We start from the raw sequence: 72,089 nt of genomic DNA, 5'->3' as shown, positions 1-72,089 counted from the left end.
AGTGAGTGCTGGTGCTGGTGATATGCTGGTGGTGTATGAGATCCTTGTGGACTCTCATCCTGCCAATATCTGAGGGGCTTGCAAGGTGTGAACTGAGAGGGATGAGAAAGTTGACTTACCCTGGCTGAGCGGATGAGATCATTCATCCACTTGCAGTACTGTATCACTGTTCTTCAGTGGGCTGAGTTGGTGCTCACCACCACAGATACTTCCTCCCAAGTTGGGTTGGTGCTATTCTTGGACGATTGCCTGTCATCCAGGGTAGAGAAGGTCATGACAGCAGACCTTGACAGCGAAGTCTCACTAAACCTGGGGAGATGCACTGTTCCTGCTTTTGGGAGCCATCTCTCACTTGAGGCAGATCTGGGTGCGGTTAAATATGGTGCCTAGAATGAGGATCCACTGAGGTCATGACGGGGCTGGCGAAGCACTGCCACAGAATGGTTTGTTTCCAGCTGATACATATTTAACAAAGCAAGAGGCAGGCAATTGGGCGTGAAAATGCAGTTGTGGGGAAAAAATTGCTTTTCTCACCCACCGCTGCACTTAGTCTGCAAAGAGAAAAATCCCAACCGTAGTGTGTTGGCAAACTGTTTTTCCTATGATCTCCTATGCTGGAATGGGTTAAGAACAATTTATGTTGAAATGCCATGCATATACGTACAAATACACAGAAAATTCACAAAGCTACTTATGGATAACATTGATTGCTGCACACATATTTTGATGGGTCTTGGTTCCAAGTACTATGGGGAATTCTCCTTTCAGGGCTGTGCTTGGATCTAAGTAGTGGGCAGTAATGAAAAACTGCTTTAATGCCTTGAATTAAATCACAATTACAGCCCACTAGCTTGTGTACAACTGACAGCAAATTTATTCATGACAGTTTTGCTTCTATTGACATTGGAACTATAGTTATGGTTTGCAATTCCTCTACTTGTTCTTAAAAAAATATTTCCATAAATCAATGTAATGTGCCAGGATCATGACATCCGTCCCTGGTTATGTCTTCTCCCCATGGTGTTAAATAATAGAATTATAGGACTTTCAAGCTCAGTGTCTAGGAACAACAAATGGAATGGATAGATGGATGGGCAGGAAGATGAATGGGAATTAACTTCCAAACAGACAGCTATTTACTAAGAAAAGGCCATGCATCATTCTTAATTGACTGAAATGGAATGTGGTGTGTGGCTGGTCACTGCTTAAAAAAAGTCCAGATAATGTATTTTCTTAAAAACATCACTTCTGACGCTAAGGCCAAAATATTGCAGAAAAATTCATTGTGTCACATTCTATTCAAAAATAGTGATACATAAAGTAACTTTTGCCCCAGTTCTCAGTCAAACTCAGTATTTTTGCAAGGACTGTGAATTCAGTCTCAGTTCCATAATATTTAGATTTACACCAGTAATATTTTTACTTCCCACCACAAATTAATCATTCAAGTATCTGTTGTCTACTCTCATATATTTTATGTTTTTTTTATTTTACATTCGATGACAGATGAAGAAGGAGCAAAGCCGTCATTTATTTAAGTGAGAGATTGGAGTGAATGGAAAACAAGCTAAAAAAGAGTGAAAGAGCTGTGCACACAGCCCTGAATGAAAGGACTGTACTATGCTGAGCCACAATATCTGAGCAAAAGCTCACGCACCTTAAGGCAACAATTCTAGTTCTTTAACATGATACCTATTGACGATAATATTAAATAGGCTCAGAAAATTTAGAGAAGGAAAGAAAGAATAAATGTAGACATGGATGTTGAGATGATGGAACAAAGAGATTGCTACTCTGTTATGCAATGCAGCAACCAAGTCATTTGGAAAACCAAAATGAAAGCTCCAAAAATTACCATTGGCGACATTTGCAAACATTTTATGCTGAGCCTCAATCTGATGCTTTCAGCGAGTACTAAGACTGCCAGGAAGTTCTCATGATGCTTGGCTTTCCCTTCATTCATAGAATTGAGGTCCATGTGCCTGTGAATTCCTTGGAATGCACCCTACGAGCAACACTCGTCTCTGCCACCACCTGCTCAGGAAATAAATGAATGCAAAAATATTGCCAATGGTAATTAAGCTTTCATCCAAGTGCTCCGGTTTCCTCCCACCGTCCAAAGATGTGCAGGTTAAGTGGATTGGCCATGCTGAATTGCCCCTTAGTGTCCCAAGATATGTAGGGGAGGGGGATTAGTGGGGTAAATACATGGGGTTATGGGAAAGGGCCTGGATGGGAGGCTCTGTTGGAGAGTCAGTGCAGACTCGATGGGCTGAATGGCCTCCTTCTGAACTGTAGGGATTCTATGATTCTATGAAGTGCATAAAACCTATAACGGTGCAGGTATACGGAACTTGGTCTCAGCATTGAATATTGAAATCTGTGAAAATTATTTTTTCCAGCATATGTACAAATGTATAAGATTGTTCATGGTCCTGAAAGAGGTTCTTCTTTGACTTCACAGTAGATAGAAGAGAACCCCAATCAGAAACTTAGGCATGCACTGCACCCAAGTGTTTGCATGGCCTTTGAATCTAAAATCTGTTAAGTTTTTTTGACAGGCCGAGATTGAGAAACCTTGGGGGCTATTCTCCCAGCTCACTGCACTGCTCGAATATCTTCAGTGGCTTCCTGCTGGGAGTCACAGCCTCTGCGAGTCTCCGAGCATAAGATTTCCAGCATAATCAGCTCCATACTGGAAATCGGTGTGGAGCTGATTTCAATATAGGAATCAGCATTTGTATCCAGTTAGGGACTGAATTCTCTGGCCCGCTAGTGTCTCCCCACCCCCACCCCACTGGGAGTGGTTCATTCCAGTGGGGTTTACTACTGCTCCCCACTAACGGGGAGCAGGCAGCCTTACCCTGCTGGAAGGAAGAGAGGCCCTTGAGCACCACCCCAAGGTGGTCAGGGGTATTGGGGGGTGCTCCCTGGGCAGTGCCAGTGTGGCAGTGGTGGGGGTCAGAAGGCCAGCGATGGGGACTGCAGGGCTGGCCAGCAATTGGGCTGCCCAGCGATCGGGAGGCTGGGGCCACTGTGCATGTGCTGACCTCTGCACTGACAAATCGGCGCAAGCGCCGTGGCCCGCTCAGCACTATGCTGCCAGCTTCTTGGGTGGGAATAGGCCCCGCCCACTGATTTTCAGAGGCAATCTTGCTAGGACACTCTGTGATGCACAGTGTCGGTGATTCATTCTGGAAGTCAGGCTAAAAACACCAATTGGATTTACTCCCATTTTTCCGCACATTGGGAACTTAGAATTTTTTGAGGAGAATCCCAGCCCTTGTGTGTATTGTTAAGAAACAGAACATGTGTAATTTTATAAGCTGTGCTAAAGTAACAGATAGTGAAAAATTCGGTTTAATGCTCTTGTTGGAACTATATTGAATTATTTGAAGGAATTCTCTGAAGCTCTATAGGAAGATGTAGACACATTCTAATAGCATTCTGATAAAAATTCTCTTTCTTTGTTAAGTAAAGATAGATGATCTAAAATGTTCTGTGGTTCAATATTTGATTTCCTGATGTCATCTTCTTTAGCTCACACCTAGATCTTCTTGACTCTTTAACCCTCCCTTACTTCCAGGCTAAGCAATGATATGTGGAAGTTTTGGTTTACTGCTTGGTTCGAAGTTGATTTTTCTTCCAGTCATTGATTTTGTCATCAAGACTATTTCCATTCCCTTCACAACATTGATCAATGTTGCACCTCTCATTTCCCTCCAGCTATGACTGAAACAAAAATTCAAACCTAGATTACCCCCATCCTCTCCTAATTTGTGCTGTTTCCACAAATGGCAACTGATTGAAATGTCGCAGTCTTCATCCATTCATGTCAGAACTCCTATTACCTCTTGCAATGCTCCAGCAAATTAATTTTCAGATTCTTGTTCTTGTTTTCAAATGACCTTAAGGCCTTCAGCCTTCCAACCTTAGTGGTGTCCCCTAGCCAGGCATCCTCATACACGCCCTCCACTCTAGCACTGGTAGCAAGGAGTAGCTTTCAACAGTTGTTTCTGGAGTTGCTTCTCCATCAAATCTCTCTAGTTTATTAATCCCCTTTTTAACAAATGCTTCCTCTAAACCTTTCATTTCATCATATCTTCTTGAACCTCTTGTTTTTTCCTTCCTTCCTCCTATAACTGCTTTGTAAAGAGTTTTGAGATATTTTTGTTATATGGCATTACTGAAATGTAACTTATAGTTAAGAGGTTGTGTGAAAGAAGTTCCAAATTATATGGAATCAATGATCTAGACATGAATGTCGGAGATATGATAAGTAAGTTCGCAGAATTAGTGGTGTGGTAAATAGGGAGGAGAAAAGCCTTAAATTACAGGGTGACATAGATGGGCTGGTCAGATTGGCAGAGCAGTGACAAACGGAATCTAACCCTGAAAAGTGTGAGGTGATGCATTTTGAGAGGACTAATAAGACAAGGGAATGCACAATGAATGTTAGGATGTTAGGAAGTACAGAGAACTCGAAGGACCTTGGAATGCATGTTCAAAGATCCGTGAAGGCAGCGGGACAGGTAAATAAGGTAGATAAGAAGGCATATGGGATACTTGTCTTTGTTAGCTGAGGCATAGAGTAGAAGAGCAGGGAGGTTATGATGGAGCTATATAAAACATTCATTCAACCACAGTTAGAGTACTGTGCAGTTCTGGTCACTACAGCATGGGGAGGATATGATCACACTAGAGAGGGTGCAGAGGAAATTTTCTCCAGGATGTTGCCTGGCCTGGAATATTTCAGCTATGAAGAGAGGCTTGTTAGCCTGGTGTTGTTTTCCTTCAAGCAGAGAATTTTGAGGGGGGACCTGATCGAGGGATATATATATAAGGAAGGAACCTTTCCCCTTAGTAGAGAGGTCAATAACCAGGGGCACAGATTTAAGGTAAAGGGCAAGAGAGTTAGAGGGGATTTGAGGAAAAACCTTTTCACCCAGAGGGTGGTGGGCATCTGGAACTTGCTGTGTGAAAGGGTGGTAGAGACGGGAACCTTCACATCTTTAAGAAGCATTTAGATGAGCACTTGAAATGCCATAGCATACAATGCTATGGACCAACTGCTGAAAATGGGATTAGAATAGATAGGTGCTTGATGGACAGCATAGACACGATGGGCCAAAGGGCCTCTTTTTTTCTGTAAAATCCTATGACTTGACATATACTATAAGAGATAGCTGATTAAAATACATTAACCTGGACAAGGTAATGTTATATTAACTTCAACATTGCAGCCTACCTCCTGATTACATGCTACAGCTAGAGCAATTGGATCTTTTAGGAGGCAACAATAACTTTCCAAAGCACTTCACAGGAGCATCATAAAGCAAAATTTGACACTGAGCCCCATAAGATGATACTAAAGAAAATGGCCAAAAGATTGGTCAGAGTACATAGGGAATAAGATATAGGAGTAGACAATTTGGCCTCTCAAGCCTGTTTCACCATTCAATATGATCATGGTTGAATCTTGTCCCAGATCCACTTTTCCTCTTGCTCACCAACCTTTGATTCCCTGAAAGATCAAAAATTTGTGTAGCTCAGACGTAAATGTATATAATGATGGAGCATGCACAACCGTCTGGGATAGAGAGTTCTGAAGATTCACATCCTGCTGAGTGAAGAAATTCATCTTCATCTCAGTCCTAAAGGATCAACCCGTATCCTGAGACTGTGCCCTCATGTTCCATATTCTCTGACCACTCCGAATCTCATACGTTTCTGTGAGATCACTTTTCATTCTTCTAAACTCAGGAGAATATAGACCCAATTACACAGCCTCAGAATAATCCTCTCACCCGAAGAGCCAATCTGGTAAACCTTCACTGCATCACCTCCGATGCCTTAATTCCTTAAACATGGAGTCCAAAACTGCTTGTAGTACTCTAGGTGTGGTCTGACCAAAGTCCTGTGCAATTGCTGTATGACTTCCTTATTCCTGTACTACAATTCCCTTGCAATAAATATGTATCTGCTATTTGCCTTCCTAATTGCTTGGCATACCTGCATGTTAATTTTCCATGTTCCTTGTAGGAGTACACCCATGTGTCTCTGGCTATAAACATTTCCCAGTTTTAAAACATATTTTGCTGTTCAATCCTTGCCCCTAAGTGAATAACCTCATACTTCTCCATATTACACTCCATCTGCCACCTTTTTACCCATTCACTTAACCTGTCTGTATCTCTGCAACCTCTTTGTGTTCAGTGTATGTTCCCATTTAGCTTTGCATCATCAGCAAACGTAGATACGATGCTTTTGGTCTCTTTATCTAAGTTATTAATCAGAATGTTACAGCACAGGAGGAAGCCATTCGGCCTGTCATATCTTTACTAGCTCTTGAGCAATTCACCGAAAGCCATTTCCCCACCTTCTGCAGATAACCCTGCACTTTCTTCCTTTGTGGATAACAATCCAATTCCCTTTTGAATGCCTCGATTGAACCATCCTCCACCACACTCAGTCATTCCAGGTCCTAACCACTCATTACATGAAGAAGTTTTTCCTCCTCATCATTGCTCTTGGTTCTCCATCCTTCCACCAACTGGGGCAATTTTTTCTTTATCTACTCTGCTTAGAACCTTCATGATTTTGAATACCTGCAATTAAATTTCATCTCAACCTTCTCTGCTCCAAGCAAAACAGTTTTACCTTCTCAAGCCTATTTATGTTACTGATGTTCCTCATCGCAGGAACCATTCTCATCAATCGTTTTCCTTATCAATTTTAAATCGTGGTGTTAATTACCACCTCTTTCACCATGATCCCCAGTTCAATGTCATGCATGAGAAGAGTGGGGAGTAAGAATGGAATGTAATTTAAACTTTTCAGCACTGTGGATTACCCGTCTGACAGAATACCTGGGCTGCAGTGAATCTATATCTGTACTGGTGCTATTTAAATATGGCGCCAGGACCTTCGAGCCCATGAGATACAGCAGAATGGACGAATCCCTTTCCACCCTGCCACAAGATTCACATAGCTCCTCACTGATGCATAATTAATGGACTGAAAAACAGCACATTGTGCAAGTTTAGCTGATGTGCTGCCCACGGGAAATCACACTGCCCACTACTGCACTTAGTTTCCAGAATGGAAAATTCTGCCCTTGGTTTCCAATAGCTTGCTGCTAAGGTTTCAAACAGCAGCCAAGTCGATTACTAGGACAGATTACCTGACAACAAGATTTCCAACTGCACAAGGTTATCTGGCTTTCATTGAGAGGATTATTGTGGATTTCTTCCTTTAGCTTCCAGCTAAACAAATCTTCCAAACATTTTTTCCCCTTACCAGCTTTGCCTTATGCTGAACACCAGCTTCCAATCGCAGATCTAGCATTTGCTCTACTTCAGGTGCAAGTCTGAGGAGCGACAAGCTACATAAGACCCAAAGCTGATACAATCTCTTAGCTGCTTTTCCAAACATCAACCAGTCTTGCCTGTGAGCTATGCCCAAAATGAATTCCCAGAGATAAAATCAAAACAAAGAATCTCACTAAGCTTGCCCCATCTCCATGGCAATGTGACACACATGGTCTGTTTCCAGGTAGAAATGCAAATTAACTACCTAATAATTCTAAAGCTTTCCTTAATTTTAGGAAAACCACATTAATAACTTTTATATTTTGCTGGATTAACTGTAGACATAATTTCTCCAGTTCTTTAGCTAAGTAAGATCACCTGCCATTCTTGATTCTCACCCTTTGACTATCCAGTAAACACAAATTACCTTTTGAATTGTAATATCAGAAGTCTGTGTGGTTTGCCAGTCTCTAAATGTTTTTTACGATTGAACTGACATTTAAAATTCAATTTCTAAAATTAAAAAAACTATACATCTAAAAAATATGAATTCTAAAATTAGGCATACTTAACACCAAGCAGAAAGGTCTCGGTCAATGATCACTCCTAAGCAACCTACAGGCATCTCAGATTAACCATCTGACAGATAACTGTATGATTTAATTGAAATTCTCAATAAAGGCGATGGATTTAGTGTGAGATTGTATCAATAATAATTATTGAACTCCAAACTTAAGAAAGGGGTAAAATCACTTTCATTATCTAATTACTGCTTGTGGCAGTTTGCTGAGTGGACCTTGGCTGCTGCATTTCCTACAATATTGACTACACTTCAAAAGTACTTAGCATGCTGTGGTTGTGAAAAATGCTATACAAATGCAAGTCTTTCCTTTGATGCTGGTTGAGGGATAAATATTGGACTCCTCGTCAGAGAGAGCTCCATTGCTCTTCTTTGAATGGTGCCATGGGATCTTATACACTCATCTAAGAAGGGTAACAGTTGAATATCTCATCCAACTGTGCAGCACTCCATCAATACTTGATGAATTGTCAGCTTATAAAGTTAACTGGCTATTCATTTCTGAGGGGGCATCACCACTCAGCCTAATCTGGCACTCACTACATGTGCACTTTTCAGTGAGTTACTGTATACTGATCAGCATCAGGAGCCACGGTTGAGTCTTCTAACTTGAAAGCACTGAGGCCAAATGAAACAATCTCTCTTGTGCCCCGGCTTACAACAGCTAAGTCAACATAGGCTGAAACTTAATTTTAATTTCCTCCAGCTTCTTGATACTATTTATTAATTATAAATAACTCTTCTATCTAGAGTGATTCCAATTTAAAGTCCTTGCACTCTGATCCATCTGGCTCCAGTAAGACAATGAACTGAATGACACTCTTGAAATCTTTCACCACTATAAACGAATCAATAGTTGGTAGGAAGCCTGCTCTCCACACAAACCTTACAATTCTATTCTGGAAAAAGAAGTGCTTTAATCTCTGAATGAAAGCAATTCCCAACTTGGCTTGGCTGAGAAATAATGAAGCTGTCACACCACAGCATGTAAGTCTGCTCTCCTGAAACTACATCCGCAAAAAAAAACTGACTTGAATAAGTTCCAATTTTTATCTTTTGGAATCCTAGGATTTATGTAACTTGCTGGCACAATGAGCTTGTAAAACATTCTGTAAGTGAGTTTTTAATAAAAGCCAGACTGAAAATATATTTGCCTCTGTTGCTTTGCTCGGCAACACAGGATGTAATTTGATTAGAAATGCAGTTCATCTTTCATTGTTTTCTGCTGGTGACCCATTTTGGTATCATTCTGTGAGCCTATGGGGGACTATTTATCATGGAAACGCAACATTATGATTCTTAGTAATCGATTAAAGATTATTTCCCGATGAATGCACATTAATGCCCTTATGACCATTCACTCCCTTGTGTGAAGAATGTGAAATGTCAGTGACACGGAATGAGCTGACAATTGGCATTCATACTCACAGTCATTTCCAGCACAGAAATGGACCCAAACTAAATAAAATCTCTCACAAAAAATGAAAACAGATGGGATTGTAAACAACAGATTTTAGGAAGCCATTTTGAAGCCACAATAATTGTTAGAAACTATTCAAGCTTCACACCAATGGGCTTTGGAATCCCAAATGCCTCAGTTATGCACCTTACTAGTTTACTAATGTATGTGATCCCATTTCATTTGTCCCAGCCTTAGCTCCCGATTAGGATCACAGGAACAAGAGTAAGCAAGTTAATTTGTCGAACATGATCATGGCTCATGAGTACCACAACTTTATATACCTTACCTTCTGTTTCAGCTTCCTTCTATTTATGAAAGATGATGAACAGGTCACAAACAAATCCATTTCAGATGGATATCTTATATGGCATACCTTTGTTAATGGCTAAAGAGACCAAACCTTGACAGGCAGGATCTGCCACAAGTGCTGCATCGTGTCACTGTGAGCTTTGGCATTGGCATTAGCATCTGTTGCCAAGCCACTGTAGCCATTGTTACTGTGGTGGTGCATGACAGCTCACAGGAGGTGCCAACATTTCTCTCTGTCATCAGCTAGTGACTCCCAGGTGCAATCATTGATGTTTAGGGCCTTCATGTCACATTTGCAAGCATCACAGAATTGGAGTTTTGGGTGCCCAGCTGGTTGTCTGGCTCTGGCTACCTCACCATATGGAAAATCTTTTGTATGCACATACAGCCGAGGTGTCCAAGTCAACAAAGCTGTCTCGGTTTGATGAGCGCTAACAAACCTGGGGGCTCTGCCTTTGAAAGGACTGCTGCATTTGTGATTTTGTGATTTTGCCCTGCAAAGATATACCAATAATGCATCACACATAGCAAAGATGCAAATTGTTGAGTTTATTTTCTTAATTGCTCTAAGTTCTCTTTGTTTCACAGTGATACAACAGGGTGCTGAGAACATGGTCTTATAAACCTTCAGCTTGGTCCTAAGGGCCAGCTTGATGTTATTCCAAGGGCGGGATTTTCTGGCCACGTTCGTCCCAAAACTGGAAAGTCCCGCTCGAGATCAAGGAACCTTTTCATGGTCCACCTCTCGCCGGCTACAATTCCTGTGGTGAGCGGGATGGTAAAATGGCCTGCTCTTTAGGAGGAGGAGTAGACCATTCAGCCCCTCAAGCCTCCTACACCATTCAATTAGATTATGGCTGATCTGATTGTAACCTCAACCCTCACAGTACTGTCTACCCCGTATAACCTTTCACCCACTTGTTAATCAAGAATGTATCTAGCTCCACTTAAAGATATTCAAAGACTAACTGCCTTTTGTGGAAGAGAGTTTCAAAGACTAACTGAGGGAGAAAACTTTCTCCTCATCCCTGTCTTAAATAAATGACTCCTTATTTTTAAATAGTGACCCTTAGTTCTGGATTCTCTGACAAGAGGAAACATCCTCTTCACATCCACCCTGTCCCTCAGGATCTTAATGGTTTTGATCAAATCACCTCTTACTCTTCCATACTCTAGAGGATACAAAGCTAATCTCTCTAACCTTTCTTGATAAGACAACCTGCCATTCCTGATATTAGTCTATTGAACCTACTCTGAATTGCCTCTAAAGTTTTTACATCTTTCCTTAAATAAGGAGACTAAGACTGTACACAATACTTCTGATATGGTCAATTCCCCTCACATTAAACATTCCATTAGTTTTCCTAATTACTTGCTATACCTGTATACTAACTTTTTGTGATTGATGCTTTAGGACACCCAGATCCCTCTGAATCTCAAACCTCTGCATTCTCTTACCAAATAATAAGCCTTTTAAAATTCTTCCTGTTTGATATGGAAGGGGTGGGGCATGATCAGCAAGCTGGGTATTTAATGAATATTCATGATATTCAAATACATGCAAATGACCTTCTCGACATTGCATGGCAAGCTACCTTACCCACCATGAAAGTAGGGAGCAGGAAATTTAAACCTAATTTCACACCAGTGAGAAACTAACTTTTGGCCGCACTCCAGATTTTTACATCCCACCCACCATGATGCCTGTCATGGGTGGAACTCGAAAATCCCACCCTTTGTTTTGTTTGTTGGAGTTTTTGCATGTAAATTGGATAATGCGTTTTCCACATCATAGCAATGGCTATACTTCAAAAGTAATTCATTGTCTATAAAGGTGTTTTGCGATGTCCTGAGGTCATGAAAAGGGGCTATTTAGATTCAAGTTCTTTATTTCACTGCTTTGGCCTACAGTTTTCGTAACAGAGAGTCTCTTGAACCAGTGGAGCTGTACTTCTGCATAAACAGTGTAAACTCCTCCGAGAGAGCAGGAAAGAAAACAACGTTCAACCATTAGCTGCAGGAATTTGTTTGATGAACAATTGGACGCAATTGAGGTCATCTGAAATGTTGGAATTGGATACTACTGGCATCTTAAAGATTACAGGCTTTCAGCACACTTCTCACAGGAGGATCATTTATATGATAAATTTGTGCCTGCATTATCATTTCCATCATAAAAAATATGCAGTCATTTATTTCAGAACCGCCTAAGGCATCAGCAGCAATTCATTAATCCGTTCTATTGCTCGATATCTAATCCTTCATCTAAACCTGTTAAAAATAAACCCAGCATACCTTCTCAAAATATTTGCAGTTTTATAATTTAAGAAAGCATGTTTCTCCCTCATTATTTGTTAATTGCTTCTCCATTTCTTTCCCACTCCTGCTCCCATCCCTGCATATCCACACCTCCTGCTTTTTTCCTTGAATCATGTAGCATTCCATGATTCAGGCTACTGTACTCCAGGACCCTGCTGACTTCAAAAACTAGTTTGGATAGTTTTAAATGTAACTAGATTAGGCTGGTATTTCCTCACTCCCACAAACTTTCCCCTGTCCCAAATCACTGACTGTATCTGGAGTCTGGGGTTCCATGGATACCACAGGATTCCAGTACCCAGCCAAGCCTAATTCTATCTTCACCCAGCATCCAATTGTGGACATTCTGTAACCAGGAGGTACAGAGAGCAGAAAGCACCTTAACGCTGCAGCGACCAAGAATTGGTTCACGTTGTTAACGTATGACAGGGACTAGGAGTAGGCTATTCAACTTCTCAAGCCTGTCCTATTTCCCGAGAGGCTATGGCTTAGTATTATATCCATCATTTTGTTAAAACAATATGATATGAACCCATGAGAAGAAATGAAAACGTGATAGAAATGTTTTTAAAATATTTTTATGTGCTGAATTTAATGTGTGTGATCTGGGTCTTGGCAGTGGCCCTATGGCCTGAGCTGTTGCCATGGAACCTGGCACACTGTGGTGAACCATCGTTGGTTCCCACCAGGTAGTACTGAGCCAGGGTCTGGCCAGTACTATGAGTCTATATATATGTTACTGTTGGGGTTAGGGTTGGGCTGTTCTACATGTTACTGTTGGGGTTAGGGTTGGGCTGTTCTACCTGTAATATAGTTATTATGGTACATCCCAGTCGGGCTCCGCCTCCTGGGAGAGGTATAAAGGTCACTGCTCTGTCTGGGACCCTTCAGTCTGGGATCGGGTATTATATATGGTAGCTTTATTGTAGTAGTCAATAAAAGCCTTTATTTCCTCGAGCATCTCTAGCCTCGTGAGTTATATCGCGCATCACACACACCACCAGGATCCAATTTTGGTGGTCACAAACCTGTTGGACATTTGTGAAATGGAAACCATTCCTGTTTATGGAGGCCACTGGCTGATTGCGGGAACCTTGATAGCCACATGTATGCAGTTGATGACACCTTGCGCCTGGGAGAATCCAGCAAAATCCCACATGTTTACCTTCCTAATCTCCCTGACACTATTGGACAATTTAGCATAACCAATCCACCTAGCCTGCACATCTTTGGAATGTGGGAGGAAACCGGAACATCTAGGGGAAACCCACACAGACACAGGGAGAATGCGAAAACTCCACACAGGCAGTGACCCAAGCCGGGAATTGAACCCGGGTCCCTGGTGCAGTGAGGCAGCGGTGCTAACCACTGTGCCACCATGCTGTCAGTAGTGCACATACTCGCCAGCATTCTTTAACAAGGCAGTGGTCACTTCCTTGACGCAGCCATGGGTTGCTGCCTGGGAATCCCCGACACATGTTCCCAATGGATCCCTGGAAAGAGCCGTGTATGTAAAAGTTGAGTGACACATTGATGTTCAAGGCCTTGGGGCATTCAGTGTTCACCAAAGCCCATGGGTTGCAAATCACCCTGCAGCATGGCACATCAGTTGGTAATGGTCTTTCTTGAGTACTGTAGTTTTCACTGACACTCACTAGGACATTTGAGTCATGTCTATTACCTTCTCAGTGCAAAAAGCTGCAGTCAATCCCCTTCATACACATTCACTGCACCTGTTCCTGATACTGCTACTATGGAGATGCTGCTGCTGCCTGCTTCCTCCGTGATGCTGTTTCTCTTCCCCACAGGGGTCCACTGGGTGTATGAGTCCCAGAACAATTGATTTGTGCTCTTCTTGTGCACTGTCCTTGGAGTTGACCTTCCAGGGGCCATCCCCTTGTTACTCACATCTCAACAGATGCCAGTGCCCGTCTGCATCCCTTGCTGAGAGCCCATCACCCCAATTAGATCCCAATGTAATTAAAATCCATCACCCTAATCAGCTCCCAATGTAGCTGCGAGCACACCACTTCAAGCAGCCTTTAGAGGTCTTCCGCCATAGACTGGCATGAGCCTCCACAAAACCCCTTCAAGGCAACCAAAAATCAATCAGTAAACTTAATATGGTTGACTTCCAGAGGCAGCAATGAGGCCTCATCAGCTTTAAGCAGTCAGGCATCTGAAGTCCTGTGACTCATCTGTGCCATTCTTAAATTGCCAGACCCTGCAACAAATCCCAGTCAGGTGAATGCACATTAATTTTAAATACTTTATCAATGAGCTTAAATGCAATCCTGCATGTCATCATGGGAATGCCACCATTCCTGGCAGTGGTAAAATGTGGAACCAATGTTGTGGCATCAGGGGTCCAGGTTTCTGCTCCCCAAAAATCAACCCAACTCAGCTGCTGGTTAATTATTCTATTCAATAGGAATCCTCTATCTACGACAACATACCAGACTAACATTTTCTGATTGTGAAACTAGTCTGTAAGAATCCTTCCTGCTTTAGGTTTGTTAAAAACAACTTTGAATGTTTTTCTAGTTAACTCCTCTCTCTCATCATTATTTAGGTGGAGGACCACAAGTGACATTGAAAATCATATTTAATTGGTGTGCCCCACACAGATTGGGAAAATTACCAAATGTTTATAACATAATCTTAAAAACCAAATAAAGAAGCAAAGGAGCCTTTTGAAATTAAATGAAGGGAAATTTGCCATAAAAACAGGGATATACAGAAACTCTCAGAATCAAAGAGAAAAGACAGGCTGCAAAATTTGGCTTCATAACGCTGCTGAAACTCGGTCTGTGGAAGCTTACAAGAGCCTACAATGTGAGCCAGGCTGCCACCAGGAATGCCATGGAGCAGACAATCAGTGTTCTACTGCAATGGTGCTGGTACCTGGAGCACTCTGGGAAGACCTCAACAATATCTGCTTGAGTGTTCCTCCAAAATTTTCAGTGGTCTGCTGCCTGCTCAGAATGTTGCTATTATGACGGTTCAGCCCTTGCTACAAGGCACACAGAGGCCACCTTGAGGGGCAAGAAGAGGAGGAGGAAATAGATGTAGGGAGGAGGAAGCTCTGGACAGACTGTCTGTGAACACTTACTGACATTCCAGTTCCTGTAAGATGTCATCCTATCACAGCACGATGGACACAGTGGTTAGCACTGCTGCCTCACAGCACCAGGGACCCGGGTTCAATTCACAGCTTGGGTCACTGTCTGTGTGGAGTTTGCATATTCTCCCATGTTTGTGTGGGTTTCCTCCGGGTGCTCTGGTTTCCTCCCACAGTCCAAAGATGTGCAGGTTTGGAGAATTGGCCATGCTAAATTTTCCCTCAGTGTACCGGAGTATATAGGTGCCGGAGTGTGGTGACTGGAGGATTTTCACAGTAACTTCATTTCAGTGTGAATGTAAGCCTACTTGTGACTAATAAATAAACTTTAAAATAACTATTGCTCCACAATTCCCCACTTTTCCATCCAAGTGAAACAATTCATTACAGTGTCCATTTGGCCAAAATTATGAAATAAAAAGCCACAAACTAAAATTCTTTCAAAAACAACTTCATCCAAGAGGCAAAAAAACGAATTCACCTTTGTGTAATTCACCTTAATGCTTGTTCCGTCAGTGACGTTTGTTATGTATTATAATTGGTGTATGTTATGTTGGTACAGTGTCCCTTTAAGAGATGAGTCATGTGAGCACTGGTGACATCATCAACCAGGTTTGAGGGCTTTAGGTTCATTGTTGTATTGAGCCTTGCATAGTGCACAGCTATTGAATAAACCTCCTTGCTGAGTTTCAGGGAACCACAAGTTGTATTGCTTCCGACTACAGCTTAATAAATTGCCCAATACAGAATAACTTTGTCCGTCCTAGTGCTCCTATGTCGTTTTCTTCTTCTTAGGCAGTTCCTCAGGATTGAGGATGATTTGCTTCCACTCTGGTTCTAAGCGTTCTTGGGATGGCTGAAAGTCCAATGTGCATTATGCTATCTCTGCCACATACAGGGCAAGTGGTGCCTGAAGGGTTGGGTCGATGAGTTGTTTGGACATTTGTGCACTTCCTCCAGTACCTTGACTTCACCTCTGCATGTTCTTGATGAAGTCTCTCCATTCGTTTTGTTCTTTCCCTGATGACCCATGGCCATTTTTGTCAGTCACAAGCCAAAGACTCAATTCAGTCAGCAAGGATGTTTGACCTTGTCAGGGATGGTTTGAGGACATCCATAAAGGGCTTCTTTGTGCTCTAGAGAGTCCAACAACTTAAACAACAAATCGTGGGTAGATAGAGTGCAGGAGATCTAACAGCTCATGGACACCAACAGCAGGTTTCTTCAGTGTCCCAGATGACCTATGGCCCGAGCACTCAAAGATCCACCCCGTTAAGAAATAAGCATGGAGAGGAACTTATCAATGACAGGAAGTGCTCGCTGGAGAAAACATTTTGAAGAACTTCTTAACTGAGACTGCGTTTGATTTGAATGACCTCAACTCCATTCCTAAATATTAAATCGGTCTTCATGCTACCCCGGTTCAGAGTGACATTGAAAAAGCAAATCAAAAATTGAAAAATAAGAAGTTCTCGGGAGCAGATGGAATCCACGATGAAATTCTGAAACATGGCAAAGGTATACTCCTGGCACAGCTGCACAATCTTATATCCCTGATCTGGGATAAGAGCATATGCCGGAGGATTCCAGTGATTGTGACTATATATTCAAGAAGCAAGAGAAGTCCAATTGAGCAAACTACAGAAGAGTCTCACTGCTGTCTGATACAGGGAAGATTAATGTAAGGATCTGTAATGTCCTAACTATGTTATGGGTTGTGGGTTTCACAAAGAAAAAAAAAGACATTGGCCCTGATTTTACCTGCACGCCCGCCCCGGAATCAAGGTGGGCGAGGTTCGCAAAACGGCATTCTCCATTGGCCTCAGGTGCGATCTTACGAGCCTCGGCTGGGCGTGCCGGTAAAATTCCGGCCATAGTTTGCACATGTAGATTCAAACTAACAACAACAGATTTATTCTAGGAGTTCTTGTCTGTACAACGAGAAACTCAAAATAAAACAGCAGTCTGTGCAACACCCTAATGACATCACCATTAAATCATGTGATCAGTTCTTAAAGCAATCATGCAACTACTTAAATATGTAACAGGATCCACTTCAACTGCCTCCTCCCAGTGGCTTAGGAACTCCTTCCAAAGACACAATGCAGTTTTTGCCCATTGAGAGGCACCACAGACACGATCTCTATACAGCAAATTCAATAAAATGCAAAGAATAGCACCAACTGCTGTATATGGCTTTTTTATCCTCACACAAACCTTTGGCTCACAAATGCCCATGGAATATCCTCCTCAAATTTGGCAACCTTTAGAAACCTTCCTCCACCTAGTAGACAATGACATGCAAGCTGTGAACCTCGCCAACAGAACCACCATAATCTCAGTGAAGACTGGGATCAAATAAGGTGGTTCCATTGCACTAACTCTTTTCCCTATTTGCCTTGCTGCAATATTGCACCTCACCTCTAGCTCCTATGCAGCGCCACCCCCACTGTGGCTGCCTTTGAGCAGTTCTGGGCCTTGAGGGCCCAGCTTAGGACTGCTCCATAGACATCAATCAGTTTCTAAGTAAATCAAATACTTTTTCATATTTAAAAGCTTTTAAAGGGTACTTATTATTGCCCCTCTGCCTATAAAAACAGTTTAATTTTAAGGGCCTTCTTGCAGGTCCACAAACCAGCAGAACTAGTGGACACACTGCATGGTGATTATTTCAATTTAGGGGCATTGCCGGTTTTGTGAGTGGGGCTGACTTCGAGAAAAGTGGTTTTTAAACTGATGTAAAAAACTCATGGAACCTTGATCTGCACTGGACATAATTTGCTCTTGAAAGTTCTCAATCTTTCATGCTGGTTTAGCTGGTTTGGGTGAACTGTGCTGCAATTCTATTGGAAGCTTCATCCCATAATATGGGCTGTCTGTTTATCTTATATCATTGTATTCTTCAAACAACTCAGTGCAAGTTACAATTTCTCCTAACAAATCCCTCCTGACATGCTTCAGTGTTTTGCTGAATGGCCATGAACTCTGGTTCAGATTAATATTTAGCACAGAATCATGAGATTTCAAGGAACATAAGGTTGAAGTGAATATTCCTTGGCTTCTGCTGTGCGTTGATTCCTGATTGCCTGATGATTCTTCCCCTTTCCAGAATTTAAGGGGAACACCTATGTCAGTCTATGATATTGCACCAACATTGCATGCAAGTAGAATAGGAACACAGAAGCATAAGTAGGCCATTCAGCCTCTCTAGCCTGCCGTACTATTCAATTAGATCATGGCTGATCTTGAACGTTAATGCAATTTTTTCACCCTTTCAATTCCAATAATCAGTGCAGAGTTGCTTTCGTTGATTTTTTAAATAAAAATGTTCCTTTTATGTAAATAGACTTAAAAAATCTTGCCCCTCAGGCATGGGTAATTCATTTAATTTTTGTGAAAAGTTGTATTGATGGGAAGTTTATAATGTTTTTTGTACGAAACATTAAAAATTATGAATCGAAATGTCAACTGCAGCAAGACTTTCTTACTGCTGTTTTCAAATCCCCTTCCAGTAAAGGCTAACCTGCCATTTGCCACCTGAATTGTTTGTTAAACCTGCATGTTCGCTTTCAGTGATTTATGAACAAGGACACCCAGGTCCATTTGGACAACAACACTTGCCAGTTTCTCACCATTTAAGGAATAGTCTGCATTTCTCTTTTTTCTACTAATGTTGATAACTTCACATTTTTCCACTTTATATTCCATCTGCCATGTTCTTGCCCACTCAATCAACCTGTCTAAACCTCCTTGAAGCGACTTTGCATTCTCCTCATCACTCACATTCTCACCAAGTATTGTGTCATCAGCAAACTTGGAAATATTACGTTCTGTCCCCACATCCAAATCATTGATACAGATTGTGAAAAGCTGTGACCTAAACACTGATCCTTGTGGTAGACATGGTCTACCATCCTGAACACGATCCATTTATTTCAACTTTATGTTTTCTGTCTGTTAGCCAATCCTCAGTTCATACCATATTAGCACTGCTGCCTCACAACACCAAAGACCTGGGTTCAATTCTGGCCTTCGGTGACTGTCTGTGTGGAGTCTGCATGTTCTCCCTGGGTCTGCGTGGGTTTCCTCTGGGCACTCCATTTTCCTTCCATATTCCAAAGAGGTGAGAATTAGGTTGACAAGCTGTGCTAAATTGTTCCTTAGTGTCAGGGGGATTGGCATGGTAAATACAAGGTGTTACGGGGATAAGGCCTGGGTGGGGATTGTTGTCGGTGCAGACTCGATGGGCCAAATAACCTACTTCTGCACTGTAGGAATTATATGAATACCCCCAATCCAATGCTCTCTAATTTTGCTTACTATCCCATGTGTGGGACCTTATCAAAAATCACCTGAAAATCCAAATACACTAGATCCTCCTTATGTATTCTGCTAGTTACATCTTAAAAAAAACTCCAAACAAATTTGTCAGATATGATTTTCTTTTCATAAATCCTTTTTTCAGTAATATTAAAAAATGCATAATTGATGTTGAAATTCACAGCTCCTGTTTTCCTAAAATAAGCAGATTTTAGGTGTTTAATATGTTTTTTTTAGGATCCATGAGATGGGGGTATCCATTACACGGCTGCTTTGTCTTGGACAGTGTCGGCTTCTTAATCGGTGTTGAAACTGCACTCATCCAGGCATTGCACTTCTGACTTGTGACTTGCAAATGATGGAAAGGTTTTGTGCAGTTACAAAGTGAGTTACTTGTAACAGAATACCTAGCCTCTGACCTGTTCTTGCAATCACCTCACTCTCAGCCTACCATAATATTTAAAGGTCTGTCCCCCTATTAAAACATTGCCTACTAATAAGAGTACTGCTTCCAGTTTTCTTGTTTGTAAAAAGCACATTGCTTTTCACCATTAATATAAAAATAGATTTTATCTATTAATTTAAATGACTGATATATTCTATTTATTCTTCTGCACTGATGATAAAGCAACAGGAATCCTGAGTTGCAAGGGCCGAGGATGTTAGGTTGGATGATTAGCCATGGTAAATGTACAGAAGTGCAGGGATAGTCTGGGGAAGAGAGTCTGGGTAAGATGCTCTGTCAGAGAGTTGGTGCAGACTCAAAAGCCTGAATGCCCTCTTCTGCACTGTAGAGATTCTATTCTATTATCAATGTTTTCAAATCCTCCCCTTAATTGACAACACCAACTCCAGTGGGACTCACTTTATTGCCCCCTTCTTGTTTAAGATTTTAGTGTTCAAAATGATGGAGGGTTTTGATGGAAAGAAGCTGCTTCCATTAGAGGACACAAATTTAAGATAACTGGTAGATGAACCAGGGAGTGATGGCTTCTTCTATGCATTGTTATGATCTGAAATACAGTATCTGAAAGGGTGGTGGAAGCAAATTCAATATTAACTTTCAAAAGCAATTTGGATATATCATTGAGAAGGAAACATATGCCGGGCTATGGGGAAGGAGAGGAATGTGACAATGTGAATAACTCTCCCAGGCATGATAGGCTGAATGACCTCCTCCTTTATTGTGTGATTCTCATGGAAGGGTTTTCTTGCTGATTTTTATCCGTGCAGTTTTAGATGGATACAAGACTCAAGGGAGCAGTACAAATGGTGAGAGAATTTCTTTTTACCATTTTCTATTGGTCTTCTCCTGTTTAGTCATGAAATTATATTTAAATTCAATATATTTTCCATTATTTTCTCTTTACCTCTCTTGCGGTAATATTTCCCTTGATGCTATTAAAGCTAAATTGCAAATGGTGTACTTGCTTTCATAATTTAATAATTGAACCAAACCCATTGCCCTTTTTCTAGCATCCACATGTAACATACATAATGGGTGGAATTTTTCCATTTTTTTCCTATGTGTTGTCTCTGGTGGGAAAAGCAGCAAGCAGCCTTTCAGCTGCCATGTTGGATTTTTTCATTATATATTTTCTACCAATAGTTAAGGAGCAGTCCAGAATCTGCCCACCAGCAACCTCATCTCCTGAGAGATTGGGGCACTGTTTTAAAATGTGCCAGACACTGCCACCAATACTATTGGGGAATGACCCTCACCCCCCAGGGGAAAACCCCTTCAAATATTTCTGCTTACAGGCTACTCAGTGAGATGCATGAGAGCCAATCTCATAAATGGTATAGATTCAGCAAAGTCAAGTTATTAACTTAATATATTTATTAAAGCGTCAAATTTAATTCAGCGGTAGTACTCTCACCTCTAAAGTTTGATGATACTGTGCCTTTAAGAAATGTATTTGAGCCATGTTCTAGTGCAGGGTCTGTTGTAGTGGTTCTATGCGCTCAAAGTCATTCTGTCTACCGGCATATTGTTGCTGCAGCAGCAAAATTGCTTCGAAAGGCTAGAATGTTGGTTTTAATCTGAACTAATGCTGTTCTGCTGTTTCCCCCGGGACTTTGCAGAGTGGGGCATGATTGGGATGATCATGAGATGAGAAGCTGGACTTCACAGAATATTCAAGCTTAGATGCTGTTTTTAAGTCGAGAGAGAACAGTGTCTCTCTTTTCCTGTCTCTGAAGTTGGAATCTGGAATCTGCCAGGAGATTCTGCTGTATGACAGTGGATCTTTCTCTGAGAGTTATTGTTTATGAAGTTGCAGAGAGAGAGGCAACCCTTTCTGTCTCTGAAGTCTGGAGACTGTGAGCTGCCAAGAACTAAGTTTACTTCTCTGAGGTTTTGCTGTTTTGAGGATATACCCTTCTCTGAAAATTGCTGTCCAGAAGTGTTAAAAGGCAAAATAGCCAGCATCACGTGAGCATACTTGCTTTTGTGATAACTAATTCTGAAGGAGGGTGTATGTCTATGGGGTATTTCTTTGAATTGAATAGCTAGCTGTTAAGGATTATACTTTGCCATGTCTAAGTATTTTAATTGGTAAAAGTTATGCTAATTCTTTTTGTTATATTCTAACTGTGTTCTTAAATAAAGTTTGTTTTGATGAAAGCTTCCTAGTGGCTCAATTGAATCATACCTGGAGTGAACCACCTTATGCTTACTCTAATGCCAAAATCAAATGCAAAAGTTGAGGTCTAGGCTAACTGCATAATATACCTTGGGGTTTCTGGTGGACCTTAACAAACGCCTTTGTTCTCACCGAACTTCCACATCCTCATTAAGTCTAGGCCAACATTTATTCCTCAACTGACTCTACAAAAGCTTTTCTGGTTATCTATCTCATTGCTGTTGGGATCTATAATTCTCGGTGAACCTTGGAACGTCTGTGCATGTGTTGGCCAGGAAAGGGCCACATATGCAGAATTTGTTCATTTTCATAACATCACATTGGTGAGGTTTCAATATTCCTTTGGGGGGGGGGAATCATGTGGTAGGGTGGCCCTTTCATAACATTAAGATGTATTTAAATGAGGTTCCCATTCTGGGCAGGAACCACGTTATCTCACCAGTGAAGGGTGGGGAAAATCGTGAAATGTGATCTTGTTGGCAAGAATCCTGTTTCCCAACTCCCACAATATCGCCCCCAAGAGTTTCAATTTCTTTTTATTTCAAGGTAAGCCAGGAAAACAGGACAAAGCAACCTAAATGGTATTTAATGCAAAGCAAGATTAGAACAGGAAACATCTTTGATAAGTTTTAATTTTTTGAAATAATCCACTGTACAATTAAAATAGGCAAAAAATTTAAAATACAATTCAATTTATGAGCAGAGTGTGGAAATTATTTCATGCTAAATTAGACAGGGATAGAGAACAAGATTTTGTTTTAATTATCTTCACACTCTCCTCTTGAAAAATGGCATAAAATAATGATTAACAATTGGGTAGGCCATGACATGAACGCTTCTTTCCTGGCCATAGCCACCATGATATCAGCTGATAGTTGTTAGTCCTATATGGTGTAAGGGTTTTATCTATCCTATAAACCATAAAATGAGAGAGGAATGTGAGGAACTTATAGCACCAGAGATGATTGTTCCATTGGAAGTCAGCAAGAAGATAATAAAGGGGGTATTTTATCTCATCCTTGAAATATCATTCTTGTTTGTGGTTAATATTTCATTTTCATTGGTTATTGTTCTGTCATCTCTTTCAAAGACTCTATAGTGGGCATTTAGTGCCTGGGCACTGGTGAGTACTGGTTCACAAATGGAAAAGAAAGCTATCTTTAAATAGGGAAAATGCATCAAATGTTTGCACTTGAATTGTTAGCTATGAACTTGTCAAACTTTAATTCCTGCATGCTTTCAAGAGGGACAAAAGAGCCAACATCTGACAGAACCAGAGACTAATGGGTTAAATGTGAAAAGCTATCAACCTCCTTCCCTACACAATGCCACTACACTGACATTTGTCTGTAAAATGTTTCCATGGAATATCCCTGAAGTATTTTGAAAGCAACAAAGCTCTCATTATTAACAGATTATTGATTCAGAATGAACCTAATGTGGCATACAACCCACTCTCAGATAATTCGGCATTCATCCTCCAAAGGTGGCAATTAAAACTCTATCAATTGAACATCTAACATACCACATGCCACTGTCCCAGGTGGTTCTGATCTTTTGCCACAATTGAATGATAAAATTATGCAAAATAAAGATCAAGCATAATAATCAATGATTAGAGGGGGAAAGGCAGGTTTATACTCTATTTTAACATAATTGATTGTGTCTGTGGGATAATTGAACATTTTCCCCTCACCCCCCAAATCCCCAATAAATGGTTATTTAATTTGAAACAGCAGATGCCCCTGTGATTCTAACATATTAACATCAATGTATGCTTGAATGGTGACTAGCATATCTGCTAATTGTCTCCTGTGCTGGATTATCTCTTTATTGCCTGTGAAGTGCAGGGATAGATTTTCTATTTCTAGGCACAACTGGCTCTAACCTCCAAAGGTTTGCTCCTTTGCCTCAATTCAAGGAAGGAATCAGCCCACAATACTTCTCACACCACCCAATTCCCCTATCTGTAATGATTTATTCAGAGTCAAGCATTGAAGAGGTTTTCACTCAATGCTCAATAGCATTGCTATCATAATCAATTTACTGTGGGTTTCTGGTCCCTGAAGTTGGGACAAAATGGGAGTTCCTAGCATGTACACACTGACAGTGGGATCAGCTCAGCAGTTTTCCTGGTAGCAGCGCCCTGATTGGCCTGCCTACGGGCTCACTGTCCAACTAAGGATGACAGGCGGGCTTCCAATATTGCTGGTCAACCAGAGGACCAGCAGTTTCAGAGCGTTGGCAGCCCTACTGGGAGACGTGAGTATTGGTGAAGCAGGCCAGAGATCAAAAGGATATAGAGATAAGTTTAAAAAAAAATAAAAATCAGAGATGTCCAAGCAGCAGTCCCTTATGTATGAACCTCCTGTAACCCCTCTTTGGAGCATGGAATCTCCAACTCCAGCTGCAGGGACGCCATCTTTACGAATCTGCCTGCCTCCCCATGCATCATAATGCCAGCAGATTGGAAAACAGATCCTAACAAGAGTCTTTGAAGATTTAAATCGGCTGCCTACCTCTGCTCAGCAGGTAGCTGCTCTACATCAGGACCCGCTAGAGGGAAGTTTCCTCAGTGGCAGGACTGCATTGGGGAGCTACCCTGAAGTAACTCCCCCTATTTTCCCGGCACATTCCACCTCCCAGCCAGCTATCTTGGGGCCTGGAAATCCTGGCCAATTTAGTCATGGAGTGAAGTGACCTGTCTATCAAGTTATCCCTGAAAGCTTGATTTTCTGGCCACTATCAACATTACCTTGAATTAAAAGGTCTTAGTGGAATAATTCACATGAATCCCTCCCAGTCAATTTTCTATCTAGCATCGATATTCTGGAGAAGGGATTCCTTCCTAGTGAGCTGCTTTGGTAATTTCCATTACTCAAATGTGTCAACCAAACAAACGAGTAAAATGTTGCTGAAAGGAGAGACATATTGCCAAAGCTTTTTATATTGCACTTATAAGGACAAATGCCAGAATGCCAAATTTCTAATATGCACAATAATTTATACTACAGGAAAAGAAATGGTGATTGGTTGACAAGTCATCTTTGAGTGCCAAGGCATTGCCATGGAGAAAGCAATGGAGAACTATAGGCTCTGCAAGCTCCCAGGTAACATACCACATGCCACTGTCCCAGGTGGTTCTGATCTTTTGCCACAATTGAATGATAAAATTATGCAAAATAAAGATCAAGCATAATAATCAATATGGCCTGGACATATTCCTTTTGTTTACAGAGAGTAAATCTCTCTGTATATTTCCTTTGACTGCACCTTCCAAACCCACAGCCTCTACCACCTAGGGCAACAAATGAATGGGAACACCAACACCTGCAAGTTTCCCTCCAAACTACACACCATCCTGACTTGGAACAATATCACCATTCCTTCATTAGTCAAAATCCTGGAACTTTCTTCCAAACAGCTCTGTGGATGTACCTACATCACATGGTAAGTAGTCTCACAACATCAGGTTAACATCCAACAGGTTTATCTGGTAGCACGAGCTTTCAGAGCACTGCTCCTTCATCAAGTGAGTGCCATCAGCGCTCCGAAAGCTCGTGCTACCAAATAAACCTGTTGGATTTTGACCTGGTGTTGTGAGACTACTTACTGTGCCTATCCCAGTCCAACGCTGGCAACTCCACATCATACATCACAATGGTTCAAGAATGCGGCTCACCACCAATTTCTCAAAGTGAGTGGCAGGGTGGCACAGTGGTTAGTACTGCTGCCTCACAGCACCAGTGACCTGGGTTCAATTCCAGTCTTGGGTGACTGTCTGTGTGGAGTTTGTATGTTCTCCCCGTGTCTGCATGGGTTTCCTCCGGGTGCTCCGGTTTCCTCTCACACTCCAAAGATACGTGGGTTAGGTGAATTGGCCAAGATAAATTGCCCCTTAGTGTCAGGGGGATTAGCAGGGTAAATACATGGGGTTATGGGGATAGGGACTGGGTGGGATTGTTGTTGGTGTAGGCTCGATGGGCTGAATGGCCTCCTTCTGCACCGTAGGAATTCTATGATTCTAATTAGGAATGGGCAATAAATGCTGGCCCAGCCAGCAATGCCCACATCCTGCGAATGAATAAATAAAAATATGTCACTTCTTGCCAGCATAAATGAGCCATGTTACAAACTCATTATCTTAAATTGGTTGCTATTAGTGCACTCACTATTGTTCAGCAAGTGCTGCCCCATATGAAGAATTGCATCTAACATAGACTTACACATGGAGTTTCAGCTCAATCCATTCAGAATAGGATTTGAACACAAAGGGCAGGATTTTTAAAATTCCAATTCAATCAAATCAAGTCCAATTCAGACTCTCAACAAGTGAGACATTCCCGATCCAAGCTGACAAGACAGGGCTCTCATCTCCTGTCTTGGGCTTGATCTACATGATCCAAGCTGATTGGAGTAGGCATTGCATCTTCTCCAAGGCTTGATCTCATTTGCATCTTAGCCAAAAGGCCGAGATGCCGCTTTAAAAAATTGCTTCAAATGAAGCTAAAATGTAACCTAATGACTTCAACCAAGTACAGCATGTTGATACTACACTTGATCTTAGCCAAAAGGCCGAGAAGCGATGAAGGGCAGGATTATGCATTTCACTGGGGTTGGCAATATTAGAATGGAACTAATGATAGCATTGGATCTGTTGTAGTGTGACCAATGGTAACAAGTTGTAAGGGTCAGCTGACCCAATAAACTATATAACCAATGACAAAATGATGTAATGATCAGCTGACCAGCTGACTCAGCATAAATAAGAACCTGTTGGGAATTGTTGGAGAGCTTGGAATAGCCCAGGGTGAGGCCTGAAGTGTTGGAGTTTCTTTGATTCATCTGTTGGAGTATTTTGTTTAATTTTATTGCCTATAACTGAAGAATACCTTCTGCTGGATGAACAGCTGACCCCACCCCAGTGAAAATGTTGATGGCAAGCCTACTCCCTCCCCCTCCAGCAGGTTGTCCCATGGCCATTTTACACTCCTTCCCTCCCCAAATCCCCAAGTGCAGTATGCTGCACTTTTAAGAGCTGCTGGCAAATCAAGTGGCCAACAACTGTCTGGTTCCAACAGTGCCACTGGGAGCAGTTGCCATGACTGGGACTACATATAACCACAACAGTGACCTTCGCTAGAGCTGGATGGGAAGTTTGGAGAGTTTTAAATTCACCTGGCTAGGAGGCCCTGTTGAGGGAGGTGAGGGCCAGAGTGAACTGGCCAGGGAAGAGTGGAAACCTGGGAGGTGTACAGTGGCTGGGCTTGGCTGGGCTGGACTGGGCTGGGCTGGGCTGGGCTGGGCTGGAGGGAGGGGGGTGTGTGGGCAGAGCTTCCTAGTGTTTGAGGGGGGGGGGGGCTCCAATGGGCCCAGTGAAGGAAAAGTCCCTTTTCCCAATAATAGCCCAAGACATGAGTCCTATCAGCCTTCAAACTTGGTTCCAGCCTCACTTGCTTTGGCAAAAATTGTTGGGGGGTATGGGAGCAGACAGGGTAGGCACCTATGATATTACTTTTATGTTGTCCATCCACTAGGGGATTTTCTCAGAAACTTCATTGCAGTGTTAATGTAAGCCTACTTGTGACACTAATAAATAAACTTTAGACTTTAAGCCTGCCAACCTACCCCTCGCATTAAATTCTGCCCAAAATGTGCAATTCTGGTACAGTAATTCAGAAACCATGCACTTTTCACTATGAATATTTTTGAGCATCTTTTGCAGCTTTACTGAGGCTATGCCATGAAATGTGCAATGTGCAGAAATATCACAGAAGAAATTGAGTGTACATTAAAAGCTGGATTTTTTTTTAATGGTCTGTCCCTTGTGCTCATTTGTAGCATCCACAGTCAGCCATTTGGTCTGAAAATCTAACTACAGGATATTGCAGCCAAATAGCAAAACACCAGTCATTATTGATGGCAATATTTGTTGTAGGCAGAGCAGCCACACACTTCTAGCAGCAATTTCTAGGCAATGTTGTAGAATTCCTTATATCCCCAATATTCAACTTGGGGCACTAATTGCATTGGTCCCACTACCATGTTGCATGAACTCAGGACATTAAAGTAACTGTTCAATCCCTTTGAATTTTCTAACAATTATGTCGCTGAATGTGATAGGAATTCATTGTGCAAACCGGAAGACATTGAGGGTGCAGTCAATGTGAAATTTGAAATGATTTGTCATTGTGTAACTGACACTCTTGCATGCTGCCATTTATTTTTAAGTTACTGCTTCTAATATCTAATTACTTTGATAGAAATTATGGTGCCAAGGAATCATGGCTGCACTTTACACTAAGATTGGTGACAGAATTTGTAAGGGCAGGGCTACCAATTGACCACAACTGCATGAGGCTGGCAGGCATATATGTAACTAAGAGCTCATCTTGGCTTCCCAGTTCCAAAGTACTGCCAGCTATTGGAGGTGGGTCATTCCAGTTCCCATGCAGAGACCCCATCTTCTACTCCCATAGGGTTCCTCTTTGATCGTGGCCCTTGAAAGGGGGTGTTTCCTGAGGGCCATGTGATTGGTGAGACCCTATGGATTGTCCCAGTGAGAAGTTGAGCCAATCGGCAGGAGGGAGTGTACCACTGGCCGAGGAGGGACTTGCGGTTGGAGCCAGGTAGTCTAGTAGAGCAGTTGCATTGTAATTTAGTCTGACCTTGTTGTATATGTATATTATTCTTTATTTGACAATAAAGCCTTTCTTGATTCAAGCCACATCGATTCGCCCTTGATCTATTACATTGACAATGAGGCAAAACATCAAAGTTGTTGGGGATCTCAGTGTCCAGATAGAGGGGGAGGAGACTTGAGCTTCGAGAGTAAGAAGAAATAAAGTACACTCACTTAGCATTTTCTATGATCAGAAAAATTGAGCCACTTGATCCTGAAGTAGAGAATTGGGGACAGTACATAGAAGAACAGCGTTAGTTCACCAGATCTTAATTACAATTTGAAGAGGGAGATTTACAGATTGCCAAATGCTTGTAAATTTATGGCTCCAAATTAGAATAGAAGGGAATACCTCATGTTTTTCTTTTATACTTGAGACACTTGGAAACATAGGCCGGAATTATTCGGCCATTCACGCCCTGCTTCTGCTGCAAGCGAAGGTGGATAATTTGGTGCTCAGCCAAATTTACATTAATTGCAGCGGGACCAGAAAATCCCATTGGCATGAACGGCTGGAAAATTCCACCCATGGGGCGAATTTTACTGTCCCGCCCACCACGGGAATCGGAGTGGGCGAGGGGCAGATCATGGAAAGGTCTGTTGACCTTGGGTGGGACTTTCTGTTTTGGGGCGAGTGAGGCCGGAAAATTTGGTTCGTAACGTCTGGCGAATGATCACTACTTTTATAGAGATAAACGATTTGAGAAAACAGTTTGCCTTGACATTTTCAGATCTGCATGGATGCAAAATTCACGTTCTTTCGCTCATATCGCTTTCTCTCTGTCTTTCCTTTTCCTCTCCATGTGATATTAATGTTCTTGTGAGCGATCTGTCCTTACAGCTTTTGTCAACAACCACTCGCCAAGTCCTCACCAAAGACATGCCTCTTAAAAGCAGCTGCTTCTGCCCAGTTTTAGGGAAGCAGGTGTTAGACCACCTACCAGCACTGAATGCCTTTTTATTGCTTTTATAAATATCATGCAGGTTTGGCTGCACAGACTCCAGTGAGTACTTGCAGGTGCTGAACAGAAGTGATAATGGACTGGCATAGTCTTTCACACTTGATCTTTGGTATGTTGTCAGGATGATTTATTTGTCTTAACCTTTATGTTAAATACTTGGCAATGGACTACAATAATTATGTACAAAAGATTAACCGGCTGTGACACCACAGTTTGCAATAATTAAAAAATAATTATATTTACTATGACGGCACACAACTGTCATTCTCCAGTCTGTTTATGTGCTAATTTCTTTTTAATATGTCATAAGATTTATTATGAATACATTAGGCCGGATAAGATCAACCTTTAATTTCCTTTCATAAGGATTTAATAAAATAACAAAAAGGGACAGACAGGAAATACAGAGAAGGTGGGTCTTATGTTAGACAATATAATAATATGGATAGTTCAAAACAATCCCATGTCTTTTGTAGTGTATGAAAGAATATTCCATGCAGCATTTATATATAAATTATCAAAAGGCTCCACAAGAAAAATGAAAATAGCACATTTGTAAAGATCATTCAAAAGACAAAATAATAAAAATCAAACAGGACCCCATAATTATTTTAATGCAGTTTCCTGTTCTTTAAAGTTAAAGAGGAAAGATGGGAGCCATTTGTCTGTCTTTGTGAGTGCTCAGAAAGGTAATCTATAAAATGCAGTAGACCACACTGATGCCAACTCATAAAACTTGAGCTGTCTGATTTGAAACTATTAATACAGTAACGTGGAGTTTGCTCATTACTCAGTGGCACCTTTGTTGACCAGCTCTGATCTTACATTAGTCAAGCTGGCTAAAGTTGCAACACACAAAATTTGAGTGTAAACATGCCCTATAAATCTTTCACTGCAAACTCAGCATATACACCTATACAATAGATACAAACATAGATGGAACATGAAAGGCTTGTAGTCAGTATTCCATTGTAATGGATCAAATTAATCTGGTGGAAAGAATTGTTGGGCTTTCCTTACACATTCCTTTGAACAAGGGTATATTGTTGAAAAATTTCAGTCCCTGCATCTAAGGAGGATTGGAAGATTATTGCTAGTGCTCCCATAATTTCTACCCTTACTTCCACCAGTTTCCCCACATGCATCTCATCCAGTCCTGGTGACTTTAAGTTCTCCCAGCCTATTCAATACCTCCTCCTTCACTATGACCTGGGTAGCATCTTCTTCCGTGGTAAAGATAAATGCAACAAATTCATTTAGTACCCAAGCCAAGCTCTCTGTTTCTGCTTGGAAATCCCCTATTTGGTATATAATTGGCCTTACTCCTGTTCTTACTCCCTTTAACTATTTATATGCTGAGAGAAGACTTTTGGCTTTTCTTTTATGTTAGCTGTTAGTCTCTTCTCACAATCTCTCTTTGCTTCTCTTATTTCTTTTTCATCTCCTCTCTGAACTTTCTATATTCAGTCTGGTTTCAACTTGTATTATGCACCTGATATCTGTCACATACACCCTTTGTCTTCTTCATCTAGTTCTCCATCTCTTTTGTAATCCAGGGAGGTTATCCTACCGTTCCCCCTCATGGGAATGTACCTTGACTGTACCCAAACTATCCCCTCCTTAAAGGCAGCCAATTTTGCCTGCTGATCTTTGATTTCTATTTACCTGAGCCAGATCAGTTCTCATCTAAATTAAGTTGGTGTCCCCCCATCCATTAATTATTTTCACTCCAGATTGCTCTTTCTCCTTATCCATAGTGAACCTAAGCTTTATAAATTACTGTCTGCCAACATGTTCCCCTATAACACTTGATCTATTTGACCCACTTCATTCTACAGAACCAGATACAGCAATGCTGTAACTCTTCATAGTTTCCTTGTAATTGTGTTCTTCTCTTTCTTTCCTACAAGCTGGTAGTCTCTCGAGTACATGCAGTAGTGTAATGGCACTTCGACTGTTCCTTCGCTTTAATCAAGTAGATTCTGTCCTTGATCCCTCCAAGCTATCTGCTCTTCAGCACTGCAATGTTCTCCTCAATCAATACTGCTATCCTCCTTTTTTCCTTGCCTGTCTTTCCTTAACACTTGTAACCAGGAATATTTAAGACCTAACCCAGTCCAATTTGAGTCAGGTCTCTGTTATCATCACAGCATCAAATTCTCATGTGGCTATCTTCTCCAGCAATTCACCAACCTTATTTGCCACATTTGGTATGATCACACATGTGCATAGTAAACCTAATTTAGAACTTATTACATACCATCTCACTTTGTCCCACATAATATTTTCTACTCTAGCATGATCTGACTTTCCCAATTATTTGTGCATCTTTCTTTTCCTCTCTAATGTTACCTCTTGATTTCCACAGCCCTGTCAATTTATTTAAAACCCTCCCAAATAACACCAGCAAATGATTGGTCCCAGCCCTGTTCAGGTAGAACCTGTCTGGCTTGAACAGACCCATCTCCTTGAGTCCCAATGTCCTTGGAATTTAAAATCCTTCCTACTAGACCATGTCTCCAACACGTATTCATTTTCTCTTTGTTCCCATTTGTGCATGGAAATAGGAGTAATCTGGAGATTACTATATTTGAGGCCCTGCTTGCTAATTTCCTGATTAGCTTCTTAAATTCTGACAGCAGGACCATATTCCGCTTTCAGTCTATGTTGTTGGTACCAAAGTGGACCATGACCACTGGCTGTTCAGCCTCCCTCTCAGGGTGCTCAGCAGCTGTTTAGTGACATCCTTGAACAGCAGGAAGGCAACATTTCATCCTGGATTCACATCTGTAGCTTCAGAAACACCTGTCTATTCCCTGAATGTTTGAATCTCCTACCACTATTACTCTTTGAGTCTTCTTTATGCCTCCCACCCATCTGTACAGCGGAATCAGCCATGGTGTTATGGACTTGACCTTTGCCCAGATGAACCATTACTTCCATCAGTATTCAAAGCAGAATACTGGTTGACAAGAGAAATAGAACTCCTGCATTACCTGCCTGTTTCTTTTTGACTGTCTGGTGGCCACCAATTTCCTCTGTCCCTGCATACAGAATAGTTGTGGGATGACCACATCTATAAATGTGTTATCTATAAAACTCTTAACCTCACAGATGCACCACAGTGACACCAACTGCCCAGAGCTCAAACAACTGCAAGTGATGACGCTCCCTGCACGTATTGTTATCCAGGACATAGGAGGCATTCTGGAGTTCCCACATTGCACAGGATATGCGCACTAGAGTTTATCATAGAATGCATAGAATCCCTACAGTGCAAAAGGAGGCCATTCGGCCCATCGAGTCTGCACCAACAACAATCCCACCTAGGCCCTATCCCCATTACCCCACATATTTAGCCCGCTAATCCCTTTAACCTATGCATTTGAGGACACCAAAGGGCAATTTAGCATGGCCAATGCACCTAACCCGCACATCTTTGGATTGTGGGAGAAAACCGGAGCACCCAGAGGAAACCCATGCAGACACGGGGAGAACATGCAAACTCCACATGGACGGTGACCCAAGCTGGGAATTGAACCCAGGTCCCTGGAGCTGTGAGGCAGCAGTGATAACCACTGTGCCACCATGCCACAGTGGTTTGCATCACTTGCTCTTCGTATGATGAATGGCTGAGGACTCTGGGTTTGCACTCATTGGAGTTTAGAAGGATGAGGGGGGATCCTATTGAAATTTACAGGATACTGCAAGGCCTGCGAGTGGATGTGGAAAGGATGTTTCCGCTAGTAGGAAAAACGAGTACCAGAGGGCACAACCTCGGGCTGAAGGGACGATCCTTTAAAACAGAGATGAGGAGGAATTTCTTCAGCCAGTGAGTGGGGAATCTGTGGAACTCTTTGCCGCAGAAGGCTGTGGAGGCCAGGTCATTGAGTGTCTTTAAGACAGAGATAGATAGGTTCTTGATAATAAGGGGATCAGGGGTTATGGGGAAAAGGCAGGAGAATGGGGATGAGAAAAGTATGAGCCATGATTGAATGGTGGAACAGACTTGATGGGCCGAGTGGCCTAATTCTGCTCCTATGTCTTATGGTCTTATGGTGCCATCAGGCCAATTCCTCTATCTATTAGATAATAAATGTTCCTATTGATAATGCTTGCTGCTAATAAACCTTCAACTACGAATAATAAATCTTACTAACACTTAAAAATCTTACAATTTAAAAATGAAAGTAAAAACCAGTTGCTCACTTCCTTTTTGTTGGCAGGATTTAAATACAGGGAAGCAAACTGAATGCTCTATTATGATTATTACCTTTGAGATCCTGCTTGCTAGTTTCTTTCCTGTCTCCTTGAAATCGGTCTGAAGGATCTCTTCCCTTTTTCCATCCATTTCATTGGTAAATATAGACCATGATTACTGTCTGTTCACCCTCCCCCCTGAGTACCCTGTAGCTGCTCAGCAAAAATCTTGATTGTGGCACCAGGGAGGCAATAAGCTATCTTAAATTAGTGATTGTGGCCAGACAAATGCCTGATGTTCCCCTAATTATGCACTATCACCTCACTATTGCCTTCCCAATATTCCCCCTGCCTCCTTGTGCAGCTGAACCAGCCATGTTGCTGTGGACTTGGTTCTGGCTACACTCCCCAGAGGAACAATCACTCTCTGCAGTATTCAGAATTGATTACCAGTTGGAAAGTGAGACGGACTCAGGACTCAAACTTCAAAAATTGGAAATTACTCAGATTACTGAGCAATGTTACCACTAACTTGTTGTTTTTGCTGCAAAATTGTTGCACTATGTAGTCCTTTCAAGATTGCTGCATATGCAGCTCATAAAAGGGAACATTGCTAGTTCAAGGCCTCTTTACTGAGGCACCGGCTGGGGATTTGGTGTGGCAGTGGATTTGACCCTCTTTTACCCTCTGCTCCCCTCTTTTACCACTGCTAGTGCCTCACTGTTGCTAGACAACCAACCAGGCTAAAATGCCGCGCTCATGGGTACCCCCCTTAACACTAAGGGGCAATTTAGCATGGCCAATCCACCTCATCTGCACATCTTTGGACTGTGGGAAAAAACCGGAGCACCCAGAGGAAACCCACGCAGACACAGGAGAATGTGCAAACTTCACACAGACAGTGACCCAAGCTGGGAATTGAACCTGGGTCCCTGGCGCTGTGAGGCAGCAATGCTAACCACTGTGCCACCATGTTTTGGTGTCGTAATCTGAGGAAGGATGTCCTTGCTAAAGAGGGAGTACAGCAAAAGTGTACCAGCCTGATTCCTAGGTCTGTCATATGGGGAGAGATTAAATTGGTTAGGATTATATTAATTGAGTTTATAAGAATGAGAGGGAATCTCGTAGAAACTTACAAAATTCTAACAGGATTTTTCACGATAGATTCAGAAAGAATGTTCCCAATGGTGGGGGAGTCTAGAACCAGGGGTCATAGTTTGAGGATAAGGGGTAAACCATTTTAGGGTTGAGGTGAGGAGAAATTTCTTCATCCAGAGAGTGGTGAATGTGGAATTCACTACCACAAGAAGTAGTTGAGGGAAAAGCGTTGTGGATTTCAAGAAGGAATTAGATGTAGCTCTTGGGGCTAAAGGGATCAAGGGATATGGAGAGAAGACGGGATCAGGATATTGAATTTGATGATCAGCCATAATCATAATGAATGGCAGAGCAGGCTCGAAGGGCTGAATGGCCTACTCCTACTTCTATTTTCTATGTTTCTACCCTCACAAATGCCATCTGTACTGACAGCAGTCATGATGTGTTAATTTTGCATCAGTCCACTGTTCCAGCATCTTTCAGTCACCACATCAAACTAGGGAACGTTGCTGAGTGACCAGGGCAATCCGCTCCACATGTGGCTCATAAATCACCTCCATAATCCAATCATGTGAGGTCAAAATGTGTACAACGATAAGCAGCAGAGAGGAGTGGGAAGCTAAAGCAACATTTCCATTGCCTTGACAATGCTCCACCACTTGCCGGAGCAGGTGTCCCAATTCTTGGTCATCTGCTCCATTCTCCACAATCTGTCAGCTATCAGGGCACAGCCTTTGCCAATATCATAGAATCATAGAAACCCTACAGTGCAAAAAGAGGCCATTTGACTCACCGACCACAATCCCATCCAGGCCCTACCCCCATATCCCTACATATTTTACCCGCTAATCCCTCTAATCTACGCACCTCAGGACACTAAGGGGCAATTTTAGCATGGCCAATCAACCTAACCCGCACATCTTTGGACTGTGGGAAGAAACCGGAGCACCCGGAGGAAACCCACGCAGACATGAGGAGAATGTGCAAACTCCACACAGACAGTGACCCAAGCCGGGAATCGAACCCAGGTCCCTGGAGCTGTGAAGCAGCAGTGCTAACCACTGTGCTACCGTGCCACTCCAGTGACCAACTCATCAAACATCCAACACTTTCATAAACTCAAACAGGATCAGTAACTGACAACCCATTTGCAAGTTGTTAATTTACCCTTGAAATAGAGCTGGTTGGGGGTTCTAAGGGTGACCAACTGTCCCTTACTTAATGGGATTGATCTGTATTTTTAACTTTCCTCTTGTTTCTCACAGGAAGTCTCCCCAGGATGCCATTTGTGCCAGATTTCCATTTCTGCCCAGACAACCGGCTGAAAATGGCTGTTCTTCAGGATGGTAATATGGGAGTCTTTGGCATTGGGGCGCAGCTACACTGGGCTTGGCTCTTTGGCACTGGGGCATAGCTACACTCTGCTTGGTATTTCCACCGTAAGAAGTCTAACAACACCAGGTTAAAGTCCAACAGGTTTATTTGGTAGCAAAAAAGATTTCCACCAACAGGAGAAGGATCAGGGATGGTGAGGTGGGTGTGGGCAGGAAAATCACGAGTGGTGATAGTTTGAGTTAGCTCAGCCAGCTAACAGCAGTGGCAGAAGTGAGGTCAGGATGGGACTGGAGATGGGAGAGAACTACAGAGGGACTGGCTCTGATGACACCTAGGGCTCTCCTAACCAACTTAAAATATCTGAATCTTTATCTTCGCAGGGCCATACACCCCATCTAAAAAAATTAAGACAGCACGTGTCAGGATCAGGACTATAATTGATGATTGAAATCCTGCACTAGACAGAAGCATGAAGTGTACTGCACTATCTGTTCCAAACATTTTGTTCTCAAAAGGGAGTACAAAAGTACATTGAGGGATGTAAAACAGCATGCCATGGGGACAACAACACAAAGCAGAAGTCAGGTGACTGCTAATCAAGGGACGGAATCCCAAGATTTTTCCACCACCAATGGTTCTGAGGCAGAAAAGGTATTGCATCTTGTAGTGACAGCTGTATACCATACAGTAAAACATGGTGACTCATATCACACAATGATTTGTTGTTTGAAACTAGGACCCCAGCTGTTTTCTGATTCCTCTGTTAACTGGTTGGTGAGGTTAAAACCAAGACATAGCAGCTTTCTTTGCTGGAGAGTTTGTTGACTTAGTTCACAGTCAACACTACTCCAACCACACCCATCTTTTATGGAGAAAGACAAACTATCCCCACTTATAGGTGCACAAATATCCAATACCTTTTTAATAATGTGATTACCATTATACGTTAACAATGTGATTGATAAGACATTGACATTCTTCCTTGCTAAAAAAAAGTATCATGTGGATGGACAAAAGTAGAGCAAATTCTCACAAATATTCTTAGTGTTAAATGTATCAGGCTTGGCATCAGAACCAAAAGGATCTGAGTCTCACCAACATGCCCTTCTTCTTTTCTCGGTTGCAATGCACACTGCTCATAAATGAAATAGAGAGACATATCCTATTTGTGTACTGCACTATACTGCCACAGATGGATTGGTGTCCAAACTGCTAGACTTATATAATCATTCATTTGAATCTGCTGAGGCTCTGACAGATCAAGTTCTGATAGCTCTGGAAAAGGAAGGATTGAACTCCTAACAAGTGTCAACTTTTTCAGCCATTGCTAATTTTGGTGGTCATCACTCTGCATTCACAGTACTTTCTGGAAGAACACTAAGCTTGGTTCTGTTCTGACCAGGTCAGGAACGAAGTGGCTCCCTTCTATTCAGCCTCCTCAGGTTGGTCACAACAAAGGTTTATTTATTTTTTCATGAGAATATGCCTTTTCCAAAGCAAAATGTATTTAACTAAGCTGTGAGCAATAAGGAGCCAATAAAGTAAGAGTATTTCACTCTGGCGGGGTTTAGAGTAACTCCCCACTTTTGGGGAACTATGAAGACCCCGCTGGAGTGAAGGGTGGGCAATCAGGGTCCCCCAGGGGGTCGGGCGGTGGGGGGTGGTGCCCCCTTGGCATGGGTACCCTGGCAGTGCCAGCCTGTGCCCTGCCCCCCTGCACTGGGCCCGCTTCGATCTCCCTCCCCACCACCCACCCCGGCAGTCCCAATCTCCTGCTCCCAAGCCCCTCCCCTTACCGGCAGCCCCAACGCCCCCCACATTCCCGCCTCCATTCCTGGCTGCCCCAATTCCCTCCGGTAGGCCGACTCCCCGACGTCCAGCCCTAATCACTGTCCACCCTCCCTCTGTCACTAAACCCATCTGCAGAGTGGCAAAAGGACACTCCCACCCCCACCCTACAGACCTGCCCCACATAGGCCCTGCTTTGATCCCACCTCCTTGGCACTACCCGATGCCCAGTGGGCAGGCCAAGGTGGCCCCTGGGCATTCCAATGATGCCCCTTGAGCAGTGCCAGGGGGCCAGCATAGCATTGCCAGGCCGGCAATGTCCAAGCATCACCCAAGAGGGGTAATGCACCCCCCTTACCATTGCCCTCCTGGGGAACCTCTATGGGAGCTGTTGTAAACCCTGCTGGAGTGAAACACTCCTGGTGGGGGGTTAGAGGCTAGCCGGCCCAGAGACTTCAGTCCTGGGATCACTAATAAGATTTAAATTTGAATTTAAATATCTTAATCAGTTCCATGCCGATTTCCGGCATGGAGCTGACGACTCCGGAAATCCGGTGGCCGGAGTTGCACAGAGGCCATGGCGCCCAGCTGGGGTCCCGCTACACGGCCTCTGCTTATGTCTCCTGGCCTGCTGGAGCAGCATAGCGGGCTGGGAGAATCGCTCCCATATGTTTCAATGAGATTCCCTCTCATTCTTCTAGACTTCCAATGTGGAATACAGTTCAGACATGTATCCTTCTCTGGAATTTCACACTTGAGGATGCCAAGAACCACTTCAAAGGGATCTACTGAAAAGTCTAGGCCATAAGACCTCCTCACCAGCAGAGACAGAAAGACAGAACATCTGCTAGAACAATGGTTATATAGAGCTATGGGCCCTGATTTTACTGGCATGCATAGGGGGTGGGGCCTGGAGGCGGGACTCAGAGCAGGGCCTATTGTGGGTGGGGTTTAGGGGTGATCGGTGGGGGTGGCATCCCGCTGCCACTCTGCATTGGGATCATTCGGGGCTGGAGGGAGGCCAGCAATCAGGGTGGGCTGGGGGGAGAGGGTGGTTGTCTGCCGGGGAGGGGGTGGTGGTCTGCCGGGGGGGGGTCTGCCTCCCATGGGGAGGTCTGCCTCCTGGGGGGTGGATCAGTGGTGGGGGGAGGAGTCTGCCGAGGGGGTGGGGGGGATTGTCACTGCTGGGGAAGGGGGCTGCTGATTGCAGTGCTCCGGGACGGTTGCGGTTGGGGCTGGCCCGGGAACGCTTGTGCGAGCTGCAATCAGGCTGTGGGGGTGTCGGGAGGGGCAGCACTGCGAGGGTCCCGGGCTGGCCAGCGATTGAGCTGGATAGCAAAGTGCAATCTGACAGTTCAGGGCCACTGCGCATGTGCAGAGTTCTGGAACTGTCAGACCCTGACGTGAATAGGCTTCCCCCGCCGCCCCGAGCTGTTATTGATAATGATGATTGTGATCTCTACAGTGCACAGAGTGTGGGAGATTCGAGTCTGAATTCCCACTGAAAAAACAATCGTGAATGATACCATTTTTCCCGCCGATTCAGCACTTAGAATTTTGTTGTGAGAATATGCTTAGCCTAGCCAAATTCAAGGTGCAAAACTTATGAGCTAGGCTGATTTCATAAAATACTGTGGAGTTTCTGACCTGGGCTAAAACATATGCGGATTAGATAGTGCCATAGATGCAATGGTGATAATAATATATGGTCATTTCTCTTCATCAGCATTGCAATGTGAAAATCTCAGAGTTTGTGTAATTGCTGATCTAGAGTTGCTTGAGTCTGCAGTTACATGTCTGGTATTGCCAGAGACCAGTTTCTGGATTGAAACATAGAAAATAGGAGCAGGAGTAGGCCAACGCTTCGAGCCTGCTCCGCACCATTCAATATGATCCTGACTGATTCTTGATCTCAATGCCATGCTCCTACTCTGTCCCCATACCCCTTGATCCCTTTAGAGTCTAGAAATCTATCAATTTCCTTCGTAGCTATCTTCTATAATTTGACCTCCATAGTCTTCTGTGGTGGAGAATTCCATAGATTCACCACCCTCTCAGTGAAGTTGTTTCTCCTAATCTCAGTCCTAAATGGCCGACCCCGTATCCTAAGTCTGTGATCCCTGGTTCTGGACCTCCCCAGCCTGAGGAAACACCATCCCTGCATCCAGTCTGTCCAGCCCTGTCAGAATTTTGTGGCCGGGATTCTCCCAAAAAAATTCTAAGTGCCGAATTCACCTAAAAACTGGAGTAAATCCCACTGGTTTTTTAGCAGGATTTTCAAAATGAATCTTGCACACTATGAGCACTGCAGAGTGCCGCAGAATGAATCATGATAAGAATCAGGGGCCAGGGGCTGGCCCGGGAATGCTTGTGCAGACTGCAATCAGGCCGTGGGGGTGTCGGGAGGGACAGCACTGCGAGGGTGAGCTGGCCAGCAAAGTGTTCCCACTCAAGAGGTCGGCAGCATAGCGCTGAGCGGGCCACTGTGCATGCACCAATCTGTCAGCGTGGAGATCGGCACATGCGCAGTAGGCCCGCACTGTTGGCCCCCCGGAGGTTGGCCAGCTCAATTGAGCTGGCCAGCCCTGCAACCCTGCAACACTGTCCCATCAAACCCCCATGCCCCGATCGCTAGCCTTCCGGACATCTCTGGGCCAGCCCCCACGCACCCCCCCCCCACCCCAACTGGACTCGCTTTAATCTCCCCCCCACTACCCTCCCCGGCAGTCCCGATCTCCTGATCCCAACACTCACCACCGGCAGCCCCGACCCCCCTGACAGGCAGGCCAACCCTCCCCCACCTCGGTGTCCAGCCCTGATCACTGTCCACCCTCCCTCTGTCACTATTCTCGACTGCAGAGTGACAGCAGAATCCCCCAACCCCACCCCCACCAATTACCCACCACAGGCCACAACCCCATAGGCCCTGCGCCCCCTCTGACCCCACCCCTGGGCGCTGCCCGATGCCCAGTTGGCAGGCCAAGCTGGCTCCTTGGAATTCCAATGTTTCCCCTTGGGCAATGCCAGGGGCTAGCCTGGCACTGCCAGGCTGGCAATGCCCAAGGGACATCCCCTTTACCTTTGTCCTCTTGGGGGGGCCTCCATGGCCTCCCTTCACTTAAGCGGGGTTGCAGCGTCAGCTCCCCAATTTATGGGGAGCTGTTGTAAACCCCACTGGAGTGAAACACTCCTGGTGAGGGGGAGAGGCTAGTGGGCTCAGAGACTTTAGTCCTGGGCTCGCTAATGAAATTTAAATTTGAATTTAAATATCTTCATCAGCTCCATACTGATTTCCGACATGGAGCTGATGACTCTGGAAATCCGGCGGCTGGAGATGTACAGAGGCCATGGTGCCCAGCGGGGATCCCGCTACACAGTCTCCATTTATGTCTCCCAGCCTGTTGTGCTGCTAGAGTAACACAGCAGGCTGGGAGAATCGTTCCCATATGTTTCAATGAGATTCCCTCTCATTCCTTTAGCTTCCAATGTGGAATACAATTCAGACATGCATCCTTCTCTGGAATTTCACACTTGAAGATGCCAAGAACCACTTCAAAGGGATCTACTGAAATGTCTAGGCCATAGCATTTATGCTTCTATAAGACTTCCTCACCAGCAAAGGCAGAAAGACAGAAGATCTACCAGAACAATGGTTATATAGAGATATAGGCCTTGATTTTACCAGCACGCTCGCCCCAGAATCACAGACGGCATTCTCCATTGGCCTCGGGAGTGATCCTACCAGCCTTGGGCGGGAGTGCCAGTAAAATTTCGGCATAACCCCCCAGCCTGATTCCAAAACCCCAAATCCATTTGTAAAGAAGTTTGACCCCTGATAGGAAAGCCACAAGTGTGTAACTTCATGATCTGCTGAACGTTAATCTCTTTGAGGGAATTGTGCAATAGTCTGGATATCTGACTTCAGCTATTTTGGACCCATCAGAACTACAATTCAAGAGTGGAAAAAGCCTCCTCTTTGCTGGATCCACAAAAATTGTTTCTTCCTACAATGATCTGAACACTTGGAGCTCGATCTTATCGGCCGTTCATGCCACGCTCCCACTGCAGCAAGGCCGGACAATTCTCCATTCACCTCAGCAGGTTGGGAAAATCCCGTTGGCGTGAACGGCTGTAACATTCCAGCCATGAACTGTTAACTACGCTGAGTGTGTAGTGAGTGTAGGATAAGGTAAATAATGTGTTTAATGGAATAAGAGATTTGGGAGGAGATGTAGTGTAAAGGATAAATGCAAATAGACAGTGTATCTTATCAGTGAAGTAAGATCACATGACACCAGAGTATGCTGAGAGATGGTTGGATGTGAAACCTCACACTAAGCCTTGTACATAGTCAGAAGAATGTTTAATAAAAGTTAAAATTTACCAACAGCCTTGCCTCCAGCAGTCTCTATCGATCCTAACCAAGGACAACCTCAGAAAGACCCACAACAGTGATAACAGAGTGCTGTAGCATTTCGATCTGGAGGTGAGTGTGTGAATAAATAATCTTAATTTAAATCCACAAGAATCTGCTGTTGTAGTTTAAATTGACCACACGGCAAACATATATAGAACCATAGAAACCATACAGTGCAGAAGGAGGCCATTCAGTCCACTGAGTCTGCACTGACTCTCTGAAAGAGCATCTTGCCCAGGGCTGCGCCCCCCCGCCCCCACCCCCCCTCACCCCGCCCCCCCCCACTCCCCCCGCCCCCCCTCACCCCCCGCCCCCCTCATCCCCCCCGCCCCCCTCATCCCCCCCGCCCCCACCCCCGCCCCCCTCATCCCCCCCGCCCCCACCCCCCTCACCCCCCCCCCGCCCCCCCACCCCCCCGCCCCCGCCCCCCCTCACCCCCCCATCCCCCCCACCCCCCTCACCCCGCCCCCCCCTCACTCCCCCCGCCCCCCTCACCCCCCGCCCCCCCCTCACCCCCCGCCCCCCTCACCCCCCCCGCCCCCACCCCCCTCAACCCCCCACCCCCCCGCCCCCCCTCACCCCCCCGCCCCCCTCACCCCCCCCCCCGCCCCCCCTCACCCCCCCGCCCCCGCTCCCACCCCCCCTCACCCCCCCGCCCCCGCTCCCGCCCCCCCTCACCCCCCCCACCCCCCCCCTCAACCCCCCCACCCCCATCCCTCCACCACACCGCCCATCCCCGTATCCTTGTGCATTTACCAAGGCTTATCCACCTAACCTTTTGGACATTTCCAAAAAACCACTGATTATGGATGATAAGTTTATGTTTCCTCTCCTATTCGTAACACCGGTGAAGCTACCGCACAGGACCACAAGCATGCTAAACAGCAGAAGACAGAGCTAAGTGATTCAACAATGAACAGATCAGATCTAAGTGCTGCAGTCCCGTCATATCATGAATGGTGGTGGACAATTAAACAACTAAAGTCCTCACTTAAAGTTGTGGTTCCATTCCTGAAAATCATGACTCATAATCAGTGAAACAACTTTAATCAATGTTAAAGCTGGAGAAAACATTTTCACACAACAAGTGGTTCAGGTCTGGAATACGCTGCCTGGAAGTGTGATGGAGGCAATCAAGGCATTCAAGAGGGCATTTGATGATTATTTGAACAGAAACAATGTGCAGGGGAAAAGGCAGGGGAATGGTCTCTCTCTCCTTTCCCACTTTCGCTGGAATTCTGCCGCCCCGTCCGCCACGGGAATCGGAGCAGACGAGGGCAGACAATGGGAAGCTCCATTGACCTCGGGCGGGATTTTCCGGTCTTGGGTGGAGCGAGGCCGTAAAATCCTGCCCATTTGTCTCTGTCTCTTGCCGTCTCTCCTATCCCAATCTACCTGTGTCTGTCTCTCTCCTTTTCCTCTCTCTCTGTTCCACTGTCTCTCAATTCTACTCTGTCTGTCTTTCTTTCTACACACCCTTGGGCCACATCCTGACAAATTGCAGGAGCTGAGCTCCTGTCCCACAGGGAACCATGGAAAAAGCTTGGGGAGCGGGGTGGGCGATTGAGCTAGGAAGGCCATGCAAGAAGCCAGTGGGGTGTGCAATGAGAGGGGGTGGCAAGGGGGAAACACGGGGGAAACACATAAGCAGCTGGGGGCCCCACCCCTTTCCCCCCTACTCCTCCCCCCCACCCCGTGTTACTCACACTTCATCACATGATCTGCAGCTGCCAGCTTCCTGTCCCTGCACTCCTGTTCCTGGATCTGGGTCCTCACTCTTACCCCACAACCTGTGCCTCTGGTGACTGTACAGTGGCTCCGGCATCAGAACATGGCGTTGCCTGGCCAAGAGTTCAGCGCAGGTGGACACGGACTCAGAGTGTTAATGCTCATGATAGAAAATGGCACCATATAGTGAAAAGAAAGGTCCTAAAGACTAAACAATATTATAGCAAAGTTACTTAAAAACTAATAGCAAGAATTTACCATAACCGAAGGAGGAGGCTCAACACATATCCCCATTCTGAACTGTGGCGGAGCCCAGCAAAATGCAAGACTGAAGCATTTGCAATCATCTTCAACCAGAAGTGCCAAAGGGAGATCAATTTCGGCCTCATCCTCAGATCCTAAGGATCACAGATGTCAGTCTTCAGACAATTTCATTCACTCCATGTGATATCAAGAAATGGCTGAAGGCACTGACTACTGCAAAGGCTGGTCCCTAACAAAACTGCGGCAATGCCACTGTCAACTTGTGCTCCCGAACTACCTGGACCTTTAGCCAAGCTGTTCCAGTACGGTAACAATATTGGCATTGACCCGGCAATGTGGAAAATGTCCACATATGTCTTGTCCACAAAGAGCAGCACAAATCTAACCTGGCCAATTACCAACCGATCCGTTTACGGTTGTTTATCAGCACAGTGATGAAAGGAATCAATGACAGTGCTATCAAGCAGCACTTAGCAGTAATCTGCTGACACTCAGTTTGAGTTCTGCCAGGCCCACTCAGCTCCTGACCTCATTATAGCCTTATTCCAAACATGGACAAAGGAGCTGCACTCCAGAGGGGAGGTGAGGGTGAGTGCCTTTGACATCAAGGCAGCATTTATCTAAGTGTGGTATCAAGGAGGCCCTAGCAAAACTGGAGTCAGTGAGAATTGGGGGAAAATGCTCCACTGATTGAAGTCATACCTCGCATAAAGGAAGATGGTTGTGATTGTTGGATGTCAGGCATCTCAGGAGGACATCACTGCATGTGTTCCTCAGTTTAGGCCTAGGCCCAACCCTCTTCAACTGCTTCATCAATGACCTTCCCTGCATCATAAGATCAGAAGTGGAGATGTTGACTGATGATTAGACAATATTCAGCACTATTTGCAACTGCTCAGGTACTTAAACAGTCCATCTGTTTTAGCTGGCTTCTCATGGCTTCAGCCTCTGCACCCCACCCCCCACAACCCCCAACCAGCCAAATATACTGCTTCCTGCAATGGAGGGATCTGCAGGGGCCGAATAATTCTCCTGCCTGGCACTATCTCCCACTATAGCCACCTGCTGGCAGGTGCCTGGCCAACAGAACTTCATGATAGCCATAGGGTATGGGGCACAGAGAGTGCTGTGCAAAAAGCAGAGCCTGGCATCTGGAAGTAGCTCGGGTCTCACTCCCTACGACATTCAGCTGATGAATCAATGTTGAAATATTGATGAATCAATAATGCTGCTCCATATTGAACATTAATTGAAACATGGAAACTAAGAGCAGGAGTAGGCCATTTGGCCCCTTTAGCCTGCTCTGCCATTTAGTATAATCATGGCTGATCCTCAATCTCAATGCCATATTCGCATTTCTCCCCATTATCCTTGAAGCACTATGGGTAGCTGTAATTCCGTCAAACACCAGTTTCCTGTCATCAGCAATCTTTATTGTGCACCAAAGGAAAAGGCTGCTTCCACAGCTTCCAGTCAGGTCACCTCAGGACTACAACTCTGGTCCCGGTAAAGTTACAGGCTTAAACCCCCCATGGCTACTTCCCATTTGGCAGCTCCAACAACACTCAAGATGTTCAATAGCATCCAGGGCAAAGCAAACCGCTTGACTGACACCATATCCAGCATCTTAAACATTCATTCCCTCCACTTCTGTCATACAATGGCAGCAGGGTGTGCTATCTACAAAATGCACTGCAGTAACTTGTCAAAGCTCCTTTGACAGCACCTTCCAACCCTGCAATTCTACCATAGAAATCATAGAAACCCTACAGTCCAGAAAGAGGCCATTCGGCCCATCGGGTCTGCACCGACCACAATCCCACCCAGGCCCTACCCCCCTATTCCTATATATTTACCCACTAATCCCTCTAACCTACGCATTTCAGGACACTAAGGGCAATTTTTAGCATAGCCAATCAACCTAACCCGCACATCTTTGGACTGTGGGAGGAAACCGGAGCACCCGGAGGAAACCCACGCAGACACGAGGAGAATGTGCAAACTCCACACAGACAGTGACCCAAGCCGGGAATCGAACCCAGGTCCCTGGAGCTGTGAAGCAGCAGTGCTAACCACTGTGCTACCGTGCCGCCCATCTAGAAGGACAAGGGGTGCAGATGCAGGGGAAACCATCACCTGCAAATTTCTCTCCAAGCCACACACCATTCTGACTTGGAACAATATTGCCATTCATTCACTGTCACTAGGTCGAAAATCTGGAACTCCCTTCTGAACAGCACTGTGATGTGCCTCCAACACAGAGACTAGAGCAATTCCACTCTCAAGGACAGTTATAAACAGGCAATAAATGTTGGTATTTTCAATGATGCTTAGATCCCAGGAATGAATAAAATAAAGTGTTGTTCTCCTTTATTGAATCCTTTAAAGCATGCTTTCAGCCCACCACCTAACCTCCCTTCCCCAAGGTGGTCCTGAATCGATGTGTGGAGGATGTCAGACCATATTATTGGGATTTTACGGCCTCATTCGCTCTGAAACCGTAAAATCCCGCCCGAGGTCAACGAGCCTTTCCATGGCAAGCAGGACGGTAAAATTACAGCCTATATCTTTAATATATTAAAACTTACCTTTGTACTATATTTCCTTTATAATGACTGCACTATTTGACTAAATATTGTGAAGATGCCGACGTTGGACTGGGGTAAACACAGTAAGAAGGTTAAAGTCCAACAGGTTTATTTGATAGCAAAAGCCACTAGCTTTCGGAGCACTGCTCCTTCGTCAGGTAAGTGGGAGTTTTGTTCACAAACAGGGCATATAAAGGCACACACTCAATTTACAAAATAATGGTTGGAATGTGACTTTTTTCACTCGCATTCACTTGCATGGAACTCGCATTCCAACCATTATTTTGTAAATTGAGTTTGTGTCTTTATATGCCCTGTTTGTGAACAGAACTCCACTTACCTGATGAAGGAGCAGCGCTCCGAAAGCCAGTAGCTTTTGCTACCAAATAAACTGCTGGACTTTAACCTGGTGTTGTGAGACTTCTTACTGTGACTAAATATTGCCATCAAGCCTGCCATTCTCTATTGCTGACCATTTTACAGCAAATTCTGTTAAATAGTGGCAAATGCAAATTGGAGCTATCCTCCATTGCCAGTGGCTTAACAACATAACCACTACCCAACATTAACATTTTGGAGGAGGATTATTTTACTTTCATGATGCCATCATGAACGACCTCAAATATATTGTCAGAATGGAAAAGTGATGTCGTTCCCTACTGAATTGTGCATGCCCCAGACATCTTGGTTGATAAAAAGACCATTTGTAACTAATCTTTGGGCCTCACACATCTTGGACTACATTAAATGGGTGATTATTATTATGTGTTCCTCACATTAGTGATGTGCTGTCGTTTTAAATCGTAGCCATACTGAGCAGCATCTGGGAATTGTGAATGATGGAGCCAGCCTGTCTGGAGTTGTTAGGCACTGTGTTTCATTTCATGTTTGCCTGAGATCTGTAGAAAGACAGATCATGAGATATTCTGGCACAATTTGTGAAATTTTCTGTTCAGAAATTGGATTATTGTGGCTCGAGTTCATTTTTAAAAATTTCAAATCAAACTATTGTGACATGTTTTTACAATGCATTGCACATTGACTTGCAAAATTTAAGTTTGTGCTGTGGTGCTGTGCCTGGACAAAATCTGCTCACAAGGACAGTAATCTTCATACTGTTAAGTATTAGCCACAAAATGAGCTGGTGAATATGCAGTGGAACTTTGATTATATTTTACAATCGAGGAACATGACTCCCTATATCCGATAATTGACAGATAGCAATGATCTGCTATAAAACAGTTATATCACCTATACCTAGTAATTTTTGCAGTCTAGATACTTTTTAATACAACAACTCTTTATCACACTCAAATCTGAAGAAATGGACAATAATCACACAATGTTGATGTTTAATGTGAGCTATGAGTCAGAAATATTTAACACTAAGAGCCTGATACATGATTTTGGCTGACAATATTTGAAAACATGAGGAATCAACTCAAGCAAATTAATTGGCTAAGTTGTTCAACACTTAAGGGAGGGCAAGGAGAAATCTCTTAAGGTATAAAGTTGATCACAAAGGCTAAATATAAACCAGAATCAGCAAGTTTAGACTGAACAACTGTTATCCTAAATAATTAGCAAATTAATTAAAAGTCAAATAAAGCAAACAAAAACTGCAAACCCATAAAGAGAAAAGAAGATGGATATAGGAATATGAGAAACAGGTTAAAAAGATGATCATGGGAGGAAAGGGGCATAGAAAGATTTAACCTTGAAGGGAAAATATGACAGGAACAAGTACTCTATGTACTTTAGTGGTTGTAGAATAATCAAGAACCACAAAAAAGTGCAAAAAAAGCTGGAAACGAATTTTTAGATATGCTAAATAATTCAAGTATTTGTTACGATTGGCATGAATAAATGTCTCTTCAAATAAAAACAACAAGAAAAACAATCATTTTCATTTAAATAAGGAGATAGCTCAAATTACAGTAAATATGCTCCAAGAGAGATATTTTGTTCTCTTCTTGATTCCTCTACCAGAGAAAACAGTTTTTGCACATCTACCTTATCAAATGCTTCTAACTTTAAAAAAAAAACCTTCTTCTGATCACCCCCTCAATCTCCTATACTCAAGGGAATACAAGCCAAGTTGATGCAACCTGTCTGCATAATTAATCCTCTAAATCAATCAATTGGTAAAAGGCCAGCTTGGTACTAATATTCAAAAAGGATGACTAAATAGTCATGGGCTACTAAAAACCCATTAGTTATACTCTATACTATTGTCCCATGGAAAGTAATGGAATTGATTATTTGGAGTAAACCTAAGGATTATCTGTACAATCGGAACTGAGCAAACAATAATCATCATGGAAGGCGACCAGAAATCCTGATTAAATTCCATGGCTTCTTTAAGGAAGTGACAACTCAATCAGACTTTTAAAAATCCTTTGACTTGTTATACCTCGATCTTCGAAATGCAGAGATAGGGAACTTAATTCAACTCAGTGGATTAACTGCAGGCCTGACTGATTAATATTGTTGACTTTTTAGCCAAGTTAGACCTTTTGAGTTAGACCTACCTGTTCAATTGTGATGATTTGAATTGTAAAATGTTGCTACAATGAATTTTAAACTTCTCTATGATCACAAGCATTCTCTAAAAATTCAGTACACAAAAATGCTTGGGGCAGTATCCTCTCATCATCTTTAACAGATATATGGGGATAGTGATGCAATTGACATCCTAATTTAAATGCCAGCAGGGATTACTTATCAGAATGAAAATGTAAATAACTTAATAGCTTGCTCACAGTAATTAATTATGTTTCCCTCCCCCTCAAAGGGCAGACATTTTGGATCACTAGTGCTTTCCAATGCATTTATAGCATAGCATGGAATTATTTTCTTGTTTTGTTTTCTTCTCTTTTGAATAATATATAACTGCCCATGGACATGTGATTGAGTTCATTAAAAGGCCAGCCAATCAATCAGTAAAAGACGAAAATCTGAGAAACGAACAGTTGCATGTCCATGACCTCTTCTTTCTGTGTGATTCTCATTTAGTTCCTTCTTTCTTCTGAATTTGTTGCTTCTATCTGGCGTCCCACAGAACTGTAGCTGCTGACAACTTGTAACCTTAACGGTCGGTCCGTCGGTCCGTCCGTCCGCAATTCAACTTGTGCACAACGAGCTTCTATAAAAAACACCATGTTAATGACCAGTTAATCAGTTTTTGTGATGTTGATTGAGGGATAAATATTGGCCAGGACATCAAAGATAACTCCCCTGCTCCTCATTAAAACAGCAATTTGGGATATTTTATTTCCACTTGCAAGGTACAGAATAGTAGTTAAGTGCTTCATCTGAAAGACAGCACCCCCAAACATAGCACTTCTGTACTAGAGCATCAGCCTTGATTTTATTTTGCACCAATTCTGCAGTGAGATTTGAACCCAGAACCTTCTACATTAGAGCTGCAAGTGCTACCAACTGAGTCACAAATGGCACAATGCATACCTGTCTTTTCAGTGGAGTAAGCAGCAGCAGATCTCCTAGTAGACACCATCCTCCCAACACCAATATGTAAAGATGAAATGTGGCCAACTACAGCATCGCAACTCAAGTTTGGAAACCCAAAATAAAAAATTCAGAAAATGCTAAAATATTCAGTAGATCTGGCAGCATCTGTGGAGAAAGGGAGTTCTGATGAAAGGTTATAGTAAATGTTAACTCTGTTCCTCTATCCACAGATGCTGCCTGATGTGATGGATATTTCCAGCATTTTCTGTTTTTATATTTCATATGTAACACCCCCAGCTTGCACGAGTTAACTTACCTTTGCTATTAACAGTTTCATACTCGCAATGTTGTACCACCCTTTTTAAATTTGCCACAGACTGAGCAATGCTTTTGCCTTCCACTTGATTCCTTTGGTGGAACCTGAACCGTTCCACGATGATCAGTAGCTTTCGAGAGTAATATTCTATAAGAATCTTTGTCGAATCCTCACAGATTTTGGTTCCTGGCTTTGCTTGATGAACCAAGCTTTGGAGCAAATTGAAGATTTTACATTCTATTATACTGAGAAAAACTGGTACGAGCAACTTATTTTCAATTTTATTTGCTTATACAAAGTACTGAAAACTCCACGATTCATTTTCTTCATTGAAAATATCCATGGATCCTAATTGATCCACCATTTATCTTGCAGGCAAGATAAGACTAGAGACTGCTCAGTATATATATTTTTTATTGTCTTCCCAGTACTCTCCTTTTTACCATGGAGACCGTTGCCTTGATGTTTTTTTCAAACAGCCCTAGCTACAAAGCAAAGCATTCCTTCTTTTTAAATATGCCAGATACTGCCTGGATTCTCACCCTTCTCTGGTTGGAAAAAAGCTCTTTTACCATCAGACAGAGAGCTTTTTCTTAATTGAGTCTTCCTGCTCTGGCACTCCTAACTTTAATTCTGTTGTTGCTTCTCCCCAGCCTTCTAATATTTGAAATGTGAGAATCCAAAATATTTTCCCTTCTACTTAGGATCATTTCTTAATGTTCTTGATGAAACAAAATCCTGATTTGTCACCAATTTTCTTTCTGTAATGTCCTAACTATGTTAGGGGTTGTGGGTTTTAATCGAAAGAAAGGAACCTGGTTTACACACGTAGATTCAAACTAACACACAACAGGTTTTATTCTAGGATCTTTTGCCTGTGCAGAGAGATGTCCGTTGCACTGCACAGAATACAAAACTGAAAGTAAAACTGCATCCTGTGACAACACCCTAATGACATCAAATCATGTGATCAGCTCTGAAAGCAACCTGCAACCCTTTTAAATATATAACAAGCATCAGTTGTACTGTTTCATCTTTGACTTAAATGGCAAAAAGCACTGTAACATCTTCACCTATCCAAACTACTAAGATTGCTATTCACTAATAAGAATGGGTAAGAGGAAAGAGAATTTTGCAGCCCTTTAACTCTAGTACCATTTCCAACATTATTTATCACTCACCCGTTATATTTTTAACCAGCTGGTTAAGTTTCTGCAGAGTAAAAGATTAACATCAGAAGCACACATAATGCTGATGTAATAATACTGTCAAATCACATGACTGAGAAGTAAGAGAGAGCTGGAAGAGGAGAAACTCCAACCTTATATAAAGGCCCAAAATGTTTAAATCCTTATTGTAAATAAAGAGTAATAATTTTGAGAAACTACAGACTCAAGCAGCATATTTTGCGAGAATAGTCAATCCCAAAAACCCATGCCTAGTCCCTGTGCACACAACAAAACAGTTTTGCAACACAAAAACTTGTTTTATGAATAATGCCCAGTTCTAGGCCTTAAAACAGAGGTCCATCACTGTAACCTGGTAATGAAAACAAAATACTAAATGCTAGCCAGGTGCCCAGCAGAGGGAAGTTGATCATTATACCTGTGCACCTACATGTACAAGATCATTTTGTTTTCTTCTAGATTCTGTTAATTTTAAAATCAGAGGTATCTCTTCTGTATTGTTCAGTCCCTCCAAAAGTATGTCTAACCTTTATCCAATCTGGTTGGGTTTGGTTTCTGCTCTCATTCTGAAAATGCCAGCAAGGACAAGAAGTTGCAAGTTTAAGAAAGAGGATGATGCAGGTAGATCTTTTGCAAGGGCTAATCTTAAAGATCTGCAAGTAGAGGCAGGATTATGTTAGTTCAATAGTGCTTTATCCAACCAAATAACAAGTGAGTCAACAAGGAAAAAGTGTTTGTGAATATAGTTTGGTGCAGGATAGGAACTGAGTTACGGAAGAGCTGACATTTGCAGAGGATTGAGGATCGGAACCAAGTTAAAATAGTTGAGTCGAGGGGTGACAAAGGCATAGGATGAGAGTTTAAGCAGCAGGCATGCTAGGATGCCAGAGAAAGTAGTAGCAGCAGATTGTCTTTATTAATTAGCAATGGCATTTAATTAGTTAATTGATCAGTTAATTGATATTTCTTGAATTTGACTTAACAGATCTAAACTGAAATTGAATTCAAATTTGCAGTGCGCTGAATTAGATGTTGTCACCCTTTCAGTACACTTAACTAAAATGAAATGGAGAATGCCTTCAACTGCAAACTGTGATATTTTTCTTTTTGTTCTGTCTAGTCCCAAGCCATTCCCAGGATGATAGTGTTGGAATCAAGAAATTACTTCCAATTTCATCTCTAGCTGAAATTATGTCATGCTGAACTAGAGTTCCATGTGATTAAAACCACAAATCTTCACCTTGTAATTAAAAGGTCAATTAAAAATGAATGTGATTTTGCAGCATATTGAATAAATGCATGGAAAGAACAATTATACTGATATCTGCATTTCACTCAAATTCTGCTGATGTGACAATCTTCCTGTGAGGACAGGAATCCATTGCTTAATGAACTTATGATAACCAACATTTTCTACAAAAGCCCTGTGTGCCCATTCATGATGGAAGTTTCAGAATTGTGTCAGCTTCTAACTGTATGCTGATGACACCCAGCTCTTCCTCCACCATCCTCCATCGACTTCTCCACTGCCACCATGTTATCAGACTGCTTATCTGGCATCCAGTCTTGGATCAACTATAGATTCCTCCAGTTAAACCATGTAATGCTGAAGCTATTATTTTGGGCCATCACCACAAAATCTACTTTTTCTGACCACAGTCTCAGGTTGAAACCAAAATATTCACGTCCATAGTATTCTATTCAAACCCTGGCTAAGCCTCCAACGGCATATCATTTTCATTCACAAAGATAGCCTATTTTCGACTCTGCATCCAGCCTTGCTTTCATCTCAGCTAATCAGCTGCTGACATCCATGACTTTGTCACCTTGAAATGCAACAATTTCAATGTTCTCCTGGCCAGCCTCCCAGACTCCAGGCTGTATATACTTTAACTGATCCAAATTCCTGCTGCTTGCATCCTTTACACCAAATCTTGTTTAACAATACCCCTTGTCCTTGCTAACCTACATTGGCACCCCATCCCCATTTAAAATTCTCACCCTCCTATAGCACCTTTCACGACCTTGGCACCCGAAGTATTTTCCAACCAATTAAGTATTTTTGAAGGTTTTCCAATAGTGAAATGTAGGAAATGTTCTACTTGTCTCTGACCTAAACCTAAAAGTTTATGTAGTACATGAAATTCTGTCCAATTAGAGTAAAGAATCTAGTTTTTTCCTGGAAAATGAACCACCTCATAACACCATAAAAGCATAATCCAGAAGTAGGAAATATGAATGAGAGAATGAGATAGTTTACTGTTCAGCTACTCAAGTTGTTGATTTGTTTTATGTCATGTTTTTGTGAATCAATTACCTAAAATGATTTCCATGGAAAGAGACAAAAGGACGCAATCTTACTGGCCCACTGCACCAGTCAATCAGCACTGGGAGTGGAAAGAGGCCACAAATCAGGTTCACGCTAGATGGTAAGCAAGGGGGGTAGCTCTAAAAGGGGGGGGGGGGTATGCAAGGGGGAGAGTTCTGCGGTGGGGGGGGGGGGTATGCAAGGGGGAGAGTTCTGCGGTGGGGGGGGGGGTATGCAAGGGGGAGAGTTCTGCGGTGGGGGGGGGTATGCAAGGGGAGAGCTCCGTTGGGGGGGGCATGCAAGAGGGGGAAATCTGCAGGATGGAGTGTGCAAGCTGGGGAGACTGGTAAACGGGGGAGGCCGGCACACACGGGCGGGGGGGTGGGGGGGGGGTGATCGGCAAATGGCGGGGGATTGTGCAGGGGAGGGCTGCAAAGGGGATGGGCTGCAGAGGGGTCGTGACTGGGGACTCATGGGGAGGGGCTCGATGCCCTGATGACAGCGACCCATTTTGCTACCGGGGGAGGGGTTTACAATCCCGCTGAGTGGGAGGGGGTGGTGGCAGGAGATCTCCCAGTTCACTTGGAGATCAGGACACCTGCGCAATGGCACCTGAGCACTCTGAAGCCGGTTTCATCTACATACATAGGCTCCGCCCCTCCCCATCCACCATCTTAAATCTCCAGACTGTCAAAAAAATTGACAAAGTGTGAGAAGATTGCACAGTCGAGCTAAAAACCGATGTGAAACACTCCGGTGTTCAGACTTTCATGACACTTTTTTTGTAAGATTTCGCCCAAACTTGCCAAAACACAAAGCACAACCCCACGCGGAGTAGGTCATTCCTCCCCTTGAGCCTGTTCTCACATCTAATTAAACCATGGGGCCTCTGTACTTGGGCTTCATTTACCCACACTTGTATCCGATGATATGGAGATCTACGTTTTTGTAGATTTGCCAAACAATTCGTTGTCTTGCACTTCCATAGTGCACTTGTATTGTAGGTTTCATACAGACTCAGCAGCATGAATGTAGTTTGAAGCTGAAAACAAGAATGGACTCTAAATTTTAGATCCTCAATTATTAGCATAATTATTAACACTGAGCTGAGTGATGAATCCTGACAGATATTTCTGGATCGCAGAACAGTCAAAATTTAATTCATCTTCAATACGTTAATTTGAAATCCTAGAGATATTAATAAAAATAAACTGTTCATGTGAAGAGATATTTGCTTATGCAAAGTGACAATGTGCAAAGGGCACATTCACTGTTGGTCCATTGGGAATACTTCCATTGTAACAATGCCCTAATAATTCCAGCATAGTCTGAACTGTGGCTAAGCATATCAAATAATTGGCAAGGTCGATCTTAAGTCTTGGGTGAGTATAATATCATTTAGTTGAGCTTTTTTTCCTTCCATTGACATTGCTAATATTACAAGCATATTACCCTATGATAGATACGTGGCTTTGATCAGTGTTAGGATGTTTATAACATCAAATCTGACAGTCGAAAAATATCCAGATCTTTAGTTCAGGTCTATTTGGTTAAAATTATTTCAATAATTCCAAATACATCGCAAAGATACTTATGGGCCATTAATGTTACAATATGCATCGATGTAAACTGTCCTGTCCAATTTAGGTATTAAGTTATATGAATTTTATATAGTCAAGGGATGTGATATTCATTGCAGTATGTAGTTTCACACATTTTAATTTCATATTCTGGCAGTGTAACTGCAACCAAGTTTAAAAGCTCACAGCAGAGTCAACATTTAATCATCATTTCTAATCTTTTCAATGTGAGGGACGATGGGACTGTCTCCAGCCACACACAGAGCCCCACTAACACTGGCAGTACAAGTTGAAGCTGCCAACTCTGTGTCTTTCCATACAGGTCCTGGTCTGAGCTCAGTACTTGCTGCATAATGGTAACCTAAATGCTGCATTCAATGAACGTTTTGTTCAGAATAAACCCCACATTGTTCAGTAAGCTATCAGTCTCAATCTGTTTGTGTTTAAAAGACCTTTATTGTTCAGTAAGCAGAGAATAAGAGTAATGTTGCTGTAATGTTCTTACACTGAGTAAAGTACCTGAGTTCTTTCTAATAATTGTAATAGCCATTACATTCCTCTAAATCCATTGAAAATACCTTGCATTCTAAAAACTAAGTCAATGTTAGTAAAAGTGGATGTTGTTTTAAGAATTTCGAGCAAGCGGTGAAGATAGTGACACTGAAACAATATTTACATGCTCAAAGATAGTGTGCACAAAGGACACGATGTGGAGATGGACTGGGGTAAACACAGTAAGAAGTCTCACAACACCAGATTAAAGTCCAACAGGTTTATTTGGTAGGAAAAGCCACTAGCTTTCGGAGCGCTCGCTGCTCCTTCGTCAGGTGAGTGGGATTTCAGTTCACAAACAGGGCATATAAAGACACAAACTCAATTTACAAAATAACGGTTGGAATGCGAGTCTTTGTAGGTAATCAAGTCTTAAAGGTACAGACAATGTGAGTGGAGAGAGGGTTAAGCACAGGTTAAAGAGATGCGTATTGTCTCCAGCTGGGACAGTTAGTGAGATTTTGCAAGCCCAGGCAAGTCGTGGGGGTTACAGATAGTGTGACATGAACCCAAGATCCCGGTTGAGGCCGTCCTCATGTGTGCGGAACTTGGCTATCAGTCTCTGCTCAGCGACTCTGCGCTGTCTTGTGTCGTGAAGGCTGCCTTGGAGAACGCTGATCTGAAGATCAGAGGCCGAATGTCCGTGACCGCTGAAGTGCTCCCCAACAGGAAGAGAACACTCTTGCCTGGTGATTGTCGAGCAATGTTCATTCATCCGTTGTCGTAGCGTCTGCATAGTCTCCCCAATGTACCGTGCCTCGGGACACTTGCATACACTTGCATACACTTGCAACTCGGCCAACGTTGTCTACCTGATACGCTGCAGGAAAGGATGTCCCGTGGCATGGTACATTGGGGAGTCCATGCAGATGCTACAACAACGGATGAGTGAACACCGCTCGACAATCACCAGGCAAGAGTGTTCTCTGTAAAGACTCGCATTCCAACCCTTATTTTGTAAATTGAGTCTGTGTCTTTATATGCCCTGTTTGTGAACTGAAATCCCACTCACCTGACGAAGGAGCAGCAAGCGCTCCGAAAGCTAGTGGCTTTTGCTACCAAATAAACCTGTTGGACTTTAACCTGGTGTTGTGAGACTTCTTACAAAGAACACGTCAGACCCATCCTTACTTTGGTGCGGACTGGGTGGAATTCAACAAATTAATTGAAATTCATTGAAGGTGGCAATCTTCATTTCTTTACTTATACATAGATCTGACATTGATATGATCAAAAGTACCTGATCAGTGCCATGATAACAAATGAAAAGGAGCACTAAAATTAGCCTCAGTATTCCTGGACTGGAGAGGGAAAGGTTTAGCCAAGGTGGCTGTTCTTCAGAGCTATCTGTTGACACTAATTAGGAAGCATGTGTATGAACATTGGGTAAGAACAGGCTCATCTCTTAATGCATCCAACAATTAACTAGCCTGCCAAGGATCACCCACGAAGAATGATCATTTGGACAAGATACTGAAGGATCTCCACTGTTCATGAACCTGTACTCGCAAGAAAAATTGAACAGCTTCAGCAGATAAATGAGCAAAGACTTGTTATAACAGTTGGAATTTTCCATTCTGGAGTCTAAGTTAATTGGCGAGCATGGAATTGGGAATGATTCCCATTGGAGAACGTGACAGCTGACCAGATGTGATCTTGCACTGTTCAGCTCATTACCTATGCATCTGTGCAGACCATGACGAATCGTGGCAGGGAGCGGGCAGGAAGTCGCCATCCTCACTGTTACCTTGTGGGGCCGAAGGTCCAAGAGCCATATTCAAAAGGCACCCAGACAGCCACTCACTCACTGCAGGCCAAGAGTTTCAATCTGGCTGTACTCAGCACTGAAGGAGATTGTCACAGATAAGGAAACGATGTGCCGTTCCATGGTTCTGTGAAGCTTCCCTGGAGACTTTCCTTCAGGCTGCCCAGTAAAGGCAAGAGGTGCTGTTTACCCAAAATGGCAGCAGGATACCCTCTCATATGATGATGGCAGACTGGACGGAGGTCTCAATGGAGGTTAGCAACCATGGGGCCCAGCAGAGAAACACCCAGCAGTGTCAGAAGAGGATGAATGTTCTGCTGGAGATCCTTCAGTATCTTGTCCAAATGATCATTCTTCGTGGGTGATCCTTGGCAGGCTAGTTAATTGTTGGATGCATTAAGAGATGAGCCTGATCCTGTTCTTACCCAATGTTCATACACATGCTTCCTAACGCTGGGCTTTGCCAGGGTAAGTGCACCATCTACTTTCATTGCAAACTTAAGTGTGCATGTGCACAGGGATGTCAGATAGGAGTTTTGGTTGAAACATTCACTAGCAGATGGGACATCTGCACTGAATGTGTGCAAACAAATTCATGCTCAATCTTCTATCAGTTGCAGGGCATCCTCCTTTTCAATCACTTACTGGGGAGGACTCAGCAGCTGCCATGGGCATGTGAATAAGATATGAAGATAAATCAAAACTGCATATATCAAAACTTTATGGGTGGGATTCTCCGGCCGCACTCACCCCAAAACTGGAGAATCCCGCCCGAGGTCAATGGATTTTTGCGTGTCCCACCCCCTGACTGCTACGATTCACATGGTGGGAGGGATGGGAGAACTCCCCCCCTTTTTTTACTATTTGAAAATGGACTTCTGCTGAACCACAAAATAGTTGCCACAGGTCACATGACTCATACGATTGGCCATCTGTTTTGGAAGGTTCCAACAGAGACTACAAGGGCAAAAGAGTTCCATCCCACCTATGCCTTTGAGTTTTGACAAAGAGTCATCTGGACTCGAAATGTCAGCTCTTTTCTCTCTTTATAGATGCTGCCAGACCTGCTGAGATTTTCCAGCGTTTTCTCTTTTGGTTTCAGATTCCAGCATCTGCAGTAATTTGCTTTTATCCACTCCCATCCTTGTTGACTCTCACATGTGGACTCTCACATCCCATTATTATCATGAAGGCATTATAATCATGAAGTTAGACTAACAGATGAACTGACTCCCCAGTCAGGATGATAATAAAAACAGAGATGTCAAAAATTGTTATACTTGAAGAAGTGTTAACAGCCACTATTTTACTTCACTTTGTTCGCCCACAGAGTCTCCACCCTGTATGTTCATGGTGGTTCATGGAGGAACCACCACACTTATCTGGCACCTCATCCCTGTGGAGTGTGAGAATGGCAGTCCACCCCACCCTCTTGCCAGCCCTCACTAGGGAAGGGCACTTCCTCAGTTACGATGTGGACAGGAACCCAAGAAGGAAGACATGCGAAGCACTGTCTGCACACTAGCCTTCACAACCCCTTTAAAGCAAGGGGTACCCCAAAATGAAGGCAAGGTAAGGCCTGCAAGTAACCCCACCCGACCCTTTCCAAAAATGGCAATTCTGGAGCTCCAACCCCCCAGCCCCGAGTTGAAATTGTCTGTGCCCCCTGAGTCCTCTCTGGCGCCTCTCTGGGCAGTGCACACACTGCAGAGGATGCTGGCTGCCTGAGTACTCACCTATGAAATCCCCCTTGGAGGTGAAGGCACCGGGTTAATGTTTATATAGACCTCATGTAAATGGTACTGAATTGACGACATGCCGGTCCCGCTGAATATCCAGTGAGGGGGAGTCCTGGAAACAGTGCTCACTAATGATGTGCTAATGCATTAAAATGAGCTTCCTGAGGTCCAGTAGTGCGTTTTTTGCCACTTGACCAGCGAGGGGTTGGGAAGATTGGAACTTGGAAACTAGCTGGCGTGAATCATGCTCTCCAGATTTTAAGCATGTACTGCCATTCCCACAGGTGAGAAGTGCGAGTTCAAAATCACCCCCAGTGTTTCAGGTTGGCAACATCTTATCAAAACTAGACCTGAAATGTTAACTCTATTTCTCTCCACAGATCCTGCCTGCCCTGCCTAGTTTTTCCAGCTTTTTCTGTTCTTATTTTTAGTTCGCTTCTGTCAATTGCTTTTCATCTACTCAAAAGTGTACTTTTATTTGTTTGCTCCAATGACCAATAGAACATCACAGTATCAGTCCTCATTTTAAATTATTAAGCAAATTTGTTTTACAATTGATGGACAAGTGAAAGATATTTTCAAAAGAAATCCTTGTACTTGAAATCCTTGAAATTAAAACAACAATACCACATAACGCTAATTTAGTCTTCCATAAAACTCATTTTTACTTTCATTCCTCTCCACTGTGGCAGTTGAAACAAACTTAGGTGGCCATATCTGTGTGGGGAACCATCGTTGGTTCCCACTGGATAGTACTGAGCCAGGGTCTGGCCAGTACTACAAGGATGTACATATGTTACTGTTGGGTTGTGCTACTTGTTGCTGTTGGGGTTAGGGTGGGGTTGTTACACCTTTGTACTGTAGTGTTGTGGTACATCCCAGTCGGGCTCCGCCTCCTGGGAGAGGTATAAAGGTCCCTGCTCTGGCTGGGACCCCTCAGTCTGGGATCGTGTATATAATTATTGGCTGCTTCATTACAGTAAATAAAAGCCTTTTATTTCCCGAGCATCTAGCCTCGTGTTTGATAACGCGCATCAATTTTATTTACTGTTGTTAAACTCTCGTCGAGGAAAAAAAAAAGAGAGTATGGAGCAGATCCTGAAACCGGAACGCCTTACACTAGATCCACGTGCGGTGGGCGCCTCTAACACCTTCGACCACTGGCTGAAGTGCTTCGAAGACTACCTGGCAGCCTCCGCAGCGGTCACCACAGATGATGACAGACTCCGGGTCCTCCATGCGAGGGTAAGCGACACTGTCTCCCTCGCGATCCGTGCGGCCACCGATTACACAAAGGCCCTCGAGCTTCTGAAGAAGCGTTATATCAAACCGCCCAATGAAATACACGCTCGTTACCTCTTAGCCACTCGACGACGGCAGTCTGGCGAAACGATGGAGGAATATGCGAACGAGCTCCTACAGCTAGCCAGGGGCTGTAACTGCAAAGCTGTGTTGGCTGAGCAGAGCATGAACGACCTCGCCCGAGATGCGTTTGTGGCGGGAGTCGGATCGTCGTACATTCGACTTAAATTATTGGAGAAAGGTAACCTTGACCTTACCCAGGCAATCGAGCTAGCGGAGATGCTGGAGCCGGCCTCCAAAAGCTTAGTATTGTACCCGGAAGACCACGTGGAGACAACGTGGCAGGAGCAGTCACCTATCCCTCCTCGTCCCTCGGGTTCGAAATGCTGCGTAATGACGTGCTCACACTCGGGCCAGACGACGGCAGCAGCTCCGTCGGCCCGCGGTGTTACTTCTGTGGGGGAGCGAAGCATACTCGGCAACGGTGTCCCGCTAAGGCTGTGTTGTGCTCCGCCTGCGGTAAGAAAGGGCACTATTCGAAAGTGTGCCGATCTAAATCTAGGAACGGCAGTGCGGCCTGCGATTCTTCAGAGCTCGGGTCTTCGTCGTCGAAATCATCGAGGGGTTCGTCCACGTGCGAGGCCAGGATGATGCCATTACGCTCGACGGAGTCGGAGGTGTGTGACCACCAGGGGTCGCGGAGTTTGGCGCCATCACCCACGTGCGACCTATGGGAGCGGCCATGTTGGTCGGCACCGACCGCGAACGACCAGCAGGGGTCCTCCTCGTCGATTTCAGCTGCCTGCAGTGGCGCTCATGCACCAATGGTGGCGTCGATCATCCTGGACCAGGCCAAGCCTCATAGACTTGACAAATCTATGATGAACATCCAGGTAAATGACCACGTGATTTATTGTCTGTTTGACAGCGGGAGCACTGAGAGCTTTATCCACCCAGACACTGTGAAGCGGTGTGGACTCCGGATTCAACCTGCCAAACAGACAATCTCTATGGCTTCGAGGTACCGGTCTGTCACCGTGCTAGGGAGTTTCGTGGTAACTTTGACGGTGCAAGGCACAGTTTACGAGCGTTTCAAGCTCCTAGTGTTGCCGTACCTTTGCGCGCCAATACTTCTCGGACTAAACTTCATGGTCCACTTGAGGAGTGTAACCCTACAGTACGGTGGGCCACTCCCTTCACTGGCAGTGGGAGAACGGCAGCAGCCTCCAAATTGCCCAACGCGCCCCGCCTGTAGTCTCTCGACGCTGAAGATCACCACACCCTCCCTGTTCCAGAATCTTGTGCCAGGCTGCAAGCCCATCGTGACTAAAAGTAGGCGTTACAACGCTGAGGATCGGATCTTCATTAGATCTGAGGTTCAGCGGCTCCTCAAAGAAAGGATCATACAACCCAGCGCTAGTCCATGGACGGCGCAGGTCGTGGTGGTCAAGAGCGGGAACAAACCTCGGATGGTCATTGACTATAGTCAGACCATTAATCGATATACGCAGCTGGATGCGTATCCTCTCCCGTGCATATCTGATATGGTCAATCAGATTGCGCAGTACCGGGTGTTCTCCACCATAGACCTCAAGTCTGCCTACCACCAACTTCCCATTCGCCCAGAGGACCGACAATACACGGCTTTTGAGGCGGATGGTCGCTTGTATCACTTTCTCAGGGTTCCCTTTGGTGTCACCAATGGGGTCTCGGTCTTCCAGCGTGCTATGGACCGAATGGTGGACCAGAACGGGCTGCGGGCTACCTTCCCGTACCTGGATAATGTCACCATCTGCGGCCATGACCAGCAGGACCACGACACGAATCTCCTGAATTTCCTACGCACTGCATCTCGCCTGAACTTGACCTACAACAGGGAGAAGTGTGTGTTTCGTACGCGCCGTTTAGCCATCCTAGGATCGTAGTGGAAAACGGGGTCATTGGCCCTGATCCAGACCGTATGCACCCCCTTTCTGAACTTCCCTTGCCTGCTAGTGCAAAAGCACTGAGAAGATGCTTAGGCTTCTTCTCTTATTATGCACAGTGGGTTCCCAATTACGTGGACAAAGCCCGTCCGTTCATTAAGTCCAGGACTTTTCCCCTAACGCCAGAGGCCCGATTGGCCTTCGATAAATTAAAAGCCGACATCGCGAAAGCTATGATGCACGCTGTTGACGAGTCCATCCCCTTTCAGGTGGAGAGCGATGCATCTGATTTTGCCCTGGCCGCCACACTTAACCAGGCGGGCAGGCCCGTCGCATTTTTTTCCCGCACCCTCCAAGGCCCCGAAATTCGGCATTCAGCGGTGGAAAAGGAGGCCCAGGCCATTGTGGAGGCCGTCAGGCACTGGCGCCATTACTTGGCGGGAAAATGGTTCACCCTGATCACGGACCAGCGGTCCGTGGCGTTCATGTTTAATAACACGCAGAGGGGCAAGATCAAGAATGACAAGATCTTGCGGTGGAGAATTGAACTCTCCACCTATAACTACGACATCATGTACCGTCCAGGGAAACTCAATGAGCCCTTGGATGCCCTCTCGTGTGGAACATGCGCCAGTATACAGGAGGACCGTTTGCAGGCTCTCCATAATGACCTATGCCATCCTGGGGTCAGTCGGCTCTACCACTTTATAAAAGCCCGCAACCTGCCCTACTTGGTGGAGGACGTCAGGTCCGTAACAAGAAGCTGTCGGGTTTGCGCGGAATGCAAACCGCACTTTTACCGACCTGACCGGGCACATTTAGTCAAGGCCACTTGTCCCTTCAAGAGACTGAGTGTCGATTTTAAGGGCCCCCTTCCCTCAACAGATCGGAATGTGTACTTCCTCAATATCATTGACGAGTACTCTAGGTTCCCTTTTGTTGTTCCCTGCTTTGATACAACTGCTGCCACGGTTATCAAGGCATTCCGTGATCTCTTTACCCTGTTCGGGTACCCCGGCTACATTCACAGCGACAGGGGCTCGTCGTTTATGAGCGATGACTTGAGGCAATTCCTGCTCTCATACGGGATTGCCTCTAGTAGGACCACGAGCTACAACCCTAGGGGTAACGGACAGGTGGAACGTGAGAATGCTACAGTCTGGAAGGCTGTCTTACTGGCGTTGAAGTCAAAAAGTCTTCCAGTCTCCCGTTGGCAAGAGGTGCTCCCTGATGCGCTCCATTCTATTCGCTCCCTCCTGTGTACGGCAACCAATGCTACTCCCCATGAGAGGATGTTTTCATTCCCTCGGAAGTCTTCCTCGGGGACCTCATTACCGTCTTGGTTGACGTATTCAGGACCCGTCCTCCTGCGGCGACATGTAAGGGCCCGCAAGTCCGACCCGTTGGTCGAACAGGTCCATCTTCTCCATGCCAACCCTCAGTATGCCTATGTGGCATACCCTGACGGGCGAGAGGACACGGTCTCGATCCGAGACTGGCGCCAGCAGGGGACGTAGCAACCCCTGTCGCTCCCATACCCCCTGTTACAAACCTCTTAACTCTTGTTTCTCCCCCGGACACGGCGCGGGCAGCATCGGGACCATTGCTTAACCCTCTTACTCCCGTGTACAGCTTGCCTGAGTCCAGAGGATGGTCGCCACTGCAGGGCGTGTCAGGACCCCATGGACTACCGTCACCTCAGGGTCAACCGGCCTGTGAGTCCGTGGAAGAACAGCTGGACGCCGCCTTGGGGAGAACGCCACCGCAAGTGCCTACTCCGGTGTCACCGCCGGTATTGAGGAGGCCACAACGACGGTGCGGTCCCCCTGACCGTCTGAACTTATAGACTGATGACACTTTATTCTGGTTTTTTGTACCCCGCCGGCCTTTGTTCTCAAAGGAGGGGTGAATGTGGTGAACCATCGTTGGTTCCCACTGGATAGTACTGAGCCAGGGTCTGGCCAGTACTACAAGGATGTACATATGTTACTGTTGAGTTGTGCTACTTGTTGCTGTTGGGGTTAGGGTGGGGTTGTTACACCTTTGTACTGTAGTGTTGTGGTACATCCCAGTCGGGCTCCGCCTCCTGGGAGAGGTATAAAGGTTCCTGCTCTGGCTGGGACCCCTCAGTCTGGGATCGTGTATATAATTATTGGCTGCTTCATTACAGTAAATAAAAGCCTTTTATTTCCCGAGCATCTAGCCGCGTGTTTGATAACGTGCATCAATCTAGCTCTGCAATGCTACTAGTGCTGTTGCCATGGGGACCAGGAGAGCAAATAATGTCAGGAGAGTTCAGTTGCAATGAGCTCCAGCAGTGTCCATGTCGATCGCCATCTTTTGAAAGGTGAGAACATGGGCATCTCCAGCTAAGCACTGAAGTCACACAGATTGAACAGTTTGTGATGTCAGTCAGTGACTAACGCTGATCTGACACCTTTTTTATTATTTAGTGTGTGCATAATCACAGAGCCAAGAAATAGCCTTGTCGGTGGCTGAATGGAATTATTCAAGCCCAGCTTTAAATTTAGTCAGTGGACGCTCCTCAACAATACATGTCATTATTTGGACTGCACCACAGTTACAGTCTGGATAGTCTTGTTGGGGGTTGGGTGGCTGCATAGAGGCCTTGGCCAATCCAGAAAAGTTTTTAAATGGCCCAGCCTTAGCAGATCAAAGCTGGGTGGACAAGCAGTGGTCTGCGATGAGAGAGTGGCTTTCTGGCTGATGTTTCTTTTACCAATCCTCCTGTCATTGGTCCTCAGCTGTTACTCCTCGGCGTAGTGGGTTTAACCGTATGGGCTGGTGTGAGGGAAGACCTACTGCTGGTGGTTTGAGGAGGTCCCTGAATAAGAGCAGCCTTGGGTTGAGCACACTTTCTCCAGTAGCTTACCTTTTGCAGTTTCCTTTCTTATGGGTGGGAGGAACGGGAAATTTTGCTCAAGGCTGGGAGTGTGTGGGTAGATTAGTATCATAATGGGGTGCAATATTCTGCAGCTGAGTACATAATGGCAAAAGCAGAGGTTCTTAGGGTCTTGGCCTGTGATTCCCATGAGGTACTGGCCAGTTTACTGAAGAGGTTGTTGTAGGTTTTAATTTTTTTTCGCAGTTTTGATGAGGTGTAGTCTGTATGTGAGGGTCTGTCATCGGTGATGTCTAGATAAACAAGGTGGGGATAGAGCTTCAGTTTCTGGCCATCCAGGGTATTGTTCAATTCCCTCTTAGCACTGATATTCCGAAGGAGAAAATGCTAGAGACAATTTTACTGGTGCCTATTGTATGAACACCGACTCCTCTTCCCCCCTTTATGAGGATGCAGCAACACTTACTGCCACATCCAGGATCTCACTACAACATCTTCAAATACACTCCACTTCAGACACTCTCCTATCACAGAAGTTCTTTAAATTTACAGTAGCTGTAAGTTGGGTGCCTGGCCCTTTAAATAATGCCAATACTGTGCCAGTCTTGCAGCTGAATTCCCAGTCTTTGGTAAATGGACTTATATGGTCCAAATTTGGAAAATGAATGCCACTTCAGCTGATAGGGCCATATGACATCATGATAGGGCTAGTTCAATTCTTTCCAGTGCTCACAGGGTCACCTGTACACATGCTCTTCTCAAGATGGTGTACTGCAAGCTATGCTAGACACAGTTGGCATACAGCCACACCCACAGGATGGTGATCAGCTTCTGTATTGCGACTTTGCAGTGATTCTATGGATCTGAATTTTACAACCTCAAACTCTTGGGCCTCATATCCAGGAAGAAAACATGAAAAAGGTAACCCAATTAATCCTTCATTTTTCTACAGATCAAATAGTGATACAGCATAAAGGAAATTGAAGAGTAAGGGTTAGCAATCTGGACGTTATGCTTCTCTTCCCTTTGATCCGGCCAGGATGAAAGAAAGTAGACATTGTTCACAATTAGATTACGTATTCAAATCCCCCCCAAAAAATGACAGGATGAAAATTATGACAATAAATGAACCTGATACAGAAATGTATGTGTTCATCCAAGTTTGGCAACATGCACCCAAGAAGCTGAGAACAATGACTATAATTTGATTTCTTTCCATCTGGAAATTTATTGAAGGTTAAAGATCATAAATGCGGCAGATTGGCAGTTATGTCTAGTGAAAATCAATTGTACTATAGGAATGTGGGGACAGCTGTATTTTTATAGTATGGGCGTGCTTTAAGGTTCTATATCATGATCTAGTGTCTGCATGAATGAAAATAGTTCAAATTCTTCCAAAAGTGTCCATTTCATCCTCATGGTATTTGTATGCACTCTCAGTATCTGTTTGCTCTGACAATCTTAATTAGTGTTTTGGTCAGGCACCTGCTCATACTGCACCCAGCATTGAATAATGTAATTATAATTCCTTCAGGAAAACTATTTTGGACATGGACAGAACAAAGTCATGTCAAAAAGAATTTGTAATGTCATTTTGTTTGTGTCTGTCCTTATTATAGAACCTGCCAATATTCGAAGAAAGATATTACATTAAATCATAGCTGTGAGTGGTAGAGCTGGAAATTTCTTTATGGTCTAAGATAAAAAGGGATATTAATTGGAATTTGGTAGTGTTGGAATGGATTATGTTAAATGTCAAAATTAACCTTATATCTTGTAGACATTTTGATTCATTGGCTTAATTATCATATTTATGGTGAATTTTACTTTAGTTGTTTCAAAGGGGATATTTCATACCGGGTTCCAAAGTCTGCCCCTTGTATTCACTGTGGAACCTGGGCAATGAGTAAGAAAGGGTTGATCAAAACAGGATGAAGTACAGTGGGACCAGGGTCCAGGAGAGAGGGCTGCTTGTGATGTTAAACACTGGGGCTGGGGATTATGGGGGCCCGAGCATAAGTCCTCTTTTTCAGTATTAAATGTCAATGTTGTGCATCATTGTTCTGAAGTGAAGTCTTATTTCTTACCATTCTCCATCTGTGGCACATGGATATGAGAAGTGGAATGCCGCAGAGTGGGGGAACTGTACAGGAGCAGGATTGTATTGTCTGGAAGCTTTTAGAATTTATCTGTCACAGAGATGAGAGTTGCAAGATGGTTACCTAGCACTTGGACTCGGCAAGGGTGCATCTTCGCAGCTGTAATGCCTAGCGCATTTGCATCTGTCGGAGCACCGAACTGCGCATGCGCAGTTCGAAGCCGACAGCACTCAGCGCGAAAGTCAAAGGCAGCGCTGACAGCACTGCTGCACTGCTGTCTACGCTGCCTTTGACTTTCCCTGGTTGGGGGGGGCGGGGGCGTGGGATCTGACGTTTCTTCCCTGAGGGGGTGGGGGGGGGGGTAGGGGGGGGATGTGACGTCTCTTCCCTGAGGGGGTGGGGGGGGGTAGGGGGGGGGATGTGACATCTCTTCCCTGAGGGGGGGGTGGAGTAGGGGGGGGATATGGCGACTCTTCCCTGAGGGGGAGCGTAGGGGGGGGATGTGACATCTCTTCCCTGAGGGGGGGTAGGAGGGTATCTGACATCTCTTCCCTGAGGGGGGGGGGGGGGGGGGTAGGGGGGGATGTGATGTCTCTTCCCTGAGGGGGGTTGGGGGGGATGTGACGTCTCCGCCCCCCCCAGAGGCAGAGACGTCACATCCCCCCTAACCCCCCCCCCCCCTCAGGGAAGAGATGTCACATCCCCCCTACCCCCCTCCCCCCCCCCCCCCCTCAGGGAAGAGATGTCACATCCCCCCCTACCCCCCCCCCTACCCCCCCCCCCTCAGGGAAGAGATGTCACATCCCCCCCTACCCCCCCCCCTACCCCCCCCCCCTCAGGGAAGAGATGTCATATCCCCTCCCTACCCCTCCCCCCCAGTGAAGAGACGTCATCCTACCCATCAGGACCCCCAGAGCAAGGCCAGGATCCAGGATCCAGGATCACAAAATGCTTTCAACGGACACCAGCGATCAAGGTAGGTCAGGGGCCCGGGGGGGGGGGGGGGGGTGGGGGGGCGGTGGGTGGTGGCTGCTGGCGGGGCCTGTGTCCCAGGGTGGTCTGATCGGGGGGGGGGGGGGGGGTGGGCTGCCGGGGTGGTTCACAGGGCGGTCCGCCAAGGGTGGTCGGGGGCGATTCGGCGGTTCAGTTGCTGAGTTGAAGCCCTATTGGACTTGAATTCAGCAACACGGTAAGTGCGCGGGCGCCGATCGGATCGGAGCCTCGTAAAGTGGGAATCCTTGGGTAAGTTGGGCGCGGTCTTCATTATGCCGATTTAAATGCATGCAAATACATTTAAATCGGCCAGCTGGCTGGTTCAGGCGCGTGCCGGATCGGCGCCCAGATCGGCCATTGGTAAAGGCACAATTGGCCTTGGGTCGGGTCTGGACCGCGTTTTAGGCCCGACGCCCAACTTTACCACGGAGGGGCGTGAAATTTTGGTAAGATCGGGCCCATAGTCTGTTTTACCTCTCTGGGTTGGTTAACTACATCCAATGAAATCACTTACTGGAATAGAAACAAGCAAAAGACACCAGTAGTAATGTTTGGGAACATTAGAATCCTTACAGACATACCCATGAGAGGGGCAGCTCAAGGAACTCTGAACTTTCTTTTGGTAAGGGAATCAGAAGAATGCAGAGCTCACGGAGTTGGATTTACCATCAAGAATTAACTTATGAACCAGCTTCATGAATTCCCTCGTGGAAGAAATAAGTGCCTCATGTCTCTTCATCTCAAACTGATAAGGAGCAACTTCTTCGCCATGGTCAATGCACTTGTCCCAACTCTGGACAATAATGAAGCCAAGGAAGATGCCTTTGCCAAACCTGACCAACTTCTCGGTGGGGTTCCTCTTCTCGGAGGCTTCAATGCCAGAATTGGAAGAGATTCCAAACTCTGGAATGGAACTTTTGGCAGGGAAGGAATTGGAAACTCAATTCCAATAGTATTGTTCTCCTTTTCAAATGCACAGAACATGGGTTTATCATCATCGATACCCTGTCCGGCCAAAAGAACAGGTGCAAAACCTCATTGCAACACCCATGATCCAAGCACTGGCACCTGATCAATTACATCATCGTCCATACAAGGAATTGCAAAGATATCCACACCACCATAGTGTTAATTGAATTCAAGCTGGTTGGCAAAGTCGAAGACAAGACACAGAGCTTTTCTTTCTTAAGAAAGTTTATCGATTTTGTTCAGTCTCCCAGCTCTCTTCCAGTCTACCCAGTGTCATTGCTATCTCCGATTTATACTCGTTTGATTGACCCATAAAATAACGTGTACTAGTTAATCAGATTAACAAATTAACAAATTAAATTAAAGTGATAGCCCCTTAAAGGGGCACTGTAACAAATTAAACTCATCTAATCAAATTGAAATATTGTTGTGGGGGCTGATGACGCATTCTAGCTCCCCTGTGCCCACCGGTCATGGAAGATCCCCAATTTATATGCTTTTGTCATGAAACAAAAATCAATAAATTAAGCAAAAGATCAAAAATAAGAGGAGTGATTACAAGATAATGGTTGGAATACGAGTCTTTGCATTACGGTACATACGGTACATACGGTACAGTACATACTCTTGCAATTCAGCCAACGTTGTCTATCTGATACGCTGCAGGAAAGGATGTCCCGAGGCATGGTACATTGGGGAGACCATGCAGACACTACGACAACAGATGAATGAACACTGCTCGACAATCACTCGGCAGGAATGTTCTCTTCCTGTTGGGGAACACTTCAGCAGTCACGGGCATTCAGCCTCTGATCTTCGGGTAAGTGTTCTCCAAGGTGGCCTTCATGACACACGACAATGCAGAATCACTGAACAGTTCTGAAACTGATAGCCAAGTTCCACACACATGAGGACCGCCTCAACCGGGATCTTGGGTTAATGTCACACTATCTGTAACCCCCACGACTTGCCTGGGATTGCAAAATCTCACTAACTGTCCTGACTGGAGACAATACACATCTCTTTAACCTGTGCTTAACCCTCTCTCCACTCACATTGTCTGTACCTTTAAGACTTGATTACCTGTAAAGACTCGCATTCCAACCATTATCTTGTAAATTGAGTTTGTGTCTTTATATGCCCTGTTTGTGAACACATCTCCCACTCACCTGATGAAGGAGCAGCGCTCCGAAAGCTTGTGGCTTGTGCTACCAAATAAACCTGTTGGACTTTAACCTGGTGTTGTGAGACTTCTTACTGAAATATTTAAGCAGAGAAGAAGATCTAACATTACAGTTCCATGCCTTTATTCTATACTTCTGGGATGAAGAGGAAGTCCTAAATGGTCTCAAGGCAGACATGACTGTGGCAATCTAAAGAAAGGTGACAAACCCAACTGTGGAAATTACAGAGGCATTTCCCTGCTTTCCATTGCAAGAAAGGTCATAGCAAGAACCGTTCTGAACCTACTTATTATGCTTGCCGAATCTCCAAATCTCAATGTAGGTTTAGACCACCAAGAGACAGGGCTGACATGACTTTTATAGCTCGCCAACTACAAGTAAGATGTCACAAGCAATGTCAACTTCTCTACAGGGCATTTTTGACAAAGGCCTTCAACTCTATAAATTTTGAAGCTCTCTGGGTGATTCCGCTTAAGTATGAATGTCATCCAAAATTTGTCAGTATCGTTTGCCTGATGATGGTATGCAAGCAGCAATCCTTTTCAACAGATTCATTATAGCCCATTTTGAGGTTAAGAGAGGAGTCAGATAAGTTTGTGTCCTCTTTTCTCAATCTTCTTTGCTACAATGCTCCATTTGACTAAAGCTCCCTGCTGGAGTGCAGCTTATTTACTAAATAGACGATAAACTATTTAACTTCAGATAACT

At 44.3% G+C, this 72,089-nt stretch overlaps 1 long non-coding RNA gene and 1 other non-coding gene across 2 annotated transcripts; one reads left to right on the top strand and one right to left on the bottom strand.

The window, feature by feature from the left end:
- Positions 1-25,081: 25,081 nt before the first annotated feature.
- On the top strand, positions 25,082-53,400 carry LOC144499130 (uncharacterized). Its single transcript, XR_013498784.1, has 4 exons — positions 25,082-25,176; positions 36,274-36,354; positions 42,522-42,617; positions 53,223-53,400. It is a non-coding gene; the product is annotated as an uncharacterized LOC144499130 (long non-coding RNA).
- Positions 26,464-26,653, bottom strand: LOC144499373 (U2 spliceosomal RNA). Its single transcript, XR_013498840.1, has one exon. It is a non-coding gene; the product is annotated as a U2 spliceosomal RNA (small nuclear RNA).
- Positions 53,401-72,089: the final 18,689 nt, after the last annotated feature.

The sequence above is a fragment of the Mustelus asterias genome, chromosome 9 (assembly GCF_964213995.1).
Source record: "Mustelus asterias chromosome 9, sMusAst1.hap1.1, whole genome shotgun sequence".
Taxonomy (NCBI): domain Eukaryota; kingdom Metazoa; phylum Chordata; class Chondrichthyes; order Carcharhiniformes; family Triakidae; genus Mustelus; species Mustelus asterias.
The sequence above is the reverse complement of the archived record's forward strand: the minus strand, read 5'-3'. Positions and strand labels throughout refer to the sequence as shown.